At 39.5% G+C, this 72089-nt stretch overlaps 3 protein-coding genes and 1 non-coding gene across 4 annotated transcripts in view; all 4 read right to left on the bottom strand.

Annotated features, from left to right (window-relative positions):
• The window catches only part of LOC141905478 (neuropeptide receptor 15-like), a 22739-nt gene extending 8130 nt beyond the window's left edge, over positions 1–14609 (bottom strand). Inside the window, exon 1 of the mRNA XM_074794345.1 lies at positions 14197–14609. Within this exon, the coding sequence (XP_074650446.1) occupies positions 14197–14609 (413 nt within the window). The remainder of the gene's footprint in view (positions 1–14196) is intronic.
• A 7425-nt stretch (positions 14610–22034) lies between these two features.
• Positions 22035–24860, bottom strand: LOC141905477 (uncharacterized). The gene is made up of 2 exons (XM_074794344.1): positions 24846–24860; positions 22035–23693 (listed from the first exon to the last, which is right to left on the bottom strand). Exons 1-2 carry the CDS (start codon positions 24858–24860, stop codon positions 22035–22037), a joined length of 1674 nt encoding a protein of 557 aa, XP_074650445.1.
• Positions 24861–28427: 3567 nt separating this feature from the next.
• Positions 28428–28563, bottom strand: LOC141906562 (U4 spliceosomal RNA). Its single transcript, XR_012619360.1, has one exon. It is a non-coding gene; the product is annotated as a U4 spliceosomal RNA (small nuclear RNA).
• Positions 28564–28907: 344 nt separating this feature from the next.
• Positions 28908–67955, bottom strand: LOC141905476 (bridge-like lipid transfer protein family member 1). The gene is made up of 68 exons (XM_074794343.1): positions 67754–67955; positions 67322–67465; positions 66547–66717; positions 66022–66089; positions 65754–65944; positions 65560–65639; positions 65343–65484; positions 65099–65255; positions 64688–64858; positions 64101–64218; positions 63593–63748; positions 63378–63475; positions 63131–63294; positions 62533–62845; positions 61995–62177; positions 61770–61907; positions 61518–61694; positions 60921–61166; positions 58518–60432; positions 58305–58413; positions 57882–58089; positions 57266–57485; positions 56534–57140; positions 55992–56165; positions 55721–55901; positions 54556–55476; positions 54149–54337; positions 53942–54062; positions 52942–53262; positions 51899–52534; positions 51328–51571; positions 50758–50973; positions 50478–50667; positions 50170–50259; positions 48321–48563; positions 48096–48224; positions 47870–48002; positions 47698–47765; positions 47542–47625; positions 47363–47459; positions 46564–46829; positions 46131–46266; positions 45904–46050; positions 45436–45623; positions 44867–45009; positions 44660–44783; positions 44467–44576; positions 43241–43297; positions 38946–39125; positions 38212–38638; positions 37760–37927; positions 37518–37614; positions 37162–37422; positions 36810–36824; positions 35974–36201; positions 35602–35814; positions 35290–35439; positions 34756–35004; positions 34108–34339; positions 33680–33837; positions 33402–33594; positions 32902–33119; positions 32363–32614; positions 31992–32174; positions 31631–31822; positions 31162–31290; positions 30943–31081; positions 28908–30521 (listed from the first exon to the last, which is right to left on the bottom strand). Exons 1-68 carry the CDS (start codon positions 67953–67955, stop codon positions 30287–30289), a joined length of 15105 nt encoding a protein of 5034 aa, XP_074650444.1. The 3' UTR covers positions 28908–30286.
• Positions 67956–72089: the final 4134 nt, after the last annotated feature.

Raw genomic sequence — 72089 nt, 5'->3', positions numbered from 1 at the left:
TGATTAAAAACTCGTTTCATTTTTAATTTGTTTGACATTTCTTTCATGGTAAAAACATTGCGGTTCCGATGTTTTGATTAATGGTCCTATTTAGGATGGCACGTGGCGGTGGCGTCTGACGTCAAGACGTGACTCTCGTGTCTTTCGTTTAATCAGCATTCGGTCCGGCAACGACGCCAATTAACGAGATAATTAAGAACTACCACTTCGGAGATTTGATATGGACTATAAAAAAGTTAGAATCACTAGCAAAACACGAATTGTACAGATAAATGTTATTGAAGTAAAATGTAATCAGGAATTGACCTTTTGGTGAAGACAGATCGTAGAGATTAAACGTATGGACGAAGATCCAATTTTGTCGTTTACTTCTCCGATCGAAGCGACTGCAGTTCATTTCCGTTAGAACTTGGTAATCTGAATTTGTCGTTTAATACCACAAATTGCCTTCCAGTAGAATCTCAATTACACACCGAAAAATAACGAGGAATTAAATGGAATGACGAATCGTTCCAGCGGCGAAATCACTGTTTTTGGTGCGCTGATAAATGAGTATCGGAAGAATTTGCCCAGTGTGTGTATATTGTATAGCCGGATGATAAATCAGCGGGAGAGAAAGCAGCATTCTCGTAATGGGTGGACGACAAAAATGATGTGATTCGGCGCAATTTTGCTAACGCTTATCCAGCCGATGAACGATGACGAATTGTACGTACATATTTATGAACGGCCCAGAAAAAAAGAGAAATAAATAGATTGCTTATTATGAAACCCGGTATTGATGAAATATAGTCCCAATCGATCATATAGCCGTTTTGCGATCGTCATACACAATAAAACATGACCCGATTGACGATTCGATCGATGCAATTGTCCTTTTTGCGAAGGTCAAGGTCGTGACACCAAGACGTCTTATGCTCCCTTTGCGAGTAAATGGATGAGAAGATTGGTGGCAAATAAATGGACTTGGGGTTGATTTGTTGACGAGAACCCTGACCGATAGTTTGTTGACAATGAGTGAGTGAGATGATACCGTTTTTCGGGTAGAAATCGTTTTTCAGCATTTCTTAACATGTAAGATATCTATTCTTCGGCATACATATTTTTGCCACTATTCAGAATAAGTCTATTGAGGGGGGGGGGGGGGGGGCGGTCATTGCTAAAACTGATACGTGCACGATTCCTACAACATGTTCGAACGATAATGAACCGACAGCATCCCGCCTGCCAACATCGAAAAACGGAATTTGCGCGGCCTGAAGTAACTTGACATGACAGCCAAACAAGCAATCACCGGGAAAGGAAAGAATTCCCCCTTACGAAGACAATAGCTAGATTGACTCTCGATGATACTTATTGGACTCGTTCTTGGATAAAGCGAATAAAAAATAGCTTCTCGAGCCTATGTTGTTACTTCTCTGATTGAGCCCCGCGATGACGTTTTCATGTGACCCAAGTAAAAAAGCTCTTTAAGAATAAAAATTATTCGATAAACGTCTAGTTTGGATATCTAACGGATTTAGAAACCGCGTTCAACCAACGTCTATCTATCGCGAAAGCGAATTGATGAAATAATCGCTTGTGGTTTAGCGTCATATTTCATACTCAAAGTCAGTGAAATCCCAACCGAGCCCGATTTGTGACAGTCTTGAAATTAATGCACGGACGAAAGACCACACGCAAATGTGCTTTTACGCGATAATTCAAACATCCGATTCAACAAAATCAATTCTAAAAACAGATCAGCTGCAAACGAATAGCTTTCATTATTTTGTTGCGTGTGGCGTGTGTTTTCGTTGTCGTTCAAAATTCGATTAATCCGTAGTAACGTTGGATCATTTTTCTTGGAAGCGCGTACATATTTCATTGATTGGAAGATTATCAAATTCGGCGTGATGCTGTTGCATCCACCATCAGTGCCGAGTGACAAGTGGGCTCTTGTCCTGGACTGGTTAGGCTGGTTGCCCGTCGGGGGTACCCGCAAATCAGATATCCCAACAGATGGCGTGACGAGCAGTAGGTCGTCCGTTGTCAAAATTAGTTAGTTTTCAATGAACTTTGAACTGGATTTTTAGACTCCAATCTATATATTATTACAGGACCTACTAAATATACAATAATTTCATTCTCTTGGATATCGGTATAGTTTTCATAAATAATTGATTCATTTAAGAGAAAAGTTCATTCAGATTTGATTGAAATGTAGAAGAAATCGAACTAGGACGACCAACTATCTACTAGCGAACCTGGCGGATCCTCGCCTGCCATACGTGGAATCCTCGATTGCCACAGTAGCACTGCAGGTCGTCATATACAAATTCAAAATTACTTTATTGATCCTGAATATTATATTATATTCATTCATTGTCGATGTAATTTTTCTTCAAGGTTGCAATAAACGTTCAAGTTAGTTTTATTGTTAGAGCGAAGTTTCATTTTGCCCCTGTTAACACCCAGTCATGGATTTGTGATTCAAAAATTCGTCGGCATTACTTTTCAGCTGCGGGACAATCTCAAATATCATGAGTCGGGCATAATATCGTGCAGAGATTTGTCGACGTGACTTTTCAAGGGCTGATCTAAACTTGATTGCGGATCTCTGCGCAGAAATGACGCCTTTGTGGTGAAATAGTATTATTATTTCGGATGAGCCTGGACGAGTATAAAAGAGAATGCCCGCGTCTCATTTTGATTTCATTTTGAGACGAGAAATAAGCTCTCGAAGTGCCAATATATCGTGTACGTGTAGAAGTGTCACTTTTCATATCGGTATACCGTCAACATCATAATATGAGACGACCACTTAAACCACGCGGTTTGCTCGCAAATTAGTGTGAAAAGACACAGTAAACCGCGTTTCAACCGGGATTCTGATGCGAGGAATCTCATAATAATTGGCATTATCGGCATCTCTGCGCAAACTCATTCCTTTCATTCGCAAAATATGATTCGATATAGGATTTACCAAAGGTACGTATCATACGATCCGGATTCTATATGAGAAATAGCTTTTTGTCGAAAGAAAATTCTCTTAAGAAGCGACTGACCATGAGAAAAAACGAATTTCAATATCGTATACGTATTTCGTTGAAATTACATTTCCGGGACCAATTCTCAAATCAGATCTCGTTTCAAATCAGCGTCAAATTCAATTCGCGTGGGCTAAATTGTTAGGTTCGATATTGCTCGACTATCGTCGGGGTAAACCGGTTCGAGATCGAATCAATTTACATAACGAATCACGGTTGATATAGACATTGATAGTTTGACAGGCATAAGTAGAATCTTTTTCAAATCGATCACCTGGAATTTACCGCACGCAAGCGAGTTCTTCTCGATTAGTTCCTCAGTGAAGTATTTTTCATTTCACTTCGCGTGGATTCGCTTCTCGAAATGAGATCGTGACCTTATCAAAGATGTTTTCGAGTATAGTGTAAGTCACGAGGGTATCTCTAAAACGGAAGTCGAACTAAAACTGAAGACAACATTACAGACACGAAGAAGACAGCTAAGCTGTGATTTAGAAACATTTCTGAAAAGTAATACTCTCTATATTTGTTTAGCGTAAAGAGATTTGCCAGCGCTAATTGCTTCATATTTTTGCACAAAATTATCTCATATTCTGTCATTCGATCACGACTCACCTCCGGGTAAAAAATGAGCCACGTGTTTATCGCACCTAATTAGTTAATCGCGTAGAGTATTTCGACGCCGGCTATTTTCCGGCCGTAGCCACATCAGACCCGCAGATTCGCTATCGGATTGATAAATCCATTCGTCATTCGCCAGCGAAAAACATACGGTTTCCAGGGCGGTGATTTATAAATCCAATTAAATGCACATTAAATTTCGAAATGCCTCCCTCCTCTACCAGATTACTACGTAAAATATCACGACGCCGATCTCGTTCGTACGTAGACGCATAATTTCGTCGATGCGGAATAAGTTTGATAGATAGTTTTCCAGCAATTATACGATTTGATTTATATTCACGGAAACCACGATATTTTATTGGCTTGTAAATTAAACTCATGTACGACGACATCGATTATTGAATCGTTTGTCAAATTTTCTCCAATCGAATGGATTAAGATTTTTCCAAATTTCGTCGGTGCGCGATTACGATTCGAAATGAAATATTTGAGCGGTCGATAATCAATTAGCATAACGGCGACGGTTCGTTGTCAAAAGGTATGCTTGAAAATCTAGATTGCAACAGACTCGGGAGCGGAAGAGGGTTTGCTTCTTAATCACCAAGGCTACCCTTCACTGTCACTCTACGTATAAGCTTGGAGTAATCATTCAAATGATTACTTCAAGGTATATGATTCTTCAAACGACGTCACGTTGACTCGCAAGCCCGCACACGAGTGCATATATTGCTTCGTACGTATTTAGCGCAGCCGAACGGGGCCGAAAATGCAATCAGCAAACGGACCTGTGGTAAGCACGTATACATCATACAACCATTACTAAATATCTGCACCATTTACAAGCGACTTTTTATCGTCCATGTCAGATCTATATGGTGGTTGATAAGGGACATAGCGTAAAATTCCTGGTATGTAAATAAGGGCGTCAGAACGTCAGAACGCCAACACAACGAAAAACGTCGAAATTTCTCTAAAACGTCCAATTTTCTCTGAAAGTTCGTTTTGGCGCGCCAAAACAAAGAATATTCCGTTTTGGCACCCCCGCCAAAACGAACTCTCAACCACGTAAAGTAATTCTATATATGCAAATTTATGCAAATTACACACAGGATCAACGCGCCAAATTGAAAAATTATTTAACTGTGGTTAAATGCTTGTTTTGGCTGGGCGCCAAAACGAAATAATCTTTGTTTTGGCGCGCCAAAACGAACTTTCAGAGAAAATTGGACGTTTGTTTTTCGTTTTGGCGTTCTGGCGTTCTGGTGCCCTCATTTACATACCAAGAATTTTACGCTATGGCCCTTTTCAGCCACCATAGGATCTATTTGAATATAAAGGAATTCTTCTGTTCCTATTACATCTACATCGACATCGAAGGTCTTGTGAGGAGAAAACTACGATTTTATTAATTCAAGTCACCCCATGTAATACAGAAAGTGAAACATGCGTGATGAATCAAGAATCTAGAATAAGAATTGCAGCCACGACTCGAGTGACAGCGACATAGACGGATCCGATCGGACATGGTTCCTTTGGGAACCTCCACGGGCTACTAAAAAGAAGCCACCCGGGGAGGTGGTCGAGAATATTCGGAAGTCGAACTTTGCATTGACGAATTCAGACCTTTAGGGGAATAGACGAAATTGCTATCATGGGATATACTGAAGAAACTTGACAGATTTTTCCACGACTTTAAGCCCCCTTGCAAGAAGTGAAGACTCGCGCAAATGAATAAATCTCCTTCAGATGCGCTACAGGCTGTGATGAGGATGAAAAATCGATAGTTGACAACGTTTGGATATTTCTTTGGACGTCGTTCTTAAAGTACATACGTACATTCCTTCTCGATCCTTCCGCCGGTTTAGTCAAAACGACATGGGCATAAAAAGCGTATCGGTTTGAGAACGACAATTTCTTTGGTGGTTATCTGTGTATCGACTCATTGAAATTTAGTTTATGATCCGAGGATTGAACCTATTCATAATCGATTTCCGATACGAAATCATTAGATCGGTTTTCATTGATGATTTTGATCAATAACTTTTTCAATCCACGGATTACGCACATTGCTTGAATAATGGTCAATAGATCGTTGACAAAATTTGATTTGTTGCTCCAAACACCAGTTCGTTTAAGTGTGTGATTGATTTAGTGATTTTACTGACGGCTTAAATTTTTCCGCTATACGGCTTCCGAGCACGAACGAAAATGTTTCCTGTTCATTTTTGATCTGAACGAAACGTATTTCAGTCGGAAATGCGACGTTAATTGAAAGGTGCTTAAGTCACTCGAAATTCCCGAATCAATCTTACGAAGAATGGCCGAAAACTGTCGTTTGGTAAATTGAGTTTGAATTTAAATCCAGCTTAATAGTAGTGATTGATATAAACCTGTCGGCTTTAAGTAGGACATCAATTCGACGACAGGAATACGTATGTCAAGTTGAAATGCATTTACCAGCAACAGCACGTATTCATAGCCGATGTAAGTCATTCAATTTACGAATTTGCCGAGTATATGCCAAAACATGGGCTCACTGTGCAGACAGTAAAGCAGGCCTCTTGTAAAATTGTTCCGACCACGGAAAAAATCGTGAGAATGACTCAAGTGGTTACGGTTATTTCCTCGTAGAAAACCGACCCGACGAGGTGCCGCATGAAAAGATTGTTCATCATCATCACGACTGAACGATTGTTGAAACTGCATTTACTTTACGCTTTTGCGGACACCGTGGTACTAGATTGAAATGGTAATTCAAGGAAACTGCATCGAAATAGGGTAATTAGGCTCGCTTTATGCTACAGGTACCGATGTTGTAGACTTAATAGCTTCGCTTGCTCGAGGTTAGATGGCCCTATATGGGGTAAACGCATGTACTTTCAAATGAAATCAGTCACCACAAAGTTAATCAAACCATACACCATGAATATTTTCTCCATTAGACCGATATATTTTCCTAAAGACACTTCATTAAGGAGTAGAAAATGAATTTCCTGGGCTAGAAAGTGTTCATTTATTCAATCAATCCGATTATAATGCTAGTATCAATGGGGGCAGCAACACCAGCTATCCCAATAGTCTTAATTAATAGTTAAAGAATATACATTTTGTTACGTTATTCTTTAAATTTTTATCACTTAAGTGTTGTTTTGTTAATATTTGTATGTATAAGTGTAATATTTTTCCTCCATATACCATGGAAATTGTTGGAGTGTAAATAAAATCGTAATCGTAATTGTAACCTTACGTTGTTCATAAGTTCTACAACTTTGAACTGTACTTTTAGACTCCCGAATCTATATATCATCACAGGACCCACCAAATGTACAATAAATTCATATTTTCTACTCAGGTATCGAAATAGTTTTTATTGATTTATTTAAGAAAAAGTTAAATTAATTCAGTTTTAATGAAATGTAGCAGAAATCGAACGCGGAAGACCGATTTACTTCTAGCGAACCTGGTGGATCCTCGCTTGCCATAAGTGGAACCCTCGATTGCCACATGAGGTTCACGCGCAGGATCCCATTGTCCATCCAATGTAGCCCGTAAACACCAAATCTGTATACACCAAAAGACGCACAGTATTATAAACCTGAGGAGTATTAAAACTGTGACGCTGTGACATTTTCAGCAGCGGTGTTCGTGTCAGAAATAGGAATATTCACACCGCCTAAAACTAATGGCTATTTGTCGTTAGGACCCTTCGAGATTCCGAAACACGGTATATTGCACGTAGTGGCCACTTAAATCTCTTGAGTCGAGGTTTTTGCTGATCAATCAATCAATCAATCAATTATTCCGGCAATTTTGGATCTAAAACGCCAGTTCATGAAACGCCACCATTCCTCCAGGACCTCGTTTATCATGCGACACCGTTTTCTCGTCTGCTCCGCTGCGATACTGGCCACATCCGGTCGTCCGTTTAAAGCCAAACTAATTAGTAATCGATGAGTCTGCGTGAAACATACCCGACTTTATTGCCAATAAATTCCCGTACGCCAAATATGGCGTTACTGTTTCAGATGCGGCGATCGTCGATAGTAAAAATTCTCGTAAAACTAATATTGCGAATTCGTAGGATACCCGATCGGTTTTATGTAGCGTTCGTTATGATTTCATTACCGGGTTTATCGTGCGCTCTTTCGAAAATCGATATGAAAAATGAACGAAGCTTCGATAAAAGCTCCGTTACAACTCCAATGTAAATAAGCCCTTTTTGTCGCTTCCTAATTCAAACCTTTAAGCTTTCTTATAAAAAGGATAGCCGTAAAAGCTCTAGGTGCGTTCTGGGTAAGAAAGTTGACCGACTTACAGGTCTTCCGACAAGGTCTATGGTTCCTCAATAAACTTTTTTTTCTAACAACGTGCGGTAACTGAATATTCAGTTCTTATACTGAACAAAAGAATGCGATGCCTAATGCCGGAGAAAAACGGAAGCTATTTTCTCCAATTTCTGGTTATGAATAAAGATGTTTTTAACATAGCCGCAAGCATGATTAAAAATTATTTGCCTTTTGTTCTCTTTCATTTATTCATTAATTCAAGCGCTCACGTAGCTGTTTGTGTAATATTGACGGGAAAAACTTCGTTTCATTGCTGTATGTTTTGCGTTTATTATACCGATATCATTATTAACGTGTATACTTTAAGACAATTACATAGCTTAAGATTCGCAATTATCGCCTCCCTCTATTCAGAAAATTCATTTCACTATTAATTCATCTGGGTGGAAATACCATTCATGAGAATATTGCCTGTATTCCTTAGAAACAATTGGAACGATGGAATTTAGGAATTTAGGTAGAATAAGAAGATTCTTGTTCGGCTTTCGGCGGTATCCTTTGATAGATATTGGAAAGATAAAATTGTAATCATTTCTTACGACTTACACCTAAATTCAAAAATTGGTTATTTTGTCCTAAGGACATTCATAAGATGCACATGAATAGAACGGTTTCTTGCGTGTGAGCACTTGAGGCTTCGAGTTACCGTTTTTATTAAATGTTTAAGTGCTTCAATAGACATCTATTTAGAATCGATGAGCTGGCGAAATTAATCGTTCCATTTTAGCCAAGTTGTTCGTGTGCGTTTGTGAACCTCTCTTCGGATTTATTGTGCAATAAAAATTGAATGGAAATGTAAAAACAAATCGCCATCAATCTATCAGAGAGCTACTCCTCACAAAGCTCGACGTTTAAAAGAGAAAATAGAAAGAGATAACAAATATTTCCTAGAAGACCACAAGTTTTTTCATCTTTCCGAGACGATAATTACAGAAATTCCCAGGAGACTTCTGCCTTTTACGCTGCACTTTCAAAACAAAAAAAAAGTTACTTTGTTGCAGAAGCAGACATTTGAAGCTAAGTAGCGATCGCTTGACGTATGACTTAACTGATCAATTCGAAAGACCAAAACATTGGATCTTGATGTACTCATTAGATTAAGTTCTAAAGAAGGAAAAGATCTTATGTGATTACGATTTTCCAAGTGCAGGAAACATGAAGCTATGCTAACTAGTGGAAATGTGTCCGATTCTTCATAAACACCGGAATAATTCAATCCAAATCATTTCAATTCTTTTTTGCGACTGAGATAGTTTTACAATAAAACATGGAAGTACATAAAACGCAATAAAGGATGAAAAAAGACAATAGATTTCACAGGATAAAATTTACAAGAATTACGCGATAAAATCTAAAAGATAACATATTTACAGGAGTTACAGCAAATATAAAGAGCGAGGGCAGTACCTAAACGATGTTACCAAATCTATTGAGATATTTTACTATTTCTTATGTCAGTGATTGTGCAAACATAATCAGAAATTTTTGTCCGTTCTCAAATTCTTCATGTAGAAACACGCAACAACTTTTCGCGTGAATCACGTATAAACTCCCATGGCCAATCAACTATCAATCGGATCAATGACACTCTGGGCGTTTTACCTGCTAAAAATATATCTAGTTACTGTCTCTATTTGTTATCGAATTTCTGTCGTTACTGCAATTCATAATTGAACGCTTCGGTGCCGTGCGCTGACAGGTTAAACTGAGCGAGAAGAATGACGCATGATATTACTAATTCGTAACGACTTAAATTCCGAACTCACAGCTCGAGCGATACGTGTTCGTTCGGAAGGCTGTTTTCATCGCATTATTGAAAAAGAATACGCGAGATTAGCCGCAAATCGAAACTGCCGTCACGAGAAAATTGCCGGTACGAAGAGTAGAAACAAAATTGGCACGAATGATCATGCATTATTAAATGAAAACGCGTTTGGCAATGCTCTGAGAACAAGTACCTGCCGGATTTTAATCTTAACTTTGCCTCCGTAATTTTCAAGTTACGAGCCCAGGAATACAACTATGTTCGGCAATCTAACTATTTACGTAACATGTACTACTAGTAAAAGCGTTGAGATACGTAGTTTGTACTACGTTTGGGAAATAGAAGGAAGATCGACGACCAAGCAATAAATATGGCTGTCAACCAGGTCCTAGCGCTTAGCAATGACTCGACGGGGACGCACTAAAAAAAACCAGGTGACTCGGTCTAAGAGTTCATCAACGTCCATCTGTCTCGGTGAATCAATCAGTGAATCCATCAGTCTGATGTGAATGAACGAATTAGCCTTACGTGTCCGATACTTTTTAACGACTATCTTGTCGACATCTATGGGGAATATAACAACGCGGGCCAGTAGATAAAAGGGTTGATAGGACGCGTAATGATTGACGCGTAATTCATTGGCAGCTTTTCTCGAGGGAAAAAGTTTGTGAGGCCGGGAGCTGACATTAGAAAAATCACTCTGGACAAGCTGAAATTTTTCATCACATGTACTAACTTTTTGCCACTGTATTCCCATCATATTTCATTTTGATATTCCTACATGTTTCATTATCAAATAATTTTCTCAATAAAGAAAGATTCGAAATAATAACGATGAAGTTGATACGGCCTTCGATCTGAGGTGATTCAGGATTGAAACATTGTTTCTACCTGTTCGAATATTGAAATTGTATCATTCTTCTTTTAATTACGGCGTCTCTTCATCGAAGATTGGATGAATCGAAGAGTGTGGTGTAAGGTGGAATCCGAGAAACTATATCAGAACGAGCGGTACTTGCGATGGTTGCCAAGCGTGTCGTAGCATCGCTGCGTTCGTTTTGTTTCTGAATGACAAGTCTCGCAATGAACGAGAGGCACACACACTAACAATCGATTATCGTAACGTTTCATTTACCTGACGTGCCCTCATCAGAAAAGAAACTTCAATTAGAAGGAATTTTCGCCGTATCAAAGTTTTCATCTGGCTCCATGTGCACCATGTGCACAAACATTCCGCAGTTAATAGGATTAGTTTTCTTGGTTCTTCTTCAACGGAATCACTGACAAGTTTTGGGTCTATCAACTTATTCATTTCACATTCTGATCTTTGTTAGGAGAAGAAATGACATTAGGCAAACAGAAATGACGTTCATTATAAATACAACGAGACGGATAGTACTTTAATGTTTAACTAGATCTATTTGAAGTACGAGCTTTCGCTACTAGTGTAGGTCCTATAGTAGCTTCATCGGGTGAATGAGTGAGGTTCATGATAAACTAACTAATCATATATTGTCTATTTTTTTACAATTCTTTATTCACGTATTAAATACATTAGAAGATTACATGGTGATAACAAGGTAATGTAATTCAAGTCGATGGACACCGAAAGAAGTTACAAACTTGTATTGATAAAACATGGCCCTGGCACTCATGGAAATCATACGCACACGCACACGCACACGCACACGCACACGCACACAATATCATGCACATCTGCTTCTTCTTGTATAATGTGGTTTAGCTGTTGATCGCCCAAAATTTGAAAAACTGGAACATAACTGCGAGCCACCCCTTTGCGCGTTTGGAGATATACAGCTCTGACGCAAGAATTTGGCAGAAGATGGACTAAAGATTGGCATGATAATTCCGCTGTTAAAAAGAGGATCGCCGTTAGTAGCCGTTAGTTTAATGAGCTTATGTAGATAGAATGTTGAACGACAACAGTCATTGAAGTCTCATCACCAAAGCAATACCTAACATCTTATCTAGTAAAAATCACTGAGACAAAGCCTCCTTCGTAGAATATAGAATAATGTACATATTCGGATGTTCTATTTCGAGGGGATGTGGGAAGGGGACAGTTGATTTCCATGTAATATCAAACTTTTATATCGAGGTATTTGTAGATACGTCACTGCATGTTAGTGATATAGACGGATTTTTTAGTTTCCAGGAATGAGTGCTGTGAAGCACCTTCCTGGGAAGATCAACGAGGCGGTTTGTGCAAATATTAAGCTTAAGTGATACTTATCTTTCAGCAATTAACGAGGCGAACGAGTTGTTATGTATGGGGGGTATATACAGATCATTGCTGAAACTTTTGACGATGTAAATCAGAAATAGTATATTATACTTTATAGCTGCTGTAAAAGTCTCAATGCCACTATCAAATAACTACAACGTGATTTTAAATATCGGCGACGAGTTAAAATTTATTAAAACACTGAACACTAAAACACTAAAGATCAGTCCAGAAAACGATGTTAACAATCGAAAATTCGGATTTTTGATAGATTAAGATAAATTTTTCATAAAACATTGACATGTTATGTCAATGTTATATCGTATATCGTGTCATTACACCCTATAACGAAACTAAAGGGCGGATTCATCATAAGAAGGTTCCGCATGCAATCTGAGGACCTTTAGAGCCCCTTCGTGATGCACCTGCCATTCGATAGTGAATAAGTGTTGATTTTAATGGGTTTTAATTGAATTTGAGTGATTAAATCTACGCGTGGAAAACCGACTAGCACACCCGGTGAATCCTCGATTGCCACAGCAGAGTTTCGTTTAACTACTTCAATACAACCGTTGTTCGGTTTAACCACCAACTCTTAAACGAATGAATCGATAGTTTAACGAGTAGATACAATGAAATATTCAAATCTTATTAGACAACTATGGAAAGGTAAAACGTGAGTTAACACGAAATGGAATTGTATTTACATTTTCATTAAATTCATCGTTAAGGTATAACCATGACTACCACGAATGATCGGTAGGATCTTGGGAGTATCAGTCAAAATGATTATTGCAAACATGCATGAACCAACGAATACATTGCCCTATGGGTGGCTTGATACGTGATGGTGCTTAACGTATAAAATGCATTCGATCATTTATCAATATGTATGACGGTATGTTTTCCATATAGCCTATGGGACCCATCATCGCTTTTTCCTCATTAGGGACGTCTAATATTCAACACTATACTCGGAAGTATAGTTAAGTCTGGTTTTAACGAGTGGTTTCCAGTTAGCATAGCTGTAAGCGCACTCTTACGCTTTATTATGACAACGACAATATTTCCTTTTTGTATTTTCGAAATTCGATATTATTTTCAATATCTGCAAATATGACGGCTTTCTGTACAAATAACACAATAAACACAACGTTCTTTAAAAACTCTTTTGTGAAATGAAAACGGTAATCGTTACCGCGATGTTGCTTCGAGAATTTTTTTTTCAAATTATAGATGGCTATAAAACTAAACGTGAGTGATGTATTCTACACACATTCAGTCCCCATCAGAGACTGCTTTGTTATGGGTATTAACACTTCTACTCGAGGAACTTCTATTTATAGACGAATAACATTTATACCGGCATACATGTATATGTTACGTGAATCTTTACTCGGAATTGATTCCAGTAACAAGAAGAGAAAGTCAAAGCTGTGAGTGACGTTATCTTGAAAGAAATGTTAAAAAGCCATCTTGAAAGTTTTGACGTTAAAGTCATCTGGAAATCACAGAAAAATTAATACCAGACGATGGAACTACTAATGAATCATCCCAAAAAAGCAAAACCTTTTGCGAAATCTTGGGACACTTTGAGTATCTACAAACAGACAGTGGTATTATATCGCGAATGTAATCTAAATGAATCTGTTCCATTTATATATAGTTATAGATAAAAAAACTATTTTGTGAGCATTTTTGTTGAGATTAGAATTCACTGCATTCGTTTTTGAACACCGTAGATATATTAAAGCTTGTAGACTGTATATAGGCTAAAAAGGTCGTTTGGGAGGGCATCGATGTAACTGTGTTGTCAAATTTTGGTGTACATTCATGTTAATTCATGCACACTGGGACGACAATGCATAGGACATTTTTCACGATGACATGAGAATTTTCCATATTAAGAACGTTGTCAATGTTTGAACGTTTGAATGTCAACGAGAAAACATATAAACAACCAAAAAATATCCTTTATGTAAGAGTAAAGGATATCTTACCAAAACGATTGATATTTCGAATTTCTGTTACTATTCTTAATCTATTAGATTAGATATAACAAATGTATAAGTGAGCCCAGGTAGGTCATATTTCGAGTTTCGACAGTGGAACCGGTTACTGACAACTGGAAGAAAGTTCAACTTTACTTCCCGTATACTAGCGAGCGCTTACGCATTTCTAACTTACCTTTCTACACAGACGGACACTAGAGTTAGAACGGAAGAATAAGCAGCCAAAACGAGCACGAATCGTTCCAGTTTACACATGACCAGACCCATCATCCAACCGTCATTAATCAGAAACATAACGATCTCTGGGACTGTGAATATCATTAACATCAGATCGGCAATTGCCAAGTTCATTATGAACAAATTTGTCGCCGAACTACGCATCTTTTTGTCCGATAGAATGGCGTAAATAACTAGCAAATTACCGACGATTCCGATCACTCCGACGACTATGAAAGCAACCGCAATTCCTATCATTTCTGCCATGGCGAGCGGTGAATTTTTTATCGAATGACAAGAACTGTTTTTGCAGTGATCTGCCGAATTATTCAAGTTAGTATATTCCGTTGCAGCCGTGCTGTTGTGCGCCATTGTAATTCAATGATACTTGTACCGTTTGCAATAGCTTAGAGAAATCAAAACACACTATAAACATCAACATTAACTTCTTCAAAAGTACTATTTAATATCCGTTTGATGAATACAGCAATAAATTGTACAGATGCGTAGAAATGCCGAAACTTGTGTCGCTGCAATCGTCCTCATCTATGTTCCTCCCTTTGAGATTTTCGCAATTTTAGGCGATTTATCTCGCTAAGATTCAGCTCGGTCGCAATATGTTGACCGGCTATTTGGCTTTCCACAGATATTGTCTTATAAATAAATAGTTTTAGCATATAATCCGCTTTATAACTAATAACACGTGTGTAGCTTACATCCGCTTACAGTATCCAACTGATCATGCAGACTTATTTCCGATACGATCGAATGACGCCAGATTCTCTCCGCGTTGACGAAACAAAGTGCCGCGCTAAGTCATAGCTACGGAAGCGATAAAGGGCCTCAAGTTGTCGCGTTCCTACTCGAGAAGTCGCCATATTTATGTTTTGTTTGTGTACGCTTCCGTACATAGCAGCAGACGAACTAACTGAAATGTTTTGGCAACCGAATTGTGCAGCAAATCTGGCTGAAAGATCGGAGCCTCGATCACACGGAGGCGATTTGATCCGGGCCAAATTGGACCAGATCGCGTGTTCACACGTAAACCGCTTGCTCAATGCTAAACAATGCCGCGTATTTAATCTAAATATACTTAACTTTATTCGACACGCTCGTGGTCTTAATACGAAAGACAAATCGAGTGTTGCAGTACATAAAAAGAAATAGATTATCTACGTCGTACAGTACGTAGATACATAGTTAGATATTGGTAAACATGTGAGCAAGGATTTATAATAGGGAATCAAGTGAAAAATCTTATAACCAATTTAAATGCACAGATTACGAAGGTCGACTCTTATCTTCTAGTTAGCCTTGATAATTAGTATTCGTGACGAAGCGAATTGCGCCACTTCCGGAACCAGTTGCAATACTATACACACGCAATGATTTAAACCGTGCTAAAATTAGGCTCGTTTTTGGTTGGGCCAAACAGGCACGAGCCCATTTGGCACCCGTGTACGGTTGGTCCGCGCTCAAAGCGGTCATCAGTTCTCCTACAGTTCAACAATGTCTCATTTCAAAAGAAGAAATGCTGTTTTAATGGGCGGAATTGGAAATATATTATCTTTATTGTACATTAAGTTAGACTGTATTGTCTAAAGCGATAAGACCCATGCTCCGCGAATTGACACAAAAACGGTTTCATCTTTCCATCTGAATTATTTCAATTAGTTAGAATATCTGAAAGTCGCGCGGGTTGGGTGGAAATTTGAGATTTAATTAGAGAAGAATCGACCATATAGAATTTAACGGAGAGGAATGAAATGAAATGAAGGAATGAAATTTGATATTGTATCTAACAATGACTTATTTCTAGCAGACTTTCAATGTGCTTTTATGAACTGAACATAGTCGCAAAATATGTTTACTCATTTCAAATCGATTTTTTCATTTTCTGCAATTTCGCTCATGAATAGGTTGAAAAGCAGGAGTTGTATGGTGCTACATAACTACATTTACAGTGACAGTGACAGGTTTAGATACTAGATGAATTCGTCTTCGGTTACGGTAAAAGGCGAAAGCTTGCTTCCTGCTTACGTCTCGTCATTAATACTCACAAGCGTTTCTAACCGACCCGGAAGTCCGGTTATTTGGCTAGTTTCCTCGTTTGTTATATTCACATTCGGAGCCGTCGTTTTAAGTTTTCTAGTCATGATTTCGTATTTTAATTATCTCGCCGCGTTAGCTCTTTCAGATTTCGGCACTTTGATCGGATTTTGCCTTTTGCTGAGTGTGTACTATCTATCAAGTATGGACGGAGGTATCCCGGCCATAAACGTGTCAAGCCTTGCCCAGTGTTCACTTGACGAGTTTAGTATATCGTTTGTTTCGTGTATTCTTTAGTTCTTGGCCAGTAGTTGTGATCGGGTTTGAGAGACTGATGATCGTGTTGTTTCGGCCCAAATCATCTGCACGCCAAGATTCGCCAGATTAATACTTCTCACGGCGGCGCTTATGAACGGCGGGGTCTGTCAAGCTGATGCGCTTCTCGGAGAAGAACGATGGATGTCAATATTCGTTAGCAACTGACGGTTACGTCATTTTCATATTCGGACCTATATATCTGTTTAGACTGCCCACTACACTCACAGCAGTCTTCAACGTTATCATTATCGTGAAATTGCTCAGTAATCGCCATTTCGGCTCCAGCGCTACAGGAAACAAATCGGTGAAAATGCACCAATCGACAGTCATGTAACGGTCACCGGGGTATTCGTTGTTGCCACTTTGACTTCTGCTTTAGCATACTTGATTCCGATGCCCATCGATCTTCAGGATAATTTGCACGCCGGGCTCTCACTTCTTCAAAGCTTCAATTATAGCGTAAACTTCTATGTATATATCTCTTAGTAGGTAGGGAAGTCAGCAGCGTTTTCGTGAATATTCTTAAATAATCAAACGGGCGTACCTCATTTCAATTGAGTCGAAATGCAGGGCGTATTTGTAGAACTACACGAATTATGCTTCCAAAGTAACGAAATAGTTGATTATGGTCTTCAGTGGGATGCGATAACACAAAAAGCAAAAGAGTTGCTTTCATTCGTTCAGCAAATAGACTGTAATCAACTTACACAAATTCCAACTTTGATGTTTATCTCCAGAACGCATTAATTACACGCAGTTACTAATCAAATTATGTTCTCGATTCAAAAATTATATCAATTCATTTACGATAGTACTCACGCGGAATACAGAATGAAAAGTTTATTGAAAATGTTTACGAAACTAAAAACAATTCTCTTCACTCAGATCACGAACGCAGAACATTTAAAACGCAATCTATCCTTTTATGTTTTAAGCAAATAAACGATGACTAAAGAAAGGGAATTCTTTTTTTCAGATCACGCATTAGGTGTGGGTAGTTTTTGCCTCTTCCCGAGAGAGGCCCATTGATAAACCGAGTTCGACATCTTGCTATGTAAGCGAATAATTGTAGAACCATTTGGGAGCGTTTTTGACGCTTAAGTTTCCTATAGAACTTAACACAATCAATTTTTGGGTGATGACGAAGAAAGAAGCCCCGTTATAGAGAGTCAGATCGCAGCACGGTAAACGAATGCTGATCACACGCTACTCTGTCGCATGATGATGCTTAAGTTGTAAAGAACAACTCAAAGCATGAACACAAGTTTTATAGTCATCAGAAATATCTAACATAAAGCGAGTATCCAAGATCGAGAATCAACCCCCAGTCGTATCATTAACTTCAGTCGTGCTACATTCTGAATGCAGCGATGGTTGACGTCACTTACTGGCTTTAGAACGACGGCTTTTTTCAATAGGTCGAAAGAATGGGTATTTTTTCAATAGGTCGAAAGAGTGGGTATTCAATCTACACGCGATTCCAGCTGAGCATCAAAAACCTTCACGCGGATTGTTCACGTCGTATTGGCCGTAATGGCATCCAATTGTGACCTAAATCTAATATGCTGCTTGCTCCTGATGACCAATGTGACCAATATGACGCGTTGTGACGTCAGACGAAGAACCCCAATAGGCTTCAAGAAGATAACGGCCAGGCAGGCTCCTACCTGCGTGACTTGTCCACCATTGAATAAGTTTCCGAAATCGAAAAGTCCTTCGATATATCATCGTTCATTTTCAATGAAATGTGGTCATTTCATCTTTCTATATAACACAACTTCCGTTCCTACAAAAGTTTGGAAGTTTAAATGGAAATGTCTGATAATGGATTCGATCAATATCGGCACGCCGCCTGACTTTGTAATAGTCCAGATTATCGACACGTCGTCTCGTGACGGTGCGGTCTCAACGATGTCATTGAATATACCCTGCGTTCCCGGAACGGATTATTTTCATCAGCATTCACCAATGATTAATTTCTGATGGCATGAAGATGGGACGAATATGAGATTAATCTAGCATATTGTCTGTTAAAGCCTAAAAACCTACGAACTGTATAAATACCTAATGTGAGTGATCTGAAAATGGCTACAATCGTGGTAATAACCGCGTGTAACTGCGGGTATGGGATTTTGGAGTATAACGCCGGTTTTGAGGGATGATCGTTGAATTAAGCTGTTTCATGTACCGGTATAATACATCCTGAAATATGTACTCGCATTTCTACTGTAAAGTGGGTTAATGAAACCTTTCAACATCTATTCCTTCTGGCTAAATACGACAAGTGACAAATGGTTGTTCGAAGCGGAAATTTCATCTGAATTGCTGCCTGTGGACGTCGATGGCATCGGCAAATTTACTAAGTATTTATACGGTGCCTATTTACAATATTGAACAAAAAGAAAATTAACTTAGACGGAATGGGTATATTATTAGAAAGCAAGCAAGACTTATCCGGCTGCAATTACCAAGAAAAACCACAAGTGAATGTTAAAAGCAAATCCTTTCTGACGCTAATAAACCTAAAATCGCCGTGTCATGGATGCATATTGTCGTTTATTGATAAGAATCTGAGGGCGCTATCGAATTTTTCCGACGTATGATTCGTCTGTATTTCCTTCAGGCTGAGAGGCAGACTTTTGTCGGAGAGAAATTACACCCATATAGATCGCAAAGCCTTGCAGGGTGTTTCGAGGTTCGATAAGAAGTCTTACTTAACTACGGTAGTATACAAAAAGTTGTCCATTTTTGTACACGCTGATAACTTAAACCATCATTAATCGGTAGGCGATTAGATATACAATTTCTGTCCAAAGGGAAACTGAAGTCAACACAAGGAATGGCGGTTTCCCGTCTGGACAAACGAAGCGGTCAGCAAATATCGATTGTAATTTGATGGTATTTCCCTGAAGTCTACATTTGCTGGTAAATGACTGGTAATTGGAAGTGGCGTGATCAGAAAATTAGATCGCAGGTCGTATGGCATACTTATAGATGTTATGAGCTAAACTAAACCACCCTTAGGGTATATACCCGGAACCTGGATGGTCACCAGGTCTAGTTAAGCAAAAAAGTAAATAAATCGATTTAATTTCTTTGTTTTCCCGTTTGATCTTGAATCGATCCAGGAGTTAGTCCTTGTAGTGAAACTCGATCCACTGTTCATTCTTTGACGATGTCACATTTTTGATCGAACGCGTGTGAAGAGCAGGATTTCCTGTGGGGAACGTAGTTAAATTCACTTTGAATTAGTTCAGACGTAAACGCTTTAAACTGAACAAGTTAATAGCAATTGATCACAAACGAAGTCAATTTCCTCGAACAGTCAGCCAAGAATTTTCACGGTTACAGCTGCTCTCGACACGCAGTGAAACTAAGAAAAATCACAATGATTTGACATCGTTTATTTGCTATTATTCTATCCATGGAGCCAATGAGTCAAGGATTAGACCAAGACCAGCGTTTCCAACTGATAAGATAAGACCATGGTGGGACGATAAAAGGTTCTTAACGATTCTATGTTCTGAAAACCTGGCTCTTTTTCACGATGACAGCCACCCCGACATTCCATATAGCTAAGTTTAGAGCGGAAGTCATCTTCCCTAGTTGATTTCCCGCGCTTCTGACAAGTGGGTTGCCGTCTCGTTTCGAGTAATCAGAAAATTGAAAGACGAATTCCTTCAGGCACAGACTTTCAAGTAGTTGCTCGTCAGTATTTATTTTTGGCGAATCGAAACGAGAACACGCGGTTAAAGACTTAAAGATGCTAAATAAATGCGCGCGATAAAAGTAAGATACTTATTCGTGAATTTAATGGCGATTTCGAAGATTTTCTAATGTCGAAAAGAACTTTCGAAAAATGTATTCCTTTATTCACGAACGAGAAACGATTTCAGAAGCTTACTTATCAGAGGCAGATTTTGATAGCCTAAACGTGTTAAGGGTACCACTGGAACATCCTAACCGGTGTTATATTTGCCATAAACTCGCGTTCATATTTCCCCAGCTGCCACCGATAAGATTGGGTTACGCCGTCGAACCATTTCGATTTTGATCCGCCGCTTACGATTCGAAACCACGCAACGAGAATAAAATCCGTCAGAATATAATTATGCAGGATATAGAGTAGACTCTGATTGAGATTGGAACAGCTGCGCAGCTCGACCGTTATATGAATCTATACATGATATTCACGTTAATTAGTGCAAATCCCGATACATAATATATCATTGAAAGTACCTATGAAACGAATCTTCTTAACTAACTCGCATCTTGGAGTATCCGACTGTTTGCGCTCGCATAGCAATCGCCGTGCTTACGCCTGCACGGGAGCGTCCTGGGGACATGAATATTTTCTCCGATATTTGCCGGTCGAAAAAAACACAAATTAGAAAAAAATGTATGGTGTAATTGCGAGATAAAAAGTCGGATTTAAATGACCGCAGTTCGAAAAAAACATGAAATCAAATATAAAATTAAATTTCTATTCAACTAAATGATATTTCTGTGGGCAAAAAAGTAACAAAATGATAATGTCCCAAGGATGCTACCATACGTTAGCGCCACATTGTCTGAAAATATTCCGAATTTGGAGCGTGTATTTCCGAATGATTACAACGACGCCGATGGGACAGCTCGATGGTGCGTGATCCATCAAAATTAAGGAAGAATTGGGGTATATTTGACGAGCTGAACCCACTTAACCTTGTAGACGTAGTAGTCGAAAAATCTTTGTCTAGACGAATTTGGCCGAGAAATTGAGGATCATTTTGATTACCGGATATTGCTTTCAGCCAATAAACCAACTAATGAACATGTGGGGCAGACGATGATTTAAATCGTCTTTCCGCAGCGAGAGCCAGATCGTTTTTACCACCAGCTACTTAGGAATTACGTACAAAGTATATATCCGTCTTATTCAGAAAGATGCGCCAGTCAGAAAGATTGTCTTCTAATATCCAATAATCTGCGAAATAATTTCTGAAGCTTTCAAGACAATAAATTGATGAAAATTAAGTGTAACTAGATCGCTTTAGAATCCATTTTCCAACCCATTTTCAATGACTTCAACAACCAATGATCGTGATTAGCTCAACGAAACTGCACCCGCGGGTCAACAGGTATATGAAGACAAGCTGGAAGTCTTTTGTTTATAGGGAGAAGTTGATCTTTTTTTACGCAACAAGCTGCAATATTTTCCTGGCATGCAACTCATAGCTTCAATTGATTCTAGATTTATTTCTGACGAAGTTACCGGAATTACATGTAAGAAATGCACATTTACTCCAATTTACACTAGATGCAAAAATGATTAAAAATAAAATGAACTGGGTGCTTATGATATGACGTGAAGCGTCTGCAAAATGACAGCTAACAAGGAAATACGACGACTCGCTTAATGAAATGACTGCGTGTTATATTTGCTTGCGTTTAGATGACAGATACTTGCTGAAATTTGTCTATTAATCTAGCCTTTAGAGCACGCCTAAGAGCTGCTTCGCTACTACACAGTAGGGCCAAGCGACTGCGAACACGAACAAGGTTATTAGTTTGAAAACCGCTAATTAGATTGTGTCCGCGCTCGAAAAAGCTCGGTAGATTTTGAGTAGTTACATAGTTCAACAGTTCACGTAACAACGTCTTGAATATGCTCTCAAGATCTTGACGTTGCCATCGCGGTGTTATATCCACCTCTTCGTCGAACGCGTGAAACATCGCCGTTTTGATGAATATGGGGCTAATGTCGAAAAGAGCTTGGTCCACTCTTGTCAGACCGTACATAGCCTCAACTGCTTGAGTCCTGATACCTTGGTCGGCGTATTTCATAGCCTGGAAAAGCTTTCGCTCTTTCAGCAAGTGGCAATGGCGCCAACGTTTGTGAGATTTCGGTACGGCGTCGTATTCAAACGGTTTTGTAACGAGAAAACTGTGCGAGCCGAATTCGTCTATGATCGGTAAAGCGGGAATGATATTCAACACAATACTTTGATATTTTATTTGAATCAGCGCGCCTTTCGTTTTGTCGATGATGAAATCGGATATGCTGACATTTTCAATGAGAACTAATCGACGGGTAATTTCTGGACTTGGCACCGTAATTTCTTCGCCAGCAATCGATTGGTTGCTCGCACTTTTCGGAGGCGTTTGGATGTCGGGTACTTTCAACGTGTTACCTTTCGTTGTATCTAATTGTGATTGTTTGTGATCGTCCGAAGCCGCAAGACGGCCATCTTTGTCATTAGTCATGACGTCATTTCCGCATGAAAGGTCATCGTTCGCTGTTCCATTGACGTCATCGTCGGCTATTATAGAATGATTATCGAAGAGTGTAGCTTGCTTTGCTATTTCGGGCTTTCTTATTACGCACGAAGGAGAGTTCCTTTTTAGAGAAGGTTTTCTATTTCCTGCTGGTGACTTCGTCATTTTTCTTGTACTGGCTCTCGACAGGTTTGACCTCGCACTCGCTGTACGGAAACAAGCAGCGGTCGACGGATCCGTCTGTTTTGATGATTCGTCGAATACGACAGTTGTACCGGAAACCTTGTTGATTGCCGCTGTCAGAATCGAATGAACGACCTTGACGACCAGTATCGGAGACACGTATTTTGTATCTCTGGAGAGGTGTTTTTTGAACAGTTCGTTCAGGTTCGCCCAGCCCCCTTCTTCGTTATCTTCGTCGAGCGGTTTTTTGATTAACACCGACGAATAGCCGGGTTCTAGATACTCTACTTTGTGTCGGCACGTTTCTAAGGGCAGCAGGACGTCAACTTCTGTTGCACCAAGTACTTCAACCGTATTAAAATCTGGCAACGCCGCTTCAAAGAAGCGCAAATGAAAGGTATTTCTCTTCACCGCCGGCATCAGAGCTCTAATAATCTCACGACATTCTGTCTCCATCGTCAATCTCCTCTCATCCGTCAGACACGATCTCGCGTGAAAATCCGTCAGTTCGTCGTGTAAGTCCGAGTTTGTGTTGTGCACCGTGGTCGCTTGATTGATCAACCCCGGAAATTTAGGAACGTAAGCCAGGCGCCTCTTCCGTCGGTGCGCTTCTCTCTTCCGTTGCAAAACCGCTTCCGCGTTCTTCGCCTGAAAATATCGACACGAAAACAATACACACCTCATGAACACAGACGATGTAAATGAAAATAAGAAATTCCATACATGAAAAAACAACATCTGGAATTTAAGAATATCAACTTTGTGTAAGAAAAGTGTCTTGGCCACATGCCATACCCAAAACTATGCATAAGCTTGCTGAAAATAATAATTTACCTATAAGAAAAATATTCATCTATACGGAATGTGACAATGCTTCTTTTTTTCGGAATTAGAATCGAATTGAAATATGTGTACTGGATTGATAAAAACCTTAAAATGGTTCATAAAATCACCCAATTTCCTCGGGGTAGAGCGTGCCGGTTTATCTTTTGTAAAAGAATATATTTCAAACAATTACGAACGTTTAGAAAACAGGCTTTATAAAGCACAAAAAACGACTGTATACATTTTACTTTAAGCTTGTTTTTTAATCGCTTTTATACTGTAAATGAACTCAGCATACAGAAGCGCGATATTGGATATTCATTCAGTAAATATTAAACATTATTCACTTTTTCCAACTCGAAAAAAGGAAAACGAAAAATTTCACACGCTACGCCACGGTTTAACCTATATCTAATTTCTTCTCGACAAAATCACATACAAAATGACAAATAGGACTCCGGAGAGATTTTTGTAACGTGAATGATTCAAAATAGGTATCCGACGAAAAGGCACGTTTCATATAACTACGCTGTCATATCGTATATAGGCCAGATTGAATCCCGGATGACAAGGGAACCGCAACGGGATTTAATCATCCTCTATCATAATTATTTCGCCATCATACGCATCAACACTAATGACGGCTTACGTAAATCCTATTTGTTAAAAGGGTTGCGTGTAGAAAAAAAGCAGTGTTCGCTCAATCCTGAATTCAGCCATGAAAGAAAACTCTGATATGAACGTCTTTTTAAATGAATGGCGAGTCAGTCAAGAGGGAAATAAAATTCCGAAATAACCAGAAAATACCTTTCATTATCTATAGATCATTAGGAGAATAGGAAAATGTATCGAAAACTGTTGCAATATTTACCCCTCAGAATTACTAAAGACTATTGACTAAAGACTATATAAATGGTTTATTTCATTTTACCGACAATTTAAGAAAAACATGCACACTGTTTTCCGACCACTCACCTTACTTCTGTTCATTGTTGGTAATGTTGATTTTGCAGTATCGTTATTTACTTGTAAATATTTGCAATGAGCGTCTTGTCCAGTGAAACTATACACTGCTAAGAATATCAGCCATTATCTCATTCAGCGGTGGTCGTCTCAGCTATACCTGACCATGAACGGAAAAAAATCAGGGGTCAGTATTTATGTCATCCATATACATATATTTGCGTTGTCGCCCGTCTTAGTATGCACCACCGGTACTGAGAGTACGAATACCTGCAAATTGCGAACTATAAATCTTTGTTACGTTTATAGTCTACATATAGCTACCTAATGGTAAAGACATGTCCGATGCACTTCGTTAAACCTACAGACGAGATTAATTATAGCATTGGTCACCACCATAGGGGGGTAATTAAAAACTGCCGTAACTTGTTTCAAAAACACACGTACCGAACCGCCAAATGCAAAAGTATAGTTGATACAAAAGAAAATCTTCGTGCCCATAAGACGTTATTTAATCAAAATAGCTGGTCGCGGCTGGATGCAACTCACGAATTGGCGTGCCAATTTAATCACAGTTTTATTGAATAATGCATAATTCAAAAGTCCTTATATACGTTTATATGAAAGGAAAAGGCAAAATAGATTTTATCGACGATAGATTTTTTAGGCGATAGAGTAAAGTCATCGGTATTACTACGGAACCGAATTTAATGGAACATCCGTGTTCTAACGGTCGTATCAGCCCCTGGCAAGTGATGAATGTGGTCGTTTGGCGGTGATAAACTATGAAAGATAATCTGAAACCACCACTCATCGCTAGAAAATTTTCCCATATGACTGCTGAATTATTCCGAGATGATGGATGCGGATACGTCTCTCCTTAATGTTGTGACAATGAAGGCCACACGCGGGACATTTCAAATATATACCTGATAAATAGGGTAATGTCCACTTTGAATACGAGATTTTGTGAGATCAGGTTCCTATGTAGGATGATCGTGGAGTAATCATTTGTCGAATGACTACTCAAACAAATGATTTCTCCAAGGTAGGAGGTAGGATCTAATGGACACTAACAAAAAGAGCATTTTAGGATTAAAGGACGCCTAATTTAGGAGTGCAAATTAAACAGAAAAACGAGTACGAGTACCGGGCGTTCCTAAGATATGGCCACTGATATCCATGAACTGAAATACAAAGCGATATGGAAAGTCATTATGAAAATTGGATCGCTGAAGACTGTAAAGTAGGCATTAAGGTAGAACACTGAATCACTGCTCGCCAATGCGATGTGATAGTTTGCGGTAAAACGATGCATAAATCATAATATGCTTGACAAAAATGTTACCGAGTTGTCCAAAATATGATACGATCAGTGTTGTAGGCGAGGAGATCGCTGGTTTCTGGTGCAAGCGCAAAGGTATCGCGTATACATCGGAATCTCTTTCCAGACTGGCTTATGTCACCCCGTGTCGTGATTCTGACAACCAACTCGTCTGCCAGCAAGACTCCGGAAATCATACACTCCGGCTAATGTCGAATAGTAGGCCTTTTGATTACGATTATCTCCATCTGTGCACCCACCCACCTACACGGTGCGTCGTTTGGAAGCTTTTCTCGACAGCAAACTGGGGCTAGTGTGACAGAAATTACGTGACCAGGTAATGGTAATAACAGGAGAAATATATATGGCCGCTAATTCCGCTAGATATCGGCCCGGTCCAGTCATGTCGCAAGACAACGTAAGTTAGGCGTTATGTTTTCTCCGCGACCTATCAACAGAAAACAGGCAATTGGTTCAATGATAGCAAGTAGCCAGTTGATAACATGATAATCAGCGTGTTTGAATAATCATTTCATGCGCCACTAAAATTACAGGTAAAATTTTAGCAACACTGACAACAGCATCATCACGAGATATAATGAGGGAGGTTTTTGTGACATATATGTACAATTTGTGAAGGCGTTTCCGATACGTACATCTATGTCGTGCAACTAGGAAGATAGTTTAAAAAATCATCTGTAGTGTGTCTTTCTGCAGTTTCCACTGGAAGGGCGGACATGATAAGAAAACGAATTCATTTATCCCACATTTCTTTTCTATTCGATTAAATTCATTCATTTTCATATGTTTATTCAAAGACAATTCCTTTAAGATCTCGAAGTTACATGATTGTTAAAGGAAATTTCAGTAAGATTCTGAAATCTATTTGATCGGTGAATTATGACAAGTTTGGTTACTGTGCGCCAGGTGTAAAGTAAATTGACCATCGAGTGCTGCCCCCATACACATCGTTAACGGTAAATACGTGAACTAATCTGACACCGAGATTTGCTTACTGCGGCATGCAAGTAATAAAGTCGCATATTCATCGTCGACGATATGTATAGGGGCAGCACATGACGAATGATATCTGACGTATATAATGCTTCAGTGGCGAGCGATGCCGAAAATGATTTCGTACGCAGTATCAGAGTTTGTAGTGTAGGTACCGTAAAAACGATGATCAGTTAATCTAATGTCTAAAATATATATTTCAATATACATTTTAGAGAGTGGATTAACAATTAACAATCGTTTTTACAGTAGGCCCACCAATACATTACGGCAACTCTGACAGGAGCAAGTTCTTTAATTGTTTCGGATGAAATTTCATTCATCGACATTCAATTGAATCAACGACGTTTAATATTTTATCAACGCCTAAGTTTCAGTGGGAATAAATAATCTGCTTTTCAAAATAGTGTTTAATTGAGTTTATCTGCGATTGTATCGGAAAACCGGCAGCGCTTGAAGCATCTTGAAATAACTTTACTTGTCGGAGAATGATGAATCGATAATGATATTGTGTTCGGTACCCACTATAACGAACAAGGCATTTTAAATTAAACGGATATGAGGTCGACAGTTATTTCCATAGGCACTTGTCATATTCGAGAGTGGATAAATAAAACCAATATCCAGGGGCGGATCCAGGGACCACTGTTAAGGGTGGCACAACCTATAAAAAGGGCATCCCACAAACGAGGGGATCGGCCCTCCCTACAAATTGAAGGTTTAGCGCTTTTTGGTGCAATTTCCAATGACTTAAGTCCAGATGCAAAGTATGTACTTTCTAGAAAATATACAGCATTGAGATGTTTATGGCTTCATGACAGTAAAGATGAAATCCTGAAGAGTGGTGTGCCTTGCTCCTTTCGTTGAAAATTATCTACCCCTAAGTACCCAGCACATTCCACGTACCCTCATCTCATTCACATCACACCTTGAGTAGGCCTACAAACTTGGACACAATTTCAGGTGGAGGGTAGAAAGGGGATTATAAAAGACACTGCAAACAAATTTAAAAGATTAAAATCGGAATTTATTGATAAAGAATTGAAACCTTCGGACTCTTTCTAGAGACCATTATCAGGTGTTGGGATTTTATGTAGTGAACTTATGAAATCAAGTCACGAGTTAAAGTGAACAATGAACGCCTAAGTGCCTGTTAACTGGGGGTAATCTTTAATTTGAGCTGATAGAATGAGTTGCGCCCCAGCAATTCGAGTTTGTCAGGATGATTTTCAATCTCTATTTTCGTCATTAATCTGCCTCCGTAGAGGCTATCAAAAATTGCACTACCGACCTTGCGGTCGTCAGTGCGGGGTATTGGGTATAGTTTTCAACTAGCAATAACCACGCCTCGGATAATCCTCATTGGCTATGGTACCGCCACTGCGCAAAGCTAACATAAATTGAATCGAAGTTGAATATATAAGTAAATATCGGATTGAACAGCACGGTGTTCTGATCCAACCTTCGACGGTTGATAGTTACCAGAATTTCAGTAAAATTACTTTAAACTTTAAACGAATACTTTCTTATCTTTTTGATGATATTTCTAATACATGCTTTTTAAACAAAAGCGCTGTATCATAGACAAAAGGGCAGATCAATCGAGATGAACAGAATACGTTTCCTCGTTTATTCAATAGGCGGCGCCCGTGTCGGAAAACAACGTCGAGTGGACGCGATAGCGCAGACAAAGCAACAAAGGTATTGAATAAATATATGTATATATTTTACCACCATATATAACATAATCTATACATCGCATTAATAATTAATTCAAAATTAACTTTTTTACAAATATTTGCCGACAAATAGACTCGAAAGTAATAAAATAATTCGATTTATACTAAATAACTATTGTCCGATGTAATTGTGTAGTATCATAATGCTAATCTAAGAATGAAAGATCAGATAACTAACAGATGATAAAATAGTTAGCTGCTGGAATCTAAAGCGTTTTGTTCAGTCGTGCAGTTAACATTCAACCATTGCTACGTTCCGAATATTATCAGTAAACTAAAATGTTTCTATCACAAATTCTACAATTTACAAACCTACAATGCATTTCTAATCTATGATTACATTTATGAATGCCAAAAATATAAAACGTTGTTTTTACATTAACTATCATTCTAGAATCAAGCATGTTACAAATCAATCACAGAATGTCACCAAACAAAGACGTTGACTCGACTAGAATACAATGGTTATGATCGATATATAATCATGATAAACTGACAATATAGGTTGGTGATGAAATAATATTACAGGTTCATGCACTTTGAAAGGTCTTAAAATATACTATTGGGGTTTAATCCATATACCGGTACTGGCATACTCATGCTACCACCTGTCACTGGTCTCAGCTAATGAAGCCAATAACATAAGCAGAAAAATAGAAAAAAAATATTTTACAAAAACCTAATTGAATTAATCTACTTTCGATTATCATTCTATACAACCCCTATATTGCATCATCTTCATAATTATACATATGTTACTTAATAGTAATTAGGCTATCTAAGATTTTAGATTTGGCTACAACGAAACAGTATCTACGGTGTAAATTCATCTTTGTATTTTACAGTTTTCTTAAAATCTACCAAGTCACATATGAATACAAGTTAACATAAAATACAAAGGTTTATAAATATTTCCAGATTAAATAGTAGATAATAGTTATCAGAGGTAAAAATGAATCTAAATGAACATTTTCCTCCAATTAAGTCTTCTCCATGAAGTTGCCCCTTTGTCCTTAAATAGTCTAAAAAAATCGATCGTAAGCTGTTCCTAATGGTTTTAAATCTAGCAAAGTTTTTAAAGTTTAGGTAAAAATAAATGAATCTTTATTGCTGAATTATCCTTGAAAATGTTAAGCGACCAATGGCAACTACTGGAGTTCATTAAACTTCTTCAAACCACCATGCGAAACTAGAATCCCGATCCAAACATTCCGTAAGCCTCTTTCACAGCGCAAACAACCTAGAACCCAGTTCATCACTAAACTAAAATCAAAGAATTTTTGGCATTTTTTTCGAACGCAACAATTGTTGAGCAATTTCAATATTGACGATGAGACCACATGGAAATCAATTTGGCACGAGAGTTCAAAACAGGTTTAGTGAGTTGACGAAGAAGACGCAGCTATGATGGTCGATTCTTCATCTTCTTCTTGCGATCGAAGATATTGAATGAGTTTCTCGACTAGGACAGAAAGTACTTTATCACAGGGGTCCATAGCACCTCGTTGCATCCATTTCGGTATCGTGGTTCGCGCATGGTTGAATCCTAGTTTATGTAAAATGTAATCTACACCGACTGGATCGATTTTATTGCCAGCCCACGAAAGCAATCTGAAACAAACAGAAATATAGACTGTCATCATTACATTCATTTCCAAAATGAAGATAAGCTTTAAAAGTTTTTCCTTTCTCATTCTTTGATCATGATAGAAAGTGGTTCTTAAGAAAAGTCCAGCACTTCTAATCAACTTAGATCTGGATCGGACAATTTGCTTATTATACATGTACCAAACTATAGACTTAGTACCTTTGGTGGACAATCTTACACATTTCTTGCTCCCAACAAATATTTAGAATGCTCTCCCCAAAAAAATTTGTCATGAACCCGATTTGGAAAAATTCAAAAGTCTCCTTAAAAGCTACCTGTTTACTGGATTACTTTACATTGCCTTTGAACAATGAATCAGTGAAATTGGCGCTATATAAATATTATTTCATCATCATCATTCTTTTAATAGAGATTATTACAAACCTGACAGTTGGTTCTAGATGCCACGTTTTACACTCATATTCTCGCCAATCTTCGGTAAGATTTGTCGGGCTGTCTCCTTTCTTGTCCATCTCTGGAGACCGTACACTTTTCACACCCGTCGTTACCGAATACCTCAAACCTAAAGGCATCACGAATTGAAAACACACTTTCTTCAAGCAGAAAAGTTGAACACACTCGAATGAATGAACAATGAAATACCTTTCTCTTTTTCTTTTAAATAAGCAGTAACGACATCATGCAGGAACAGAATAGCTTCAGCATCCATAGAAACGGCAATATGATCTTCAAATTCTGTCACAAAACTACATTCAATAACTGGCTTCGGTTCTAGATCAATAAATAATAAGATTCATACTTTACTTTCAACACATGCAGGTCTACAGCCATGGTACCATAATCATACAATAGCTTATAACTCCAAGCGCGGATCCAGGGGTGGGTGCTACAGTACCCCCTTTGGAAAATTTCCTACATATTACTTATTTTCAGAGTAAAAGGTACATTTTGAATAGATGAGATCATCAAGCAGTGCCTATAAATGCTCAGAATGTAGAATGTAGAAGAGACCAATTTTTCAAAATTTTCTGGAGGATGACTAGCAGAGCACCCCGCTGAATCCGCCCCTGAACCCACAGTATAAATAGCTCCATACAAGCCCACTAATTACCTGTTAACAGCGGAGTCTTTTCACCCTGTAAATGTTCAGTTTTCAGATGAAGCTGTAAACAAGGTAGACCAAATATCACCTCGGTATCATGGTTGTAAGTGGTAGGTTTACGAGTGCTTGTTCTTCGTTCACGTTCCTGTGGACTAGTCGGGTCTATAACCGGTTTCTCGAAATGAGGAAACGAGTCCAAGTCTGAAATTCAGAAAAAACAAATTCTCTGATACCTTTAACAAATATCATAACCACAAAGCACAGTTTTTAACGGTGAAAACTGTCTGATAAATAGAGGATATGATATCCGAGATAATTCTCAAGTCTTTTCATCTGGGAAATCTCCTGAAAACTCCTAGATAACGAATACCTTTGATATCCGCTGATGAGAATGCGTAATGAAACCATTCAGTGACATTAGTGAAATGTTGAGGCATATAATGTCCACGAGCGAGCCGACAAACGCGAGCCATATTGTGAGCGCGCGTACGTTCGGTCACGTTATGACCCAAATGGAATGTAAGGTTCTGTACAATATGGCTGTCCCTTGTACCTATAGAGAAACAAATATACTTAAAGACAATCACGGTAATTCGGCTTCAGTATCAGTTACTGCACTTCATAACCGACTGCTAACATGCATTTGCAGCAACGAACTGCTTTCAAAGCAAAACTTATTCTACATAAAGTATTGGTTGTGATGTGATATAAAGTACATCTATAACAAAGAGCATGAATTACCATTGACGCTTTGTATTTCTTGAGCCTCCGTTGCAAATGATATGTTCGGCTCAACCATCGTAAATAACGCCCACGATTTCGAGCGGAAATTGATGCCGTGGAAACAAGCGAGAACGATATTGTTGCCGCGTAGGTTCAAGGTTCCGCCGAGAATGGTTCCCCGTTCGGGCAGAGAGTCGTCCAAGATCGACAACTGACAGCCCGCTATACGCTGAAGAACGCGCTGCCAATGGCGATGGTGCATGCTGCGACCTACGGATAAACAAAATATCTACCTAACCATCGATAAAACACTATATCCGTGTTTTGACAACAATGTGAATCCCATGCTGAAAAATAATATTAAGTCTGAAAATGTTTCCTTGAGCTGGCAGTTTATTCGACTATATTCTAATAGTCATCTTCAGAAATACTGGAGATGACTACACAGTATATACAGTATTAGCTCAAGGAAACATTTTTTGGACTTCAAATCAATTTGTCGTTATCATTTTTGGATTCTCTACACATTGGGTGAAACCTAAAAAGGACGGTCTTACTTTCATCTTGTTTTTTCGTAAGATTTTTCAGTCTGGCTGCAGCAGCCGCGGGTATCGGTCCGATAGTCGACAAAACACGTCTGCTACTGTCAAACTGCTGCGCGAAGAACTCCTCGAGTTTTGACGCCATCTTAGCGAGATCTGGTGTCGTCGATCGCGATATCATCAGATGAAATTTATCCCATTCTAAATCGCCGTGGACGAATATCACAGCTGGCCTAGAAATGAGAAATAGAGGTGTTCCACGTGATGTCGTAGTTTGTCGGCCAATGTCAAAGACTTATTGCCTTATTTAACAAGAAAAGATAATCAAGAGATTAACAAACTTTGATCTAAATCACTTATTGTGCAAGATGATCAATGTTGTCACTCAAAAAAGGCACTCAGCTGCAAGACCTCTCTATTAATGTCTAAAAGAAACTGGCCATCAATCAGCCAGTCTTTCATCTCCCCCCTATACTAGTTCTCGGGCTGTATCTAAAATCAGCTTCAAAACAAACCTTTTAGTAGCAAGAGGCATATCTCTGTCAGGACTAGTATCCATTCTCCATTCATCGCGTAAGTTAATGCTCAATTTGCTCATTCGAGCCATCATAATACTGGAGCCCATATAATCGAGTCGGCCTTCGATGGCGACTAATTCGAGTCCAGCCTGGTGATCGACCTGTTTGCCTGAACCCTCACAAACATTTACTGCAAAGTATGCAATATGATCTTATCAAATTTTTTGGCAACTGAAACTTATTCACTTCTAAAATGACGCGATATTCATACTTACAGTACGTTTCAATTTTCTGTATATCAACGAGACCACCGACTATTCCACCTTTAGCATCGACCGATGAACCTCCGAGTCCGGCCGACATTTTCATATTCTTATTTCCACTGCTGCTCATCGTAATACGACCTTGAGTATTCAAATCACGCGTTACCCAGCTAAATACCAAATAAACATGAGTCAAACTATGGAGATGAACAGATCAACACGAATACAGTTATTTATGTCAAATGTGGAACAGCGTGGGGCAAGTGGTTAGAAGTTGGATGCACCGTACAGTCCCTAGGCAAGGCACTTATCCTCAGTGCTTCTACCACCCAAGAGCAATTGGGTACCAAGCCTAATAGATGTTTCTTCTCCCCAGGAAAAGATAACTGATACACCATCATAATTATGATTATCATAATTATAACTATGTTGAAACTCACGTTGTGTTACCCATCACGTTGCCCATATTAACATGTACGTCTAACCGCGACAATTTCACCGCGAATAAAACCAACGTTTCCCACGTGATACTTTGCGATTTCGTCGCGTGTGATGGTGTCGACTGGACTTTAGTGGTTTCCGGAATATTCTGATGCACTGGCGAAGGTGAAGACTTCGCAGATGATTCTTTCTGAGCTGGAGTTCCAGGAGCTGAGCTGATAGTCGGTTGACCTAAAATCAACACGATACAATTCATTGCTATATTTCAATGTAGACCTGACCATTTATCTGTTTGTTTATTCATTTATCATAGTGACACAAGCAATATGAATACACATAATGTGTATCAGTTACTATAGCCTGCACCCAGCCCAAAGGAACTTACAATTCACTCTTAAAAGAGCAATTCAGATGGAAAAGGATTGCCAACAACAGTTCACTATAGTATTACTAAATACATAACATACAAAACTAATTGAAATTTCGACAACATGATGGCACAGCAGGTGCCTGAGATCGAGGTAGAATTCTTTGAAATCAGTCGATGGTCCTGGTAAGTCAGTCATTTCAAGGACAAATCAGAATTCACTTTCAACAAGTTCATGTCTAACTACTGTATATCATTTGACTCATAACTATTTTCTAACCGTGGTATGATTTCGTTGATCTGTGGCTATTAGTACGTGCTAACTCCTTCAAGTCGAGGTTTAGTTTCACTTTGACTTTGTCGCCGGATGAAGCGCGCCGATGGTGGGTGGGCGCCGTATTAGATTCCTCTGGTATCGCGTTCACCATGGCGGTCGTATGAGCTCGCTGGAACGGTGTGCGGGACGGGGATCCCGGCGTCATAGGACTCGGTGAAGACGTGTAACTTTCCTCGGAAGAGAGATCGTCATCTAGAAATATCAAATTACCAATTAATTAAGGTAGGTTTTGATAGGACATATTCCGGTTTAAAGATAGTAAAATCCTAATAACAAAATCAACTGACTGCATCTATCAGATTTGTAGGTTGTCTTACGCTATTCCAGAATAAGTAGAAAGTATTCTGGTCAAAGTGAACATGCTAGACGAGTATTCCAGAATGGTTAGAGCCTGATAGAAACCTGTCTTACTCTTTATACAGATTATTGATTTCATATATGAATTCTTTTTAGATATATTTGAACCCATATCCATACCTGAATCGCCCATAGCGTGAGGATTCATTTGTTCACCAAGGAAGAGTCGACGAGCTAGCGTCCTACGATACCACGCTTTAGGGAAGGCCATGATCTCGGGCAGACGACGCATATCGTATTTGAACGACGCGGAATCCACGTCGCATACAGCTAGAATAGATATATCGAGAAATAGTTATGGATACAACCAAGAATTTTTGTTACAACGTACAGCATGCAGCACTTTAGTTTGGCGAAAAACCGACCGATTCACATGGCTTGCTAAACTAAATTGTATAGAGAACGTACACCACAAGGACTAAACTAACTTACCAGAAAATCGTACGATGTTTGTAAGTTTCGATGTAGCGCTATCGAGTGAACTGAGTTTTGCCGATGATGAACTCGCATGAAGAGTGGCATCGACCGGCGCTATTCCCTTTCTACTGCGAGATATGTTCACTTTTACCATTTCAACGTTCAGACTCAACGAATCTTTACGACCGGTATCACCTCCAAGACTAGTGACTGGACTATCAGATAGAGCTGCAAACATTAAGCAAATCGCATAAACGCAAAGGTAGAGATCTGCTGCTTTAGAAACTCTACTGCTTTGGAACAAATCATAGCAGTCTTTATTACTGAAGTAGGGGTGACAACTACAACTTGGTCAGTTGAAATTTGGAGCAAGCCTACAGTACTTACGAGGAGTCATTCCGAGAATTCCCTTTTTATGGCCACCGTATGGATGAAAGATGTAGAGTGAAAAGTCAGCGAGGCACCCGGTAACACTGAGTCCACCTCCAGTACTGACAACGGTATCAGCAGACGATCCTGTACTCGTTAAACGAGACCGGCCTCCTCCGCTGCTCTGACGACTGCGTCCGCTATTACGATCCCGCACTCCACCGGATGCCGATCCTGACCTCCATACTGCGAATATAAGCAACATTGATATATGAGCGATGATAGAATTTTCAGATAATTCAGGGTTTTGTTCACGCACGTGATACATATATTGTGACTACATGGAATGTTATACCTCAAATACCCAATGGACTAGACAGGCTTGAAGTAAGCTAATATACCGGATACTGGGGGAGATGTTTGCGCAGCGATTGTAAGCTTGATTCTATAGCCAACTTAAGACCAGCCCTTAAGATTTAAGACCACTTTTAAACTTAGAACTCAACTGTACATCTGTGGGTCTATCAGTCAAATCGCTGTACCAAAATAAAATGAAGCGAGTTCATCTAAATGGAGTGTATGGATGGTAGGGTTTTTTTTATCTTGTAGCACCCCTCATTTGCGCATTTTTGGTTAAAAATAAAATACAGGAGTTATTACTTTCGACCAGATGACGGTTAATTAAGCCAGTGAATACGTTAAACAAATGGTTAACAACATTATATCCCAAACCACACATCGATATATAACCTATCTTATTATGTACGCATATAACCAGCCTAAAACCATAGTTTCTTTTTTTTTTAATGAAACGATGAAATATTAGCTTTTAACATAATAGATGGTAATCTTACCATTGAAGAAATCATCTGAAGTAAAATAAGTGATTAATTAGAACAATTTTAAATAACGGGACACAGATAAGGTGATATGGTATGCGATATAGAAAAGGTAGGAACACAAGCTGAAGAAGGGAGTTCTGATTCAAATATATTCATGATTTTGTGAATTTCCGAACCTTAATAATCAGGGCTGGGTCCGGTTTTATAGACCAGTATTAACTTTAACCCGGGGGCTAACTGAATTCATTTTTAATTGAGTTAACCCCCAGGTTAAAGATAATACAAGTCTACAAAACTAGCCCTAGAATTAATCAAGACGCAGCATACAGATAATCGCCATAACTTTGCTCAAGTTTCAAACTACCTTTTGCTTTTGACGGTGGCGTCCCGTCGGAGAGCGTGTTTGCCTCGATGTCGACGCGTTTAGTCGAGAATACCAAATCGAGCGACGGAAGACACAGCAAACATTCGACCTTCGATACGGGCAAACAGTTGAAACGAATCGACGACGGTTGAACGCTGATATAAACGACCACATCAACGGGGAACGATGTCGCGTACGCTCCCGATGATAAAGACGTACTAGAGGCTTCCAGGTCGACGTTCATAATATCGCCGATCACAGCTAGAATGAGAAAATCAATTATGAATGAATCATCTGACGTGTTTCAGTTCACCTGTTCAACAGTAAAATCTAGACGTGTCCCCATAGGTACTTACATCTGTCTCCAGTTTTCTGAGCGACTTGTTGAGGCATTTCGATCGGTTCTAGAGCCTGCTCGAGGAAGTCTAGGAGACTCGGTTGAATAATCATTTCCTTAAAATTAAATCATGACGCTCAAGTAAAGCATAATTACTCATAAGCCGTAGCCACCCAACCGGCTATGAAGTAAATACAGTGAAGTGCATTCAGATTCGTCTGACTTACCTACTAAGCTATAAGATAAACAATATTGAATTACCTCTGGTAATTTCTGTAGTGACAGCCAAGCGTGTAAGTTAGCTTTCTTCACCGCGATACGTTTGTTAGTGTGGTTTGCGTCCTTCGGATCTTCAAATACGGAATTCTGTCCGCTAGACTGAGACTGACTGGTCGGGGTCACACCTTCCGTCTTAGAATTATAGTTAATCTATCGAATACAGAATAAGACGTTTTCTTAATCATACATACAACAATCATCCACAGACCAAACTAATTTGTAGAGAATCCCAAATAAAAAAAGAAATAGAAAAGTCCGAAAATGTGTCATCTTCAGGAATACTGACTATCAGAACATAGTCAAAACATCAAATAAACCACTAGATCAAGGACACATTTTCGGACTTTACATTATTTTTTCGTTATTATTGTGATTATCATCACACAACGAATATATTGTTACATTACTGAGACCACGATTACGAAATCTCCTACCTTCACATCAACTCCCGGTAAATAAAATACTGTATCTTTGATCGTAGCGCTGCCCTCTGGTTGCGATTGTCCGCGTAATTTACTCGTCGAATTCGTGTTCGCGCTTGAGAATTCGCCGCTTCGTTTCGCTCGGCGTTTCGCCGTCGGCGAGCCGTTCACCGTGTAGTCGCCGCCCGAGTGATGATGATCTCGACGATTCATTCGTTTAGCCGACGATAACGTCGAACTCAGCGTCGCGGTGTCGTCTTCGATCTTCGCGACTTTCATCGGATGTAAAATGCAACTGCCGCTTTCGACTTTGATTTTCACATCCAGTTCGAAATCGACGCTCGGTTCAGTGGAGAGAATCGTTTTCTGCGAAACGGAGCCGCCGCTACCACTGCTTAAACCGTCCGGTGATTTTGGTGGCGCATCATTCGCTTTTTTCCTGCAATTAACACATGGAAACTGAATCTTCAAATACTTTTTTGTAAACCAGGCTGGCCACTTAAATTCGACTTGCTTCTTCCCAAATTTACACTTCAAGCCTAGTGTATGGTATAGGCTTATTATGCTTTTGCTCCCAATTATAGTTCAGGGGCCTGTTGCATAGTCATGGCTTAGACTTAAGACCAGTCTAAGACCAACTAAGTTCTATAGCCAATCTAACAACTTAAGACCAGTCTTAAGATTTAAGACCACTTTTTGACTTAAGTCACGACTGTGCAACTGGCCCCTGAATATTAATATCTAACCTTGTCAGGCGTTTGATATATTCATCGTCTATTTCATCCTCCGATTCACTTTCTGTACTCGATGCCAGTATATCCTGCAGTGACAGACGCTTTCGATTCAAACGCGATTCCGAGAGCGAATTCTGATCGGCTAGATTTACGTCGTCCATCGTTGAAGCCACCTCAGCATTTTCTGCTTCCCTGGATAATCAACAGTTGGAGAACAAACTCAATTATTTCATCATACAATAAAGAGAGGATTAAAATTGTAATTTACGAAAATAATGATTTTAGCATGCGTATGAATTATGTAAAATTAACTGATTAAAAAGTTATTTCATTTCACATTTTTTCAAACATACTGTATTAATAAACGATCTTCAAAAACACATTTCACCTCAATTACATTCCACACAACAAAAGAAAATTATCAGCACATCAACAGCCATGGAAATACGAAGACCAACAGTTTTGTTTTCACAATCGACATAATTTTCATACATTTCAAACCCTCGATTTCTTAGTTTCCAGCAACATAAATCCATTAATAAGACAATCTTTCAAGATGCAGTTGTTCAGTCATTAAAGCAGCAGAATTTTCACACAATAATAGCGAACAACATTCATTGGTATATCCTTGTTTTCGCTGATGGTTCTCCATCGCAACAAGGAAAATAGAAAATCCATCTGACGTACTTATACATCGACGCAAAAAATTTAACCCAATTACGGGACGCAGTTGCATAGTTGGAGTGTAAGTTTAGAAAATTTTCTGAAGTTGTTTAATTTGCTATAGAGATTATGATGTCATATGTTATATTCACCGTGAGGCGCAAGTGGCTAAGTCATCATTGATGGTCATTTGACACACAATATGAGCATATGAACAATACATGTGGCTTCTGTGCACGACCTCTATAGAACCAAGATACGACTGGTCTTAAATCCTAGTCTCAACCATGCAACTGGTCCGAGCGAACATGAAGGACGGGAAGTTCTCACTTTCCTATAATTCGATACAAAAAAAATTCAACTACGGTACATTCCAAAATATCACTAATACATTCCAAGAAATTATACTTTCTGAAATATTCATCAAAATCAAATAAAAAGAGTGCATCTCGTGTCTCTACAGGTTCTGTGCATTACAACAGTAAATTCTCTAAATCTATCGCGTTTAAACAAAGTCCATTCATTGAATTAAAGCGACTAGGGAAAAACATGACAAAGATAGGGTCCGCTTGACTTACTCTTCATCAACGGTTAACTGAAACGATACCCGTTGTGGCTGGCCGACATCGATCGACATAGCCCGATGTGGGAACGAAGCGTGATGAGGTACATCTAGTTCAGTCTCTTCCTGATAGGTGGCCAGGCGTTCGGGTTCGATATGGCTGTAGAGGAGAGAGGTTCTATGATATATGATTACAGTATGTACCCTTCTGTCAGTAGTTCACAAATGAACTCAAAATACGCAGAGTATTCAAGGTTTCTCATACAAGTTTACTGCCAAGATCAGCTGTCCAGTTTGCCCTGGTTCAACTCGGATATCTAGTGACTAGCAATGTACTGAATGGAAAATATAATTGTATTCAGAATTTGTCAATTAAATTCAGAGATAGGATTGGACCAGGGCTTGTTTCCAACAACACACTGCGACTGCCAAGTGGCAACAATAGAATCTGATCTGATCTTCAGCAGTTGATGTGTTCACACATTTTTACAAACTGGGTATTTGTAACGATAGTCATTGACATTAAACATGCAAAATGCTGTAAGTATTTGCGTGTATTGAATGATTAAACTACCGTAATTGTACAAAACGAATCTTGATATTACTGAATCTGGAAAGGAATATCCTATAAACAACAGATTAGTAATGATTGATTTACAACAAAAAACACGTATTTTACTCTCGAAATTAAAGCACAAGGGGCCGAGGTACACAGTCAACGTGCAATCATCTAATAAAAAAAACAACTCAAAACAGTCAAACGCGCTTACAACGATTCAACAACTTATCAAAATGATCATTGCGACAACAATTGAATTGGAAATACATAAATTGGGTCTCAAAAGTAGTGATGACTTGAGTAATGAAGCGGCTTATCTGATGACGACTTAACAATTAAAAAGTTTACTGTACATAGACAAAAATACAACCATGAAAACAATATCCCAAACACTGACTTCTGCCTGAACGAATCTGTACTGATTGTATCGACAATCTACAATAATTGCTTTTGCGGATACTAATCCCAAATTTTCAAACAATGGAAGGCCCTGTATCAGAGCAAACCCTTTAGCCTGGGTAAGGAACGTAAGACATGGGCGGAAGAAAGGTACGTTTTTAAGGTCTCGGAAGTTAGAAAATGGAACGTTTACCAAAAACTCTCCACCAAGTGGGATTGTTTCAGAAATTTAGTAATTCAGAGATATTTCTAGGTAGGATTTTACCACTGGAGCTTTATATTTGAGTCTTAACGTTCTTGGATCCACTCCTTAAAGATACGGTAGAAAATGTGCAATTTCTTGATAAATAAATTGTTCAGTGTTGATCATACAAACATGCATCGTGTAAATCATCAGGGGGTGTTTATCATACTGTGTAGGTCGGTATTTCACCTTGACGTGGAGTAAAGTAGAATTATTTCTCAAATAAAGATATTCAGTTAACAAAAAATGTTTTTCCGATAATTCTAAAAGAACATACACACAATAGGCCTACCAAATATTATTGGTCCCGTACTATTCAGGCGTGTTTGGTACAATGATAGCGACTCACATCACCGCATCAAATGCTAACCACAAATTTGCTCTCAAAAACAGGAAATGGTAAGCCGGAGAAAACATAATCGAAAAACATTTTCAGAAAGACGTAATCACCTCTTATACAGAATAGAACGCTTCACAACCACATCCATTGCTATGGAAACCAAGATGAATTGTTGTGAAAGCCGATTAACCGGACTATAGATTTTGCCCGTCATGCACCTCAATGTCCTCCAGTCGATATCGAGATCCATTTGATTTCCGTACGAGTCCGTTCCGTCGCAGAAATCATCACGGATCACGATACCGCTGTTCTGTCATCCTCATTCGCGAGGTTACGAAAAACCTGATCAACATGAAGACTCTACCGAAACCAGAAACTGGGCCCTAGTCTTGAGCAAAATCGAAAAATGGCCGCAAGTCATTAGATCGATTATAGAACTAAAATTGAACTCGTAACCTGCCGTAAATTGGTATCAATTACAGATAAATCAATTGATTGAGAGTCTCGATGCCGTCAAATTCAAGTCCCCCCGCGACTGAGGATGTATACCAAAGCCGTGCGATACTGCTCAAAGATTTATCCACTTTTCGTGGATATAAAATTCGAGCAATTCAAACAGCATTATCTGGATTATGATAGGCTGGGACCAGGTCCACAGTTCTGAGTTTAGATTTGACTCTCAGTTAACTCTTTGAAAATGAACTAATTTTAACTGGGAGTTAACTCTAACTCACAACTGTGGGACTAGATCCTGGTATGTATACATATATATACCGGTATATATAAAATAGTGTATATTTATCTTTATATACATATGTTCTGATTGTTTCATATTGGTATGTTCTTATAGAAGTGTGGTGGTGATGTCGTTTAATCATTACCTGATACCATAATCGATGGTCATACGTCTAAACATGAAACAATACATACAACGCAATAATCAACATCCGTGGTTAAAGGGATAAAACAAAAAAATAAACGATAAATAACAGAAATGCATCGAATTTCAGATGAAATATCTTAAGAAACCATTCATAGAGCAAATACAAATCTAGAAACTGATGCTTTGAAAATTGGACAGATTTAGCATTATTTCATAATTCGTGAATAGTGCTTAAAATCTTTCATGGAGATTCATGTAGTACTGAGAGCAAACTGTGGACTTATTCACAAAACCGTTCATTCGGCAGGCAATCGATTTCAAAAATGCATGAAAATCAACAAGTTTTAGATGCGTAAATGAATATATGATATGATAGAGGTGTGAGCAGTTCAGGTTCAAGTTAAGGTTATAGGATAATACGATAATAGAATTCATGTTACGATAAGTATATCCAGTCACCAATGCAAGTTTGCAAGTTTGTTACGTGGAATTTGCTCTTGAAAAGATGGCTGCCTAAGTTTATCATACAAAACTACTGTTAATAATCAAGCTTCAGAAAATAAACAGTTATTGTTTTAACAATCGTGAACGCAGCCATATTTTCAAAGAATATTCTCTCTAAATAAAAGGTGTTTAATAAACCCGGGGATAGTGTACCTGTCAACGGTGTAAGTAGGATAATGCTGAACGGAAATAAAGCGATTCCGAACTAATCTGTAAAATGAGATACGGCAGCAACGAAAGGATGAAAATAAAATAGCAAAGCAATTGAATTAGATCAATACGTAGAGATAGATAACACATCTTCATATCTCGTTAAACTGGGGCTAGTATCATCAAATTGTGATAAAAAATCTTCCATAACACAAAATAATTGTATGAAGTAATCTTTTCGTTCGAAACTTTTCACTGGGGCTTCATAATTTGACTATGACTTTTATGAATATTAGTATTGTGAAACTGGTATTCGATTTTGATTCCAGATTGAGGAACTAGAATTGTAGCAACAAGGAGACAGCTCGCTAGGAATAACCAGTCACTAAATATGAAGATGAGCCACGGTATGTACTTATTTGACTACACAAGATAATTTCTTAGTGTAGTCAAATGAGTATTGTATACTGTCTGAAACTACAAAACAACATTAGACTAGGAAGGTAACATAGTGGGCTGTTCTTAACTAACTACGGTCACACACGCCACCTACCACAAAAAGTCAACGTCAGCCGACAGGAGACGTAATCTGAAACAGTGTGGTGCAGAACACAGTTCAAAATGAGTGAACGGCGAGTTCAGAGGAGACAAAAACCATTCTGAACTATGTGTAAGCAATAATTGAAGCAAGACACGAAGAGCCACCAGCAAAACGAGGATATCTTTGAACGCATGCAATCTACATTTTAACGAATCAATACGGCAATGCAGCAGTTGCCATTATATCATCTGATTTACATGGTAGCCGATGAAATTTGTTTGTGAGAATGTGAAATCAGCACAAGTGACTCGAGATGAACGAGTTCTGCGAAGCTCAAAAACAGCAGTGCATGTTTGCAAATGACAGTGCCAAGGAAGAGCAGATCAATGACAAGACAATGGACAGGGCGTCGTGATAGAACATATGCAGTAGTTAAGACTACCAAGCAAATAACTGTAATATACATGTACAAAGAGGAACAATGAAAAATGCAAATGAATTTTCGAAATGAATTTTACATGTACGTGTAATTAAGATATCATTGGCGTTGTAACTGGTCAGAGTAAAAACATCTCTTCCTAGAGAGCCCTGAATGGAACGTGAATAAAAACTGTTGGAAAATACTTAAAAAACCAAGTGTTAATTGATGACGCATGCTGAATAACCAGGATACCATCATAGTACATACCTCTCTTTGCGTTTAATCGAGGCCACTTGACCGGGGTGACCGATAGACCTCGATCTATAGTGAGAGGCCGGTTTGTATCCGAGGCCCAGTTTATCTTTCAGAGCAGTAGCCTTGAAAAACAAAGACAATAAGATTCGTTCAAACATTCAGCCCAGTCATTTCCAGATAAGGATTAAGGATATGAAATATTTACCTTGTCTCTAGACTTCTGAAACTTTTTGATGACATCGCGTCTGAAATCGTGGAATACCGCATTTTCCAATTCGTGAAGTTTCCTCGTTTCTGTTTCGATTGTTGAGTTGCTCGCGCCGAGTTGTCTATAAAACGGGAAACACCGACATTGAAGAAACCCTCGATTTTCTGAATTCTTTAGAAAAGCAAATTCAATTTTTCGACTTACTTTAAATCTTCTACAACTCGAGCTTGTTCGTCCATTTCTTTCTGTATGAGTCTCGCTCGCGTTTTATAATCGAGCCTCGTGTCGTACACGAATCCGGGCAACGATTCACCGTGAATCGTGGATTTTCTGCCGTGTGATTCCGTCTGAAAATATGTCGAATTGATAAAGGATAGGGATTGCGTTGGATGAGTAGTACGAGTGTTTGTCTCCGAGATGCACAGTGAGGGTACAGCTTAAAAGCGTTTGCAGGTGGCCACTTTCTTTTAATTGACTTGCTTTTTCTCAGATTATTCCGTGACATGTGCGTTGTTTTCTCTGACTTGACCTACTAAGAATCCAATCAATTAACAGTCAACTACGTAAGAAATAGAAACTGTTTATTATGTGCGATATAGCAACTTCATAATATTTTTCTATCACCTTTTTAGCTCTTTTACAAAATTCCCTGACTTTTTTAATTAAAGAAAAAGAAAATCCCCTGATTTCCAGGTTAGTGGCCACCCTGGTTTGTCTCCAGGATATTAGGTACTGGAGCGGTGTGGGCAAGGTGTTAGAGCATTAATTCTTACCTTTTCCGGTGGACCGTACTCGGTCTCCTCGACATCAGCATTTTCCGGATCCCAGGCCAACGTTGTCAGCGTATTGAAGAGTAGATTCAGACGCACGCCGATGTTCTGATCAAGATGTACGTCGATACCCTTCATATGCCACAGAATGTTTAATATCCATTTCGCATTACTGGCACCATTTCCATTTTCTGTTGGAAAAAGATAGCATTGTAACAAGTACAAGGTATTGTAAGAAAGTTTGTGATAAGTTTTAGGCATATTTCCTATAAATACCAGTGCATAACAAATTTAATCACTAGCACTATGCCTGATGAGAGGAAATGAAGCTCCCGTAAATGTTTGCAATGATAAATTTATTCACTCATTAGAAAATGAGTTTTTACTTTGTTTTTGTTATGGATTTACAAGATAGTGTTCAATTGGTTCCTAGTAATTTAATCAAATTCATGAATGTTGTAAGTGCCTTACCGCTTATTTGTTTACTAGTGGTCCGTGAGCAAACTTCATACGTTCCTTCGGGAACTCGAGCTGCGTTCATGATCATCGTTTGACCGACGTCCGGCTTCCAGTCATCCCAGGTCGTTTCGAAATCTTCCGCGAATCGAATACAAAAATCTAAAAAACAGAAAATCAAAACCGTAATTTCATGAATTTGAGAATGAACTCAAGAATCGCTTATCGCTGTTGAGATATACCAGTGAATCGGCCTTTGCTGACAAGTGAACCGCACGAACAAGCAGAAATCTGAGTACTTGCTAATGTAAGAACTAACGCTTCACCGGGGTCCATGTGTTCGTGGTCAACCATCTTAGCTGAAGACGGTACCATACCCTAAAATAAACAACACATCTTAATAAATACAAATACCAAGAATTTTTCATAAAACCCCTCTCTAAACAGTTCTATGACTGTGTAGGAAAATAATAAATCTAAAAGAATAACAGAAATATTCTAAACTTTTTCTTCCTGCCCTTAAACAGCATTTTTGCCTCCTGCTGAAGCCCATGCATGACACCCAAACCCTGGCAAGTGAGGATACCTTTTCACGAACAGATTTGTCTGTGCAATACTAGACGTGAATCTGAATGGGTAAATAATTTAGAGGAAAGCAATGTCATATTTACTTACGCTAAATGAACTCAGAGGCAAACATATTCCCAGGTCTTCGACCGTCAGTTGTAGAAATAGCGTTCCCAAGGCAGCCGCAGTAGCAGACGGTTGTTCACCCGGCGGCGACGGTTCCGAGTGAATCGGACTCGTCGCTGAGGAGCTATGACCGAACGGTAGTTTACTGATGACTTCCTGCGTGGCCGTCTGTACCTCGTGGTTCAATGCGAGTCTCTGTTCGTTCCAGTAGTCGTATGCATTTTTGTAGTTCAACCAAACAAGCACGGCTGAAAATTTAGCGAAATTCAAGAATTGTCATCGGAATTAAACAGCGAATAAGGTTTATGAAGATAACAGGGGATGAGGTAACAGAATTTTTTTCATTTCATACTTTTGCCATTTTTTTCAGTCCACTTTAAAAACCCTAGATTCTTCTAATTCATATTTTCAGAAAAATTTATTTTTCATTACAGAATTTATTGCGAGAAACAGCTTGAAACTTTAGTTTTAACTCTTACAGTGGCAAAACAGTGCTGTGATGACGCGAAGCAAATAGGCATTGTGGTCTATAAAAATAACCGACTTAAGTTCCAAAACAGTAGGCGGAGGAGCACATGATACATGCACATATGTATGCATACATAAGGCAGAACAGAAAGCACATTCTGCAGAGAAGCAAATGAAAATATTCTGCACACAAAATTTCATGAAATTGTACACCGTTTTTCACACTAGTTTTTAGAGAAATTTCAACTCATAGAAATTGTTCACATTTTCTTCACATTTGTCAATCTCACCGCTGAGATAAGATATTTCCTACCTTTATCGAATGCATGAGGCTGCACTAATATAATCGGTCGATGTAGAGTAATTAATAAAGCTTCTTGATCTTCAGCTGTCTCAGGAATCATTTCATCCTGCAAAAGTAATTCACAGATTTCAGTATATTAAGTCCACATACACAAAATATACAACTCGCTGTAGATATCGATTCTTTACCTGCAGAGCATTGCGCAATCCGATTCTTGTCTTGAAGAAAGCCATGATATTGAATTCCGCTTCAGCCTCTTCAAACAAGGGATTCTATTGAGACAAATAGGAAAGATGAATAAACAGTATAGTTCTTTCACAGGGAAATGCTGCTAATAAATATACCTTAATCAACTGTCCAAGAGCCAGATTCAAATCAACCTGAGCCTTACCGAACAATTTCAGATGGCTGTCTATAACAGATATAAATATAAACAACATTCATTAAACATAAAATTTGTATGAAATAAGAAATAAGCGATCGGGAACAGCAATATTAGATATCTAGAAATCTTACTTCTTAAAGTATTCGAATTGGTGTGCCTGCGATTGCTGGCTGTTTGAACTCTGTTTGACAGATCTAATTCAATCACTCCGGTTTCTAATCGTACAGCACTCGAAGTGGGCGTGGTCGCCGTGATTTGAATACCCTGCAAACGAAAACAAATCGCGTAGTAACATCAGGTTTTTAACGGTGATACGATAGCTAAATCTGCATTTGGTCTCGAAGAAGGTTCACCCACTTTGAATCGGAAGTGAAGTGAATAAAGAACTGGTTTCGGGGAATCGCGATTGACGCGTTTTCCTTCATCATTCCAGATCGGTACCGGTTGATCGCCACCCGATACTTTCTGTACAACTTCATTCACTTCCTACAATTCAGAAAGAGAACGTTTATATATTGAGTGGCAGAGCGACAAAAACATCTATCGAGAAAACAATAAATCTAAACATAGGTAGGCTATTACCTTCATGAATACTTTTTGTACGAAGACCAGATGATTGAGCAGGTCTGTTGTTAAACTGTGTTCGAACGATCCGACCTCGGCTACAGCATCGAAGAAATTGCCTTCGCGTAAAATCAAACCCTCCGACAAACTATCCGTGTACTTAGTGCTTTCTGTCGACTGCAATCGGTAGTGCGCGGACAGGTGGATAGGTGGCAGGTCGATACTAGCGGATGAAGGCAAATGAGCCTCCGGAGTCGATACCTAAACCGCGTAGAAATTAGGGTTAGTAAATTTATCGAGCGAAAATCGAGAAGCAAAAACGACCCCAAAAACTCAAGGTTATCGGCGGCATAAAAACATATCGTCAATGAAGGTATATTGACGGGTAATGACAACAATCAGTAACTACAATTCATTATGAAACACAAATCTTCACACACATACACAGAAACACATCGAAAACTAAAAGCGAAAATGAAAACACAATTCAGTGCACCAATCGAAACAACACATGCGCATTAATCAAAAGTGTTACGGAAATCTTCATCGCGTACGTATATGAAGAAATGTAGGCAGTTCTGGTGACAATGAACTGTACTTCGGGTTCATTTTTCATTGGGGTAGAATACTACCTACGTAAGCTAGGCAAGCCAGCCATGGATGATTCTGGTGTCGAACCGACGCATTCATTCTACGAATTTGCTTAAATTGTCAACGCGTTAAGATTTTCATACATGGCGCATGATATCGAAGCAGATATTAAGCGACGTACAATGATCACGTACATGGTAATGCAATGCCGGGGTGATGAGGGGCTACCAAGCTGTATTAGGAAGAAACCGTAAAATTTCTCCTTGCGTACGCGTAAAGTTAATAGAATAGTGATCAGTTATTGTTTCACAAACGCAGAGGATGCATATCCTCACTTACCAGAGTCCAATTCGAAATCGACATGACTATCATACGTGTCTGTGCATGTGTACTGATTTTTGACGGGGAAATGGTAAGCAAGGATAGGTGGGGTTTGAGAGATAAACCCAGGAATTAACGGGTTATTAGACAATAGTTTTCAACAATACCTGACTAGATCGTCTGCTAGTCTTATAAAATACATCAGTCTGGCAAACAAAAATAAACACGAGTTCATGATAAAAATAATAGCAACGCAGAAAAGGGGCAAAAATACAGCTTTCTTGAAGTTACGGTTAGAAATGATAAAATGGGGAGGCTAAATTATAATGAAAATGATGCTCTGTACATCAAATGCATGCATGCAAAGATATTGTCTGATTCTAGGAATTTTTGAATCTATGAAAATAATGCAATTCGGATCTGCGGTCTCGAAAATGACTAATAATTCTAGCAAAACAATAAACACCTACGCAAAGATGATCTTGTAATTCATAATGTTTTTTGACAATTAATCTTCGGTAGAGAGTTGAGGTAGATGAATAACTATTAAACCATTAAACACAACAAATCTAATTTCCAAATGAGCAAGTAAACTAATTTTCAAAACGAATGTTTTCTGGGACCCTCATCACCTATGTACCTGATGAGGGGAATGTACCCGAAAATGTATGTTTCAAATAAATTTACCTACTCATTTGAAAATGAGATTTATTGTGTTTACGCTGTTATGGTTATTTGACAATGTCTTTATAATAGTCAATGTACTGTATATGTAATGTAGATGCAAAACGCTTCAAAATGAATGAGAATTCATTAGATCTGAAATGGTCACCGTCATGCGTCAAGAGGCAACAGAAAATCAGCCAGCTGAATTTAGTAGCGTTAAAAAAGAATAACTTTCTGATGAACTGACTCATGACTCATCAAGTTTTATACCCAGTACATCAGTTTATACCTTTGAGTTGAAACTCAGCGTATGTGAGGTAAAATCCAATGTGAATTTAGCTTTCTTTCCGGTCAAACCTGATGAAGTGACTTCAGCAATCTGAAAATGATTAATCAGAGCATGTTAGATGAGTAAATCTTGAGATCTTATGTAATTAATTCTCAATCAAGCGGGCATTGTCATGATTAGCACACAGACTACCTCATTCAAAATTTCTATATCAGATCACCTGGGCTTGGTTCATGAGGACAAATCATGGAACTGCTAAATCTAAAATGTGGCCTTGGCTTAAAATATGAACCTGTCCTTACTCTTACCCTGTATTGAGCTCTGAGCGAGGGCAGCAGTGAAGCTCCGATTGTAAGACCCTGCAAGATCGCTTTGAAATGTATCGACAACGGCTTCGCTTTATCGCTGACGAGCAGTTTCGGGCGAGTTATTTTCGGTTCTTCAACTTCCTGCATCATCGATGACAGTGGAAGTGAAGTGTCCGTAACATCCATAGCTCTATAAAACAAAGAAGTTTGAGATGAAATTAATTTGTGGTAAACAACACAGATTTGTGGTAGAAGTTTGCAATGAAGGGTTAAATGTTACCTCTGTCTGTGAGGAGGATGTCGAATAAACTCTTGCAACGTTGACGAGAGACGTTTTGAACTGCGAGTGACCATTCCGTGAAGTACGATCGGGTGATGCGGTATATCTACGTCGATTTTACCGATATTTATAAAACACGTATTATGCTCTTTGCCTCGCTTCATCACGGATGTATAGACAGCCATTGATTTCGTTATGTTCACAGTTACAACCGTCCTGTAGTTGAAAAATCATAAGACAATGTTTATTACTACTTAGGACACAGTTTCAGTTCCATAATTGTGAAATTTAACTCCACAGGTAGAAAGAAAAAAATAAAATAAGGGAGGATGGGGAGGAAAAAAATCAACAACTTCTCCTTAATGCTTATAGAATTTGGAGGGGGTGTTGAAAAAAGCATGAAGGCCCCTTAGATCACCATTTCAAGTACCCTCTGTAATCTGACAAGTGAATATTTGGATTCACTCAATCAACTCAATCACCTCCCCTTGCTTTGAATCAAAGACTCAACAGGGTGGCCACTTATATTTTTGACTTGCTTTTTTGAGTAGTCACTAGTTAAATACTTACTGCATATTTGGCGGTGTTCCCTCTAATAACACGATCATCGTATGACCAACATAAGCGGTAGCAGACGACTCGCATGATTTTCTTTTCGACACTCCTTTAATCTTCTCTTTATGAGTGGCGCTCGAGTGAATATTCGAAACTTCAGCTTCCAGTTTCAGACCGCTCAGCGCCGCCGATATGTGCGTCCTACGAACTTTACACGTGCCGAATACGACTAACGGTATTCGATCGCCGATGAATATCGCTGAAAATACAAAATTGAAACAAACAATTCAAACATTTTTTCAGTTTGCTTTGGTTTGATTAACGTAGCCACATTTGGAACGCTCCATCCGCAATGATGAAATTGAAAAGTTTATTGTAAAGTTTTAATTTTCATATCCACGTTCAATAAAACCATAGGTGGGAAGTGAATATAATGGTTTTCGTGCAATTATAAATTGGAACCCTTAAGGGGTTTAACTGGCCTGAAACCACAGAAGAATCATTTGACTGAAGGGCAGTGAGGATGAGTGGGTATAAGCGTCTGAAATAGCTGCCGGTAAATGACGACGATTTCATCCAAACTTACTCTGAGTAAACGTGCCGATTTTCGGTACGGATCCCGTCTGTCGAAGATAAATCGGCGGAGTCGACGGTTTGCGTTCGCCCATCTCCATTTCGTCGATCATCGATTTATGATCTTTCGGAAGCGTGGACGTCTTCGACGACGACGCGGCCACCGAACCGGTCGTCACTTTCTCCGGCTCCTCGGAGATCGCCGGCAATTTCGGCATGCTCGGTTTACGTATGACCGTTTTAGTTTCGGGCATCGTCGAGTACAGTTCAACGAGGTGGTACAACGTTCGCCAGCATTTCGGAGTGATCTCTTTGATTTCGTCGACGATGGTTTTTTCGGCGAGCGCCGGCGACGACGTGTCGTTCATGATATCGACGGTGACCGCTTCGGTTAGTAGGGGTGAACACGTGCTCGGTTGAGACGCGCTGTGAGCTTGATGATGATGGTGATGCAGCTGATGATGCTTCACGGAAGCGCCAACCGATTCCCATTTCTTGCGAAATGAGAATCTTTTCGGAGAACGTTTCATCGGCGTCGCGATCGATTGCTCCGGGCGACTGGAGAGCGGTAGATCTTTCGGTAGAGTGGGACGCGCTGGTTTCGACTGCGAAGACGCGGCGACCGAACGCTCAACTCGAGGACTCGTACCTGAAAATATCATAAAATACACGATTCTCTAGAAATGCTTCGAAACCGCAGGCAAGCCTAGGTAAACTGAAATACTGAAATCTAAGCTCAAAGCAGGTTTTGATTGGTCTCTACTGAATCCGGAATTCTCTTCTGGCACGGATTTCGACCAAAAATTGAAGGCCATGGTAGAGAGTTTGTAATCTAGAATCGCTATTCTAAAACTGGAATACCTTCAATTCAAAACTGCCTAAATTCCCGCCAGGTATCAACCCCAAATTAACTATCCCTTTTAGCTCACAACTGGTTAAACCTTTACCAGTGAGGCAAAATCACCATTGAGTATTTCCTGAAGGTCTCATGAGGGGATGAATCACTAAAACCTCATTAAAGTGAAAATAATCATTTAATGAAGAGGATCATTATACCTGCAGTGGGATTCATGGATGGTGTTTTTGCCGTATCGCTCTTTAAACTCTGCGACTCGGTGCCGGTCGACGAACTCTTCGAGCCCTGTTTACGATGTCCGCGGAACGTGCTCGTGTCGGAGTCGGTGCGATTGTGTCGCAGTTCGATTCGCGTTTCTTTCACATTGTCGATCATCGTGACGAACTGATGAACGAGTCGCAGTAGAGACATGTTGACGTGTTGCGATATCGAGTAAACGTTTACGCTGAACACGACCTGCGTCGTCGTCGGTTTAGCTTCCAAATCGTCCATCGCGAATGCGAATCGACTGCTCATTCCAGCTACAAATACGCATGAATAAGAACATAATAGTTAATCCTGAAATAATCTATCTGTTCTTCGTGAACTTATTCAGGGTGGCCACTTTCCGCCCATTTATAAATCTCCTGAGTCCATGTGATAACACAAAATTCCCCAGGTGAATCAGAAATTTCTAGGCTTAAAATATTACAATTCATTCATTATTAAAATCATGTACTGATAAACAGACACGTCCTCTGTAGTATCACCCAAATTCCAGGTTTTCCGGGTTTTAACAAAATTTTTCAGAGTTTTCCTGATTTTTTCTAGATTTTTCTGATTCCCTGAGTTTTCCAGGTCAGTGGCGGCCGCTAATGATATCATGAAAATAATCTTAGAAAATTTGCATAGCGCCTTTTTCACTGTAATACTCCATTCCAGTATTATTACCCTTAGACTTATATTACTGACTGTGTACGAATGATCTCTCTCTGGGGAGAAGTAATATCCCAGCTACTACTAGCCCAAGGAATTACCAATCAGACCAGATACTCATTTTTTCTATTGATGGGAAGAGGCAATACTGTCTTGCCCCAGAAACTGTAGTAATGTATGGGGTTCGAACCAATGACCTGCACAAAACGGGCTAACCTCTCACACTGCATAAATCATCAGTTCTTTGTGAGCTTATTGATATCATGATAATGCAATTATTCATACTTTTATGTTCTTCTTCGTCCTTCTCGAAGTCAATAATGTCTTTCATGCTCATATCGACCGTGAAATTTTCGCACAAGAATGCAGGGGCATCCAAACTGGCGTCGATTTGTATCTTAGGTACCTGCAATCGTAAAGATGAAGAGATGACCTGATGACGATCGAAGCAGTATTTCATTCAGGAAACATCAATAACAAACCGTCACTAACCTTCGGGCGTCCTTTGTTTTTACTTTTACTCTTCTTCAACGAATTGAAATCCGAATCGACGATGTCAATTTTCAGGCTGTGAAGAATGCCTTGTAAAGATAGGTGACCGCCGAAATTCTTCATCAACGGCGATGATTTGATTCCTTTTATGTGCAAACCAATGCTTTCAAGCAACGGCTTGAACAATACCTGTAACCAAAAAAAACCAAGGTATTACCGGTACCCGGTATATGATCAACATTTCTACATCTTAGATAACTCAATTCAGTAAATAGTGATATAAGCACTTGAAATTTATAGCGCACATATGCACCATATAACCATTGCAATTGGAAATCACTTCACAAATGCGCACTAGGGCCTATATGGCAGACCGATGAGGTTGATGAGAGGGAGCTTGTACCAACCTGAGCATCAGCCAGAGGTAAGGCTGCCATCGCATATTTCGGAAAGAAAACGTCCCTGCTTTCGTCGTGACTGTATTGACTCAATATTGTTTGCATTGTCGACTCTTGTCCGATCGAGGGATTTATCGACGCTTTCGACGCCATTTTTCGCTGAGTATATTCTTGCTGTTTAACCATCCACCGGTACAAATCGTCGTCGTCTTTCTTACCGTCCAACTTGGCGAGGTTCTTCGCGAGATTCTGTCGCGACGGAGTTCCTTCCGCCGTCGGCGTCGTCAGGTTCGGAACGCTGGCCGCCGACACGAAACTCATGTTGCTCTCGTTACGCTGCATGCGCGCGAGCGGTGACAGCATGCCGTGTTGCGAGGTCGTCGCGATTCCCGGAGCCGGAGAATCGGCCACCGTCGGGATACTACTGCGGATCTTTTTACTCGGCGTCGTTTTCTGACTCGCCGGTGTGTTCTTCCCTTCGTTCAGATTCGGGGCCGAGTTCTGACGAATCAATGGTTTGGGCCGCGGTGCGGGTGGCTCCGTCAAGCTGTGCATGGATGAACTAAGCGGCAGTTCTTTCATATGAATCAACGACGCTTTCTCGTCGATGACTTCGAAATTATCCGACACGTTGTCGTCTTCTTCTCCCGAGTCACCATCTGGAATTGCGAAATGAACCGTATAGCCGAGGCCGCGTTTCGCTTTGAAGTTTCCCTGGGTGGGCATGTACAGCACGTTCTTCCACTGACGAGTCAAGGCCATGATTCCTTTCTGTAGCGTTACCAGTTGAGGCATCGTATCTTCGTGTACGGATGCCTCGATCGTGGATAGATCAGTTTTTACGAGGTACCGCCTGAGCACCGTGAACAGTTGACACGACGGGTCTAACTGTAAGGCTTTTGAGAAAGGCGTCGTCTTGTTGTATCGACTCTGTAATACAAACAAGTAATTCACATTAATGAAATTCACTTAAAATTCATCAAAATATCGATAAGATTGTTCTTCCAGAGACCAGTTTCATGAAAAAATACTTCAGAAATAAACAGAAAAGTGAATGATGAAAGTGATATAAGAATCAATAGCCTACTGGGCCAAAGGTAATCTGATTACAAATCGGAAGAACATGGCAAAAATCGCGCTGGTGAATGAAGAATAGTTTCTAGACAAATCTCACCCGCACAGGCATGTGGATTCCTTGCATTTCTAGAGCTTCCGTCATCATGCATGCGAGCACTGCCGTAACGCGCTGCGAATTTGCGGCCATCAAATTCTTAAGCGCGACCATCAACCTGTCCGAGGGGTTCATCCACGCGTTCAAAGCCGGCGTCACCGTGCTCAGTAAATTCCAATCTAACCTATTGATAAGATAAAGATACAGAGCTTGAATGATATTTCATATTATATCCAGTGAGAATTTCGGAATCATGGCCTCCATTGTTTCATACCTCGTGAAATCGACTTTGCGTTTATTCGGCATTCTCGGCGGTGAAGCAAAGTTAAACCAAGCCATCTTGAATTCTAGAACGCAACTGGAAGCATCGCCTTTCAATCCTTCATCGGTAAGTGTATCCGTATCACTATCACAGTTGACTTCAGCAGACGGAATAGAAATGCGTGACCTGAAACGAGTATTTTTAGTTAGAAATAGAGAATTTTCTATCAGAAAATGAATATTTTAAACCTTTCAGTGCATCTACACTGCAGAGCGATGTATAAATCAGTCATGGACATTGCTGGTACACCGCATCGCAATGTAATGTAATTAGTTTTTACCGCTTATGAAAGATGTCAGAACACAGTTAAATATCAGTAACTAATACAGCAAATTTTTAAATTATTTCCAGCACTTTCGGGTATTAGTCAGCACTGAAAGGATTGAATTAGAAATAAGTTATGCATATTTTCGACTATGGTAGGGACATCATTCTCTATGACTTACAGATTTATCAGATCATTATAGTATTAACTCATTATAGTAAGCACTCACTTCACAGAGCCTTCACATTCCTCACTCTTAGCACTGGCTTCTTTTTCGTCATCTTTTTCGATTTGAACGTGAACATCCTCCGCACCTGAAGATGAAGGATACGGACTCGTCGAGGATGTAGGAGGCGCTGCTTGTTGAGCATTGGTGGCGCTATCTTCCTTCTCTTTCGCCGTTTTGGCCTCGCTGAGTTTTTGTTTCATTTGCGCCGACGCTATTTCTTCGAGCACTTCAGATTTCTTTTTCTCGCACTCTTCAGCGACCGGGTCCGGGTAACCGCTGCGTTTCGCCGCCTTCAAATCGATATCTTCGAGACCGCACTCGAAAATAATGACACCCGACTGCGATATATCGGGGAAATCAGACCGCATGTTGTGAGTCGGGGTCGGCGTTTGCGCCATATCCTGACAATCGAACGTAAATAGAACTTTCGACCGATGTTCCGGGATCGCCGTCAGAATCACGTCTGACGAAAAGTTCGAATTTTTTGTCAAACGTCTCAGTTGACAATGTATACGTTTAAGATGAAGATTTCCGACCATCTCTTCGGTTTGAGTTTCGGGTTTTTCTTGGTCAGCGTCGAGGCGAGTGCTTGCTTTCTTTCCAGCGCCTGAAATGAAAACCAAACCACTCAACAAATCATGAAAGTTAATTTCAATCCAATAACAACTATTTAGATACTGTTTTAGTCATGAAAGTTTTGCAGCATATCACTCTGTGACTAACTCAATCAACTCTTTGAATGATGGATGCAAAAAATACCGTGTGAGTCTATCGGAGTGCTCTCCGGCGATTCCAGAGCTTTCGACGATCGATTGTTGATCAAAACCTGACACGTGATCGAATCGAAGCAGAACGCCAGCACCGACACGCATGTCAGATCTTTAATATTGTCCAACGCAGAAAAACTGATAACTTCCTCAACTATAGATGATTGCAGGACGCAGATATTGATCTAAAATGAAATCGAAATTGATAGATGTCACCCGGTACGATTATCTTTAAAACCCAGTTCCTGATCCACATTATGTTTGTTGCAAATATATATCGTGCAGCATTGTATTGGTTGTATGGTTGTATTTATATTGCAGTTTCATTCTTAGTTGTGTATTATATCATTCCATAGAACTCCGACCGTTTTCAGTACTTAACTGGGCCAATTCCTCCGAAGTTGGTTAAAGGTAACCAGTGAATAAATACCATAGTAACAATGAACTTTCAATTGTCACTATGTCAACTATCCACTGCTTAACTCTTACCAACTTTTGAGCAACTGGCCCCAGGTGGTTTACTAGATTCTAAGGCTCCTAAGGAAATCTCTGCTAGTATGGACAATGTTAGCAATCGTTACCTTTGATAGCGAAAACATCACTTGCAAGCGTGAAGTCTGATCGCCTTCTTGTTCTTTGTCTTCGGTCTCATTTTGTGAATCTTTGATGTACTTCTCTTTTTTGAGTTTGTGCTGAACTTGAACTTGACTCGAGCTCATGATATGAAGTTTGTCGAGTATTGCGCTCGGATGCGCATTAGTCAAAGCCTGACTAGCTGCTTCTATATATCTGAACATCCAAAAATGAAGTAAAAATTCAATATTTCGACTCAACATTGAATTTCAACTCAAATGAGTTGCATTTGAATATTCACTTTGCCAAGAAGCTTACAATTCAAAACTTTTCTGAACTTTTTTTATGGAACCAATACCGTACTTAAGGTACTAATTCTAATATTTTGCTTCAAATAATTATAATTTTCTAAAAGTCTGGGGTCTACTTACCTTTGAAGCGATTCTAACATCAATGGCGTCAGAAGAGCGTCGATCGACCCGGATAATTTAACAACGGCTGTAGTTTTAGACACGTTGTCCTCCGCACTAACGGCAACATCTAAAACAAGAAATACACATGACCTAATACGCGGAAAAAAGATCAATAGCCGGATTAAACCGATCTGAATTAAGCTGGTTTGACGGTATCATCATTATTATTACCTGGTGGAATTTGCACATCATCGATATCTGGTTTGTGATCCCACGGTTCCGACACGATGTCGCTAACCGGCGTACTCAAATCGGGAAACTCCGGCACGTCGCGTTTTACGACCATCTGGCCGCACGTGAACCCGTTGCGCACGTTACTGAACAACGGTATAACGCCGGGCGCGTACGAGCGCTGATTGTTCGGGTCGACTTTCGTGAACGACGGCCGCGGAAGCTGTTCGGTCATCAGTTGTTTCGTGCGCCAGAATTTCACCTGCGCCTGTGTCAGGTGCGCCGAATAGCACGACATCAGTATCGGCGACTGCGTGATCGGCTGGTTGATCTGACAGTGCAAATCGACGAGCGTCAGATCCTCCTGAGACGACATCGCCGACATGAACGAAGTCGTCGACACCGAATCCATCGAGAAACCGCCGATGCTTTGTTTACGCGACATTTGACGATGAACCGACGACTGTCGCCGATACGGAGATTTATTCAGCGATAAATCCGAGTTGGTCGGAGTCGTGTCCAACACGGCCGTGTTCATCGACGTTTCGGAAGTCGTCGTCGAGTAACTCGTCTCGGCGAGTTTCGTCAGAACGTAATCCTGTTCTTCCTCTTCAATCGTCGACGTCGACTGTTGACGAATCAACGCTTTCATACTCTCCGAGTCGGACAGCGGCGTCGGCGTGCCTAGTTCCTCTTCGGCGGAGTAGAACCGGTCGCTTTCCGCGTACGATTCCGTCGATCCGACGCGACTAAGAAGCGAATGCGCCGCGTGCGACATGCTCGGACTCGTTTGCTGTATCGATTGCCTCGACGCAGATCGCGCAACGACTTGCATAGATTGCGCCGAACTGTATTGCGTGCTGAGCGACGACACCGAATCGAGTTTATGCATCGGGGTCGGCGAACTCTGTTGACTGTACGGTCCGCTGACGTGTACGGTCGCTGGTCGGTCGTAACTGGGAGGCACGTCGATGCTCTTACGCGACGTTCGATTACTCCACGTGACCGGTAATTCGGGAATGCTGCTCGCGCTGCTCACCGCCACGTTGTCGCTACTTGACGTCGGACTGTTCGTGTCGTAAACATCGGGCATCGTCTCTTCGAGCGGGATGAAATCTTTCATGCTGCCCGTTTCGGCGTTGTCCTGATCGACTAACGTCGCCTCCGAATCTAACGTCGAACCTTTCGATCGGTTGAACAAGTCGTCGGAAACGCGAGACGATCGCTCGGAGCGAATCGTCGAGCTGTCGCTACCAGCAGTCTCCGTGATAGACGTTTGTCGTTTAGCCAGGTACGCTAGTTCCTCCATTAACGACGTATTGGTCGTAGGCGTGGCCGGACTAACGCGACTCATATATCCGCGAGTGAAGTTAAAACTTTTCGATTCCGGCGTTCCGGCTTCGTAGTAACTCCCCACGTCAAATACGAGCTGATTCTTGTTCAATAAACTCTGCCCGAAGCCTAAATCGACGCCGGCCGGCTGTATTCGAAAAACGGCCGTATTCGTGCCTTCGTACGCGTCGTTTTTACTCGGCTGGAAAAACCGCAAACCGTTCGTATTGTTGCCAAAGAATTTACACCCTCCGAGGCAACCGCATTTCCCGATTACGGCCGCCTGCATTTTCGATAAGTCCGGCGGCCAGAGGAAGAACAATCGATGCGATTTTTGGTCGTGCAGTTTCAGAAATTGGTCTTGGTTTTTGTGATATTCCGGCGACGGGAGGGCCATCGCGGAATCTACGTTGATCGGTCCCAAGCACAGACCTCCGGATTCCAGCCACGATTCAGGCTGCTCGGAATCGTAGGCCGTCGACATGATGAACTGGCGTAGAAATATGTTTTGGATCAGAGCTGTGATTCCTGCCTTGTTGTTCGTTCCGTGAAGATTACACATTGATAGCCTTATCGGATAAATCTGAAATAATCAAATGCAATTGAAAAACACAAATCTATATATCAAATAACGGGTGAAACATTTTACCATCAAAAAATTGTTTATTGACTCAGATTCGATAAACCGTCGATATCTGACTCAGGGAATGACGAAGAAAAGCATTCTCTCACCAGGGGATTACACGGGGGAACAAGAACACAGTCGCAGATAGAATAGGCTAAAAAAATTCACACCTTGTTTCTCATTTCTGATGAGCTTGAAAGTTGACCCCGTCGGCCGCCTATCTACCCTGTACATTACATTCTTTTAAATGATGATCAAGCAAGCCGGCAGCTATACAAATGAACTGATTACAAATCTTATTGCAGTTTACAAAAGTGACCCAGCGGATTAGGAGAAACAAGGTATCATTTTATTTCAGCCTTATAATCGAAATGGAAGACGCCTTAATCGGGAAGAGCAAAATAGTTTCTAGTCCAAAGGTTTGATTTCGTAAAATATACCGGTACCTGTAAACAAAGCGATGATCCGGCTTCTACCAAACAGACATCGATATTATCAACGGAAACTCGAGTCAAACGATATTTCAATTCGTCGACGGTCGGACACTCGACGCTGTACTCGGGCAGTTTATTACACTCGGGCTGAGGGATCATATGCTGACACAGTTTATACGATATCGGATTCTGCAGTTGATTCTCGATGTCTTCGACGAGAAATACGAACATCTGCAGACACTGCGCGACGTCGAGTAACTATGAGAAAACGAATGAGAAACAAATAAAACTCATTTTATGTAAAACAGTATTCTTTCTTCACGCTATATTATTAGACTCCAAACGGATTGTAGTCAAATTCTTAGAAACAATGATAATGTTAATTGATGTTCTTACATAGTGCAGCAATATAGGACAGTTTAATAAGCATTTGCAAATTCAATATTCTAGTCTTCTAGACCTTTTACAGTAGGGGTATAGTTACATCTGAGAGCTTCTAAAACTCTATGTTAAGTTATCAAAGACTGAATTAGACTTGTAAACCGATACATAGTTTTCTTCTATAATATTCTGCTATGAATATACATATGTATGACACATTGAACTGACCTGTGATGAAGTCAGTTTGCCGACAATGTCTCCAACTATGACTTCAATCAGCCAACCATACTCTATAGTCTCCGAGTCAAGGGGAAGACCTTCGTGCGAGAACATCGCATGGCCTCTGACCTGTAGTCCGGATAATGCCAAATATCCCTCGTTCAAATGATTCTGACTTTCAGGTCTCTGGAATAATGATCGTTTAAACATAAGAATGGACGGAATCATTACGTGAATAATAGCCAGTGGAAGAGAACGTACCTCGAGATAGTCCTTTACATGCACGATCAATGGAGAAAGAAGCACTTGAAGCTTCGTTTCGTAATATCGCTTATCAATCTCGAATCCCAATCTCTCGAGATAGATCGTCGGGCAAGGGGTATCATCAGCACCGCAGTTCTGAAAACAATATCATAATTGCATAAAATAAGCACGAACTCTGGTAATTAATTCATTCAAAGATCAGAATAGAGCGGTTTCAAGCACCTTGACTAGATGTCCTTGTATGTCATGTATTGTAATATTACCATTGACCTCTAACGGCCGATAGTGTCTGGCATCGAATTTTTTCGCCTCTTTGTCATGAGACTCTTTATCAGAACGTTTGTCGAGCCCCGATGGAGCTTCGTCGAATGGGGTAAACTTCTGGTGTTCACCGAAATAATCCTCCTAAAACAACCAAATACAGAGACGGTCATCAAATTTTACCTCGATGATATTATAGGGATAATAACATATCTCAAAACACTAAGCACCACTGAGGAATCTTAATGAATTTAGGCTTTCTTTCTCCAATGGGGCATGCACCATTGACCATGAAGAAATCCACAAACACCCATGAACGCTTGGGTCAGTTGATCAATCAATTTCTTAGACCATCTTAGTTCTATAGCTTATTACTAATGACTGTGCAGCTGGGCCTTGGATTAGTGAGACAAGCATGAGGAAGAACAATAGCTTAAAGCTTTGTTTTCTTCCACTCTCTAAAGAAATATTCTAATAAATTTTTACAGATAGAACTTGCCTTTAAATGTAGAAACATGCAGACTAAGGTTCCATATGCTATAACCGTAGAAGGTCCGACTTCCAAATCCAGTTTTATCACATCGGCTTCTAATGTGGTCGGGTCGAAGTTGTCGGGTATTTGAGACACGGGAGGTGGACGCTCCTTCGCCGGTTTTAGAGGTATCAACAGTTGATCTTCGCGTTCGGGAGTGGTGATGTCATCGAAATCGCGATATATCGGCGTGGGTTCTTCGATTATCGGAGAGGGGTGGTAGCTATAATTGATACCGATGGCGACGATAGGCGTAGTCCACACCGGAATCCAGCCGTGGCTTAAAATTCAAAATCGTTATCATTACTGGTCTCGCTGCGGGTTCTTCATTGTCTCAATGATCATTATACATTTGTATTTGGTAACTTCTTCTATGAATCTCAAATCTATCATCAGATAATTCATATCTTTGCATATTGTGGCTATACAACGAAATTCATTCATTACTTTCTGAATTAGCCATTGAACTGATCGCTTTTTCGATGACAATTTCAACGAAACAGTTCCTCTGATATATTCTAATTCATGGAGAAAGGTATTTCCAGTGATCGGTCTATCGTGTTACCTGATTTCACTGGTTTTGTTTCTCCAACGTCGGTCGTCAGAGAACGGCTGATCGACGACATTTCCATCGCGGTCGACTAACTTCATATTCTGCGCCAGAGCCATCAATATGTGTCGGCTAGTGTTCGTTTGAGGCAAATAAATCAAAGCCTCGGCGCTCTCGGCCTGTAAGAGAATATTGGTCACGTGCGAGTAACTATTAACTGTTCAAAATTCGCTTTGTATAATGTAGATATGCACATGCTTACCCTGATGAAGAATTTTACGGGCACTTTTGGAGGAAGGTAGTCGGTAAATGGAAGCAGTAGAGACAGTTCAAACGTATCTGCGCAAATTGCAATATGAGCTGTAAAATAAATCATAAACAAATAATCAGTTTTTATCCGCCGGTTATCTTTAACCAACTTTTGACCGACTGGCTCCAGCTGGTGAATTTATCGGTCAGAGTTTAGAAGTTTTTTACCATTTTCTTCGTGTTGCGACGAACAATCGATCCAGTTGAATTCGTTCGCGACGGTGATCAATTCAAATTCTTTAATCAGCAGATTGAAATGCATCGTGTAAGGCACAAAGTGGTAGATATCTTGTTTCGTTTTGCCGCCCCAATCATCAAACAAACCTAATACAATCATAAAATATACCGTCTGCATATAGTTTACTAAAATTTTGATAGCTTTCAAGAACTTCAAAGGTGCAGAAACTACTAACTCTCAAATAGTACAAATAGTAGGCTGGTTTACAGTAACTTTTCCCTTAAAACTTACTAAAGCCTTCCAAGGGATTTTACAAAAATTGATAGAAATACATTTAGTAAATGTAGCAGTGAAAATCTAATCATCAAAATGCAGTAACAATAACCCCCATGACACAAGTAAGTGAAAAAGATAGATGACTATTTGAAACATTTGTAGATGTACTTTTAGTAAAGTGTATTGTGTAATACGATTCCCAATCGATTACAATCTACTTACTCATAATAAAGTGTTTATGTTCATAAATGAGACAAACTGAAGACCTGCATGCTGTGAATTCGCATTGCCAGTTTTGATAGTCATTCCACAGTAAAGGGTAGGTGATATTGATATCAAACTGCAAGCAAACAAAACAAAACATCCCAAAATTTACCAACTATAGGAACAGCATAACATTATGTACGGTAACTTCTTGCAATAATACATATCCATTCAAAAACAGAATGCATATAATATGAATCTTCAATATCTATATATAATAGTACAGCAGGGACAAATTGCACCTATTTTAATAGCCTGGAGCAATGTGGCTGCACAGCAATGAGAAGCCTTCCATAGACAAATGACTGTTTAATTCAATCAAAGAAAAACCCACAATAACAAATCAATCTTCAATTAGTTTTTACTTTGTAATTATGGGTTTTTTCATCAAGCGTTGAGGAAGTTTACCCAGGATGTACTGTATCGTATACAGGACATAATATTTGTACAGTACGTGTATATTCACACATTCTTCCTATTCCATTGCTTACAAGGCTATAACCAGGAAACCCTCAGAATATAACAGCTCTTTGCCGATTTTTTACCTCCAGTATTTCGCTGTCAATCAGCGATCGATACGGTAGACTTGTCGTCGCATCTACGTATAGTAACTGCCCGAATATATGACTAGTGAAACCAGTTTCGGTAATCAACCACGGCACGGTGACTTCGACGTGCGAACCAGCAGATGTTGTCATGTGTATTGCTTGTGTCTCCTGTACAAAAATACAAGAGATATTCGACATTGGATTAAATACATAAGAAGGGTCAGACCAGTTCCCTGCTGACTATGAGATATCTCATTGTTCCGGTTCTGCCATCAATGCCCAATACCAATTATCTCATAACTGATCCTTCTTATTTACTGTTCAATATTACTTGCGCAACGGGTATGCCAAAGTTCCTGATTGGCTGGCAATGTGAACACACTGAGAGTGCACTGAATGAAAAAGTACCTTGTTTTTGGTGAATAGTATATCGATCGTTCCTTGAGACAGTAGATTCAGGCTGAATTCGAACGACTTGAATATTCGAGTTTCACCGGGCTCGGGAATTTTTGTCGGATCCATTTGTTGGTAATCGGCTGGGAAGAAAAACTTCCACAGATATTCCCTACGAAGACAGGACACATCATCAAATCAAAATTCATCCACGTTACAGAATAAGATTTCTATGAATCAGTAAATAAATCATCGTTACCTTTGTTTATCAACCCACGGACCATAGCTTATATCGGTGCCTTTTCCGCAGCGTATGTCCATCCCCCAATGTGGAAAGGTTGGTCGAACTACCACATCGCCATCAACCAGTTGCAAGCTTTCAGGCTCATGAGGTACGATACCTATTTAACGAGAAGTACGTTTAGAGATTGCTGGTGGAGTTTAATTGTGTAATTTTGATTTCAGCCTATACGAACCCGGTTCATCTTGTCTGTAAAATATTACGACATCCTGAGACTGTAGCACCACGAAACCTTGACCCATATACCGCGGAGGCCTATAAACAGAAACAACTTAATCAATATACCGAATGAAAATCTCAACTTATGAATGAAATATGAAGTTAACAGAATTTGAGAACGTCAACAAATGCGACAACTGCAAAACTTACTCGTCAGCAACGCCCTGAAATTTAGGACTCGGCACCAACATGACGCGCAGGTTCTCGGCATTACACTCGACGTAATGCATGAACAAATCGAACGGAGTTGACGCCGGTTTAGTCGTGTACATCATGTGAGCATCGGCAAAACTTATACACAGAGTCGTCGGCAGGAGGAAATTTCCAAACACGAGACGACCCTGAAATCGATTGTAAACACTGTTTACTGTTTATGTTCAAGTTAAGTCGAATACTCAAACGACGTTCGAGGACTTACAGCAGTAATGTCAACTTTAATGACAGGCACCAAATCTCTCCATCTGTAACCTTTAGCAGCTGGAGTTTCTGTCGTTATGGTTCTATATACAAAAGTTATGCAAAAACAAGTGGGAAATAATTCATCAATCGCACGTCAAAAAGTAAATTTTAGATAAGAACAAATAATATCAGAAATACATAAGACACTCAGTAAAACCTCAGTAGTTTCATATGCCTTCCTTTTCATAAGGAACACATAGAGTGAGCAAAACATTTTTTAGCTGCTTCTTCAATAGTTAAGAATGGCCAATAACAAACAAATTTTACTTTGTTTCCAGGGTCCCACGAAAATTTAGTTGATTAAATGAAATCATAAAAAATAACAAGGTCTTCACTCACTAACTCAGCTTTTCAGACTTACGTTACCGTAAGTGAAACTATTCTTGGGAGTAATGTAAAGTAATGGTTGCTGTTAAAAGTGAGCTTGGGGCTAATTTCGAGCTAACATAGTCTACGAACCTTCTATTCCCTGATTTTGTGCTACCGTTGCTTTCTTCAGAGACTTCGGAATCTTCACGCTGTTCTTTCTGAGGCGTCATTAACTGATCCAATCCGAATAATCGTTCGATCTTCGCGTACGACTCTGATCGGTTGTACACGTGTATTTCAAACCCGTCGAACAAAATCGACAATCGAGTTTCTGAATGTGACATATCTGAAATTAAATAATAGGGGAAAGGACGCTATCAAGACGTTTAAGTAACAAAAGTTTTCTTCTTTGCAGTATAGAAAACATTGAACGGACCGATACCAAAAGTTTAATTGTTTAGGACAGAAAATAGCTGTAGAAACGATATGCGCTGGTTTTATTTATCCAAATATGGCTTGAAATTTAGAAAAATTTACAGATATAAAGCTACTGGGGCCTTAAAAAGATAATACATTCATCCTTAAATGTGACAATGTGGATGCCATTATGCTATGCTTCTGGATGGGAGTTAAAACAAAAAAGCTTATTTTTGGTGTTATTCGATGCCTTCTTTCACATCGACTCATGCACGTAGCGGGTATGAAGCAATGATCAAACATTGGCATCTACTCTTGTACAAGAACAGCACAGTTGAACAGTTGCTGATTTTCAGAGGGGTGGATGTAAAAATGACAGGAGTTTTAAACATCTTGTGGAGAATACTTGAGAAAGGATCCAAATTGGATTAGATAAAACCGGCCTATACCAGGAATATGGTAATAGGTATATGAAGAAATTCAATTGATTGATGTAGGAGTTTCTTAGAAATTTGGCTCTTCATTATTCCTACCAGCTCCGTCTTCTTTATAGATGTAAGGTCGCCACCATCGGAATATTATCCAACCATCCATAACTTTGATCGAATAGTCCTCGGTAATGTAATGTACATCACGGAACATGATTTTACCAGACAGAACGGAAAATGAAAATGACCCTGAAACAGAGAAAACATTCATCACATACAGAATACGAGTCCGTCTTTTGACTAGTTTCACATACAGAATACGAGTCCGTCTTTTGACTAGTTTTAAATAAAACAACTAGTTTTGATTCTAAGAGTAAATTCTTACGCGTGACTATGACGATCAGTTTGTTAATTCTTGGTTTAATAAGCTAGGGTTTAAATAATACTAAGTTTACAAATTCAAAAACTCTAACTCTTAACTCATACCTGCAGGGCCGATTCCTAATAAATAAACATCATAAAGACGAATATAATTACCGAATTGAAAATGTCCATAATTCTTCATGAATTTATTGAGAAGAGCTGTAAGAATAAGACCGAGGATTCTACTGTTGTAGTAGGTGATGTAAACGACCCATCCCATTGATACGACCAACGCTATCAGCATCCAATAGACCGTCGATCCTGGTAACTCCTCCTGTATTTTGTCAAATATTGAACCATTGCGAGCTAACAGCATCTTGCCTGCCATATTTATATATATATATATATATATATATATTTGTTCTATAGAATCACACTATCATGGTTGGTCATGAATGCACATATTTCAGTGAGCGATTTAAGTACACCCATCGTGCGAAGTCTCCACCAATGTGGGCCCTGAAAATAATAAAACAATAGCTAAATTTTGTCCAGACAATTTTTGAATTTCGACCCCGTTCCTTGGTTAGGCTATGAGGTCATCTTCAAGTCAAAAAGAAGTTTCAACAAAATTAACACATTATAGGCCTATTAATGAAGCTCAGTAGATGAAATACAGACACAGATAACAAAACCAAAGCTCTCCCCCAGTATCCAAGCCTACAACATGGCCTATAAATCATATTCTAGTAATAAAATAGGCTAAGTCAAGAACCGACCTTAGAAGTGAAAAGCTTCTCAGGACCAGGGGGATCAGTTTATGTATGCCTTAGTTTGCATGCAGATGTGATGAGCGCCAGTCAGTGTGTGAGGATACTTTAGTAGATCTTTGATTTGCGGCCTGGTCCCTGGCCCATTTGTTGTTGATTGATAGATATGGATCATTATGGCCCTTATGGGATGGTGGTACTGGTAGAATTTTTGAATTGAATGAGATCGAGATCGATGTCAATTTGATGGGACAGGAGTTGGTTTGTTCTGATGCTTCAGTTGTACCCCTGTCCAACATACCGAATTAAAATAAATATCACGGAGCGCTTATTTTCCAATTTTCAGAAAACGACAGGCCTAGACGATACGATATGCACCTTTTTTTCAATAAAACCGAGTTTTCATTTACTTCCGGGTTTGGGGTTATGGCAAACTCCGGAACGATTAATTACTAGTGATAGTCATGTGGCGTCCTCTACCGTTCACCGATGCCTTGGTTCGAATCCCAGAACTTATTATGGATTTCAAATGTTTCGGCAATCATTGAATACGTTATAAAACAAATTCTACTGTAGACTTTGCATATTCGAGTAAAATTCCTATGTACCGGTATCACTTTATACATGGGACGTACGCGCAATAGTGTAACAGTCGTCTCTTTCTATGCCGCGCAAGTCAATATTCAACAGTGTTTCGGTTATCTGACGCAAGGCCCGGACGCAAGGATGAAAAAATCATAAACCGTCGTTTTATTTCGTATCTGGTGGTGAAAGAAATTGTAAAATCTGAAATAATCATTCATATAGAATTATGATCGAATGATTATCATATTACGCAGGTTTTCATAGAACTTTGAAAGCGGGACTGTTAAGAGGTCTAATACGCCGGGCCGATATAATTCTATTCAATAACATAGATACCAAAAGGAGCAATTTCACAACATCTAGCATTTAGAGTGGAATTTTTCCTTTTTTCGACAAACTGGCCTCAAATCAAGTAAAAATGTGGAATCGTGTGCATATTTTGAACAAAAACAAATGAAAAAGTGTTACCAATGAGTGAATCTTTTGAAATCGATGCTCAAATTTTCTAACGACCGGCATCGGACCCTCGAACCCCCTCCCCCAAATACGGGCCTGCAGGCGACGATAGATGCTATTTGCTGCGCTTATACGACCTTTGCACCACCGGTATCTTTGTTCTTCGCGAAACCTGTTACAAGTATTGATGGCTATGCGTGCTTATTGAAGACATAAATTCAATATGTGTGTGAAAGGTCGTTATTTTCTTCAACCATTATATATTGGGAATCCGTGTACTTTGATGAGAAAACTATCATATATATGCTATGTTTCTAGAGTGCAGAATATCATTCGTCGACGAAAAAAAACGCAGAAAAATTACGAATTCATTAACTTTTTTATTTCTTTGTTTTATTCAGTTTTACATCAACAAAATGTAATTTTATATACAATTTAGTCATCTATAATATGTACATAGTAGGTATTGCTATACTAAAAATACATATATATATATATATTTATATATACACGGTAATTCATGGAATATATGATTTTGGCAGGTGAATGATACCTCTATTTGTGACGTTATCGTGATATGAAAACATTTTAACCGCAGTTCTCAAAAATAGTCACCACAAATATCGATCGACCACAGAATAGAAAATAAGGGTTTGTTTACTGCTTATAGTATATCGAAGCGAACAATCGCAAAAACGTTTTTTACGATGAATTTACTACCGGGCAAACTGTTATTTTACGACCGACTCAGGGATATTGAGTGTATAATGAGAATACCGACTGACCGACCCCGCGAGTCGTGCGTGTGTGTGCGAGTGTGAGTCAGAGACGAGTAACTTCGTGGAAAATACTCGCTTTTCGAGTGAAAAATATCAAATTTACCCTATACCGCTTCTTAAATTTGCTTTAACATGATATAGCGTATTTCATATCCATATAATGTAGCATTCTTATTCATATCATAATATATACAAATTTCCTAAACTGAAAAATACATTTAGAAAACATTTTTCCAAACATATAAAATGAGAGATCACGAATCACTTGAATGATTGATTGTCATATTTGGTACATTGATAAACTATTCTATATATTTACGATAATGGTACATCTAAATACAGTATTATTGAGGGATAACTCCACAGAAGGTTCTCCCACCGGGTCGAATGGCTAAAAAAACGATTTATATTGATTTGGTTGCTTCTTTCCTTTCTCCTTAAAACTGAGATATTCACTAATTCTACATATATATCAGATCGTGGACTCTAGGTCGGATACATGTGAATATCGTACACGTGAAAAATACAGAACGCCCAAACATTATCCAACCAGAAAAAAACTTTTTAGCCGATAAACTGATGGGAAAAATCCATGACTGGATACGAAAACGGAGAAGACTGCTATCGTTTTTATGTCTGAAGCCACAGCCTGAAGGTATGACCTTCATTTCCCTGAGATATTAAGATCAAAATAAACTATATCTTATTTTCAAATCGTCAACATCTTCAGTCAAAATCTACTGAAACACGTGTGATATTGAAACCTTGCAGATAAAACACGATATGGTCTGAGGTAGAATTATGTATAGTTTGAAAATATTTTGTCTCTGAGATCAAATATATGTATCTAATTGAAAGTCGTGCGCGAAATATATTATATGTTTACATATTGGTACAGTCTTTTCGTCCAATGATCGAACCTGCGGTATTGAGAATTCGAGGTTCGAATCCTATAGAGTTTTTGGCCGAAACAGTCGTGTAAACGTCCATGGCAGTACATGCGCTGAAGGCACTTACAATTCTTAAAGGCATTAACGCGCCTTATTCAAATCTTACATTAATGTGTTATCACATCAAGATGATTGTCTTTCAAAATGTATGTATACATATTGCTATTGGAGGTGATATTCTGTTTTTATTGGTAAACCTAGATTATCTTTGGTTCTATCACGCATCAGTTGAGTATGTCCCGTTCGGTTATTAGAATGCGGTATCGAGTCCATTTCTGAATAGGTAGTCTGCTGCTGACCAGCGATAACGTGGTCATAGGCCAGTTCCGTTTTCAGGCGATACGCCTGCGCATGCGCAGAGTGCGCTTCGGTTTGCGGACTATTCGGGCTATTTTTCTCATCTTCCGGGCCGGATTTCGTCGAAGATGGGCTGGTCATATCTTTTTCCATCCGGCGTTTGTTATCTTTTCGCTCTTTCGCTCTCCGGTTTTGAAACCAGATTTTTACTTGTCGCTCGGTGAGATCTAACGATTTGGATATTTCGGCTTTCCTGTTCAATGTTATATATCGATTAAAATGAAACTCTTTCTCGAGTTCTAGACGTTGTCTATCCGTATAAACTACTCTATACTTTTCTTTCGTTCTGGTTTTCCCTGAAATTAGAAGAAAAATGATTTAGTAATTAGGTTAACGAAAATATACGAAAACTGCCGATGATTCTCGAATGTCGGATAGCGTTTGATCATCGAGTGGATAATCAGCGTTACTGCGTGAACTATTGTCGCGAGCGGTCACTTCAATCAATGCAAACAGCCAAAATGATGGATGGTCATTTTAATGTCCACCGTCAACAATGTAACTCCGGTCGTGTTAACGACCATTGGACAATATTGTGACCGTCGTTGTTGTTGTTGGTCTCGTTGTGGCCAGTCGCGAATTGTCCTAGAGTCTTAATCGGTCTCGCACCGGT

This window comes from Tubulanus polymorphus, chromosome 5 (assembly GCF_964204645.1).
Source record: "Tubulanus polymorphus chromosome 5, tnTubPoly1.2, whole genome shotgun sequence".
NCBI lineage: Eukaryota > Metazoa > Nemertea > Palaeonemertea > Tubulaniformes > Tubulanidae > Tubulanus > Tubulanus polymorphus.
Note: the sequence above shows the minus strand (reverse complement) of the source record. Positions and strands in the feature narration are given on the sequence as shown.

Excerpts from the sequence above, each read along its gene's own strand:
- LOC141905476 (XM_074794343.1), bottom strand. The coding sequence starts at position 67,955 with ATGCTGTTAGCTCGCAATGGTTCAATATTTGACAAAATACAGGAGGAG. Across the intron at positions 50,260-50,477 it reads CGCTCAGAGCTCAATACAGG|ATTGCTGAAGTCACTTCATC; the intron begins GTAAGAGTAAGG and ends AATCATTTTCAG. Across the intron at positions 46,267-46,563 it reads TGCCTCTGAGTTCATTTAGC|GGTATGGTACCGTCTTCAGC; the intron begins GTAAGTAAATAT and ends TGTTTATTTTAG.